Genomic DNA, 72,089 nt, shown 5'->3' with positions numbered 1-72,089 from the left:
TGGCTTATTTCCTTCCTGTCTTCTTTTGTCTTTGTCCCATATTTCTTAGTGTTACACTTTGGCTTTTTGGTATGTATTTTTGTTTTATTATTTTGTTATTTGTTTCCCAGTAGTTGTTCTGAGTCCAGCAATATGTATCCTTAAACTTACTATAGTTACAGTCAATACTGTACTTCTATCTACCCTAAACTTGGTACCTGACTCTTCCAACTCCCAAGGTTTTGATGCACACTTTACATTTCCCAAAAGTATAACATTAAGTACCACTTAGCACCCTCCCTTGATTACTGTCATATCACTGGTTTTCAGAGGTTGACTAAAATGTGCATAAGTTTTGTTCTTTTTTTAACATTTATTCTGCTTGAGGTTTATTGAAATTATTGAATCTCTGTATCAGTGTTGTTTGTTTTATTTTGTTTTGTTTTTATTTTCATCAAATTTAGGAATTTTCTGTCATTATTTCTTTATATATGTTTCCTTCCCCAATTTCTCACTTTGTCCTTTGGGTACTCCCATTATACATATGTTAGGTGTTTTTATATTATCCCATGGGTCCTTGAGGATCTTCTAATTTCATTCATTTTCACCCTCTCTCTGTCCTTCAAATTTTGTGATTTCTTTTGATCAATCTTCAAATTATCTGGCCCTTACTTCTGCTCACCCATGTGCTGTTAGACCTATAACTGAATTATTTGTTTCAATTTTTGTATTTTTCACTTTTAGTACTTCCATTTTGTTCTTTTATAATAGTTTCCATATGTCTTCCAAGTTTTCTTATCTGCTATTCATTAAGGCCCTTTGCTTCATTCTTTGAATATATTTTTATTTCATTCATTAAACATATTCATAATTGCTGCTTATATGTGTTAAGTTCAACATCTGAGACATCCTGGATTTGGTTTATATAGACTGCTTTTTATTTCTTAATTGTGAATTACATTTTTTGTTTCTTTGTATGCCTAGTGATTTTTGATTGACTAGTGGAAATGATGAATAACAGCTTTTAAAAACTGTAGATTCAATTATCCATCCCTGAAATGTTGATTCTTATTTTAGAATGAAGTTAAATTGCTGGATAATCATCTCAAATATGTGTACTCCTGTTTTTACACTTTATTAGTGAATATCTGTGCTAAGAACAAGGTATATCCAAGCCCATTTAGCTTGACAGGACTTAACCTCTTAATTCTGTCTTACCTACATATCCTTTTGGGACATTGTTTTGGGCTTTTTTAAGGGTGAGTCTTGAGTAAATCCTACCCCAGATCATGATCCCTCCTCTTAAGACCTGTTACACGTTCAGTAGCTTTTTATTTATTAGGTGATTCAAATAATGCCTTTAGTTGGATTCTCAATTGTATGTGTTCTCCACTTTATGAAGCAAAGGATTCTTTCTCAAATAGTCTTTCTATTTGCTTTCCAAAGGATGTCTCTCCTCTCCCCTTCTAGTCTGGCATTTTAAACTCAGATGCCAGCTTTTCCATAAGTTGGAAAGGGAATATTTGCAAAAATATTAATAGGCTTCTGAAATGTTTCTTTGCAAAGCAATATCTGGGAAAAAATTTTAAATGTTTTTATATGTTTATATTTCATTGGAATTTGGGTGACTATTTTCAGAATTCAATCTTTTTTGGTCTTTTAAAAATAAGATATATTATACATGCAAAATAATATATCTTGCATGCATGTTCAGTTAAAAATGATAAAATAAGCACTCATGTTCTCACCATTGGGCACTAAAAATATTGTCATAATCCTTAAGTCCTCTATTTATCCCTCTGCAACTGCAGCTCATTCCCTTCCACTAAGAGTTAAACACTAAACTGATCATTTTGTAAAATCATTCTATTTTTAAAAATAGTTATACCATATAATACTTTATTTCTAAGTAATATATTGTTTGGTTTTGCCTATACTTGACATTCACATAATGGAACTTATTGTATATATCTGTATTTTTGTCCCTGAATTTTTAACTTATGAGATTCCTCTATATTTTTTCTTTCTTTTTTTTTTTAATTGTTATTGGAGTAGAGTAGATTTACAATGTTGTGTTAGTTTCTGTTGTACAGCAAAGTGAATCAGTTATACATATATATACATATATATTCACTCTATTTTAGATTCTTTTCCCATATAGACCATTACAGAGTATTGAGTAGAGTTCCCTGTGCTATGCAGTAGGTCCTTATTAGTTATCTATTTTATATATAGTAGTGTGTATATGTCAATCCCTATCTCTCAATTTATCCCTCCCCCCTCTTACCCCCTGATAGCCACAAACTTGTTTTCTACATCTGTAACTCCATTTCTGTTTTGTAGATAAGCTCATTTGTACCTTTTATTTAGACTCCACATGTAAGCGATATCATATGATATTTGTCTTTCTCTGTCTGACTTACTTCACTCAGCAATCTCTAGGTCCATCCATGTTGCTGCAAATGGCATTATTTTATTCTTTTTTATGGCTGAGTAATATTCCGTTGTATATATGTATCACATCTTCTTTGTCCATTCCTCTATTGATGGACATGTAGGTTGTATCCATGTCCTGACTATTGTAAATTTATCTATTTTAATGTATATAGTTAGGCACTCACCTATTTTCACTGATGTACAATATTTGATCATATAAATATACTATTCTTTATTCATTCTACTATTGATGGAAATTTGTGTCTTTTTGAGATTTTCTGCTCTTATGTAAAATGCATTTTCTGAATTGACAATATTTTATTTCTACTTTAATACGAAATACTGTTGATTATATTAATGGATTTTTAAAATGTTAAAATGCTTTTACATTCTTGGGATATAACCAAGTTGTTTATTGTAAATTATTTATTATTTAAGCATTTCTGAATTCAGTGACCATATACATTTTAGAATTTCTGCCTCTTGGTCCATGAGTACAATTGCCTTGCAATGTTTCTTTTTTGAAGTATTCTCTGATTTTGATATTATGGTAGACAAAATTCTAAAAATGTCCCTAAAATACCATTTCCTAATCCCTGGAACCTGTGAGTATGAGATATCACTGCTATGATTATTTCATGTTTTATGTCATACTGATTTTAAAATAAGATTATCCAGGTGGGTAGTTCTAATCTAATTGTATGAGCCCTTTTAAAAGCAGAGAGTTTTCTCTAGCTGGATGAAGAATAACTCAGAGAGACTGGAAGCATGAAGAACATTTGACTCATCGTTTTTGCTCGAAGATGGAAGAGAACATGTGGAAAAGAATACAGGTGGCCTCAAGGACCTTAGAGAAAGACACTCTCAGACAACCACCAGCAAGGGAAATGGGGACCTCATTCTATAACCTGTAGAAATCGAATTCTGTCAACCACCTGAATGATCTTAAAAGTGGATTTTTCTTAGAGCCTCCAGATGAGGACACAAACCAGCCAACATCTTGATTTCAGCATTGTGATATGCTGAACATAAAACACAGCAGAGCCTGTGTGGACTAAGACTTACACAATGGTGAACTAATAAATTGATTTTTTTATGCAATTAACTTTGTGATAATTTGTTACGTAGCAATAGAAAACAAATACAAGTATCAAGGATACAATAATCTCATTAAATGAGTTGTGAGGTCTTTGATTTTCAATTCTCCAGAAGAATTTGGAATTTGCTGTCACTTCAATGTTTACTAAAATTTGCCAGAGTCCATGCCTTTTAACTAGAGACTATAGCCCGTTTATTATATATCTATCAAATTAATTATAAGTTTGATTTTGCTTCTACCATTTTATATTGTGACTTCTATTTGTCTCTCTTTAACTCAATATCATTTTTCTCTCTCTCTTTTTTAACTTCTTTTGAATTGATTGAGGTTTTAAAATATTCCCTTCATTTTATCTGTTTCCTTTGACTAACTTTGAAGTTACATACTGTATCCCTTCTTTTGCCATTGTCCTAGAAATTTGAGCTTTTATATTTAATTTTAAAATATCCAAATGTAATCAATATTCACTATGCCTAAAATACAAGGATTTTAGACCATGTGGCAGAAACAGTACTCATGAAACATTCTAATTCTCACCCTTATATTCCCAAGCCTCCTTTGCAGATATTTGGAGGCCAAGTGATTACTTTTGGCCAATAGACAAAGGACAGAAGAGATATATGTCACCTTAGTGGTTAGACAGTTAAAAACCCTCTTCTTCTGACCCAGGACCTTGGCTTGGAAGCTACTTGGAGGCTTTCCAGGTTTGCAGACCACACAACTGGTGTGAATTTTGTGCAGACTGACTGATTCCAAGACCTTGTGAGTCTTAGCATGTAGTTTAGGAAATGCATGGGGATATTTTTTCCACCCAGGGCTGAGGAGGGTCCTAGTGATTATCCCTAAGTTTCTCTCTATTGGGGTGGGAGTGGTTACTACTTCATCCCTTAAGAGTATTAGCTTTTGGGAGTTTCTGGTTTTGTCCAGGCTCAGAATTTGTTCTCTTGTCTCTGTGCACATTTGTGGCCATTGAAACCCAAGCACTAACCTACCAGGGCTTGGGAAATACTGCCAGGGTAAATACCAGCTTTAAAGAGTTCCAGAAAGTAACCAAAAAGGTTACTTTCTGGTTTTGAGCTTCTCCTAATCTCTGGACTTTGAGCATTTCTCCTTTTTCTTACCAGCTCAGCCATCTATTTGAGAAACTTTTTCATAATATTTTCACCTGAGATTTACTTATTTTATACAAAAAGGAGTCTTCTAGAGATATTGACTATCCTATTGCCCAATATGAGGCAGGCATCAGGAATCTCTATTTTTTTTTTTTTTTTTTTTTTTGCCTAATTACAAACAACAGAAGGTAATTAATGTCTTCTAAAACATATTTTTAAAAGCAAAAGAAGTACCAAGAATGGTCATTTACTGAAAGAGAAGTGATAAAGTTTATGGTGTTGGGTGTGTGAATGCCTATGTTTGTAATATACATAGTGAAATATATTTATAAAAAAATTAACTCAGTCCCAAAACCACTTAAGGCCATTGCTATGCTTATGATATTGGGTTGAAAGGTTGCAATTACTTGCAATTCCCCACTGGTTTTTGGCCTCATGTTTCTGTACATCTATTCCTTTGGTTTATAATCTCTTCCTTTGCTATTATCTCTTTAATTATGCAATGAATATCTAGTGTGTACCACCCGGTGGCTGATAGTTTGCACCACCAGTGATAACTGCTGAATAAGCAAGAGATTACTGGGGTCATCACAATTAAAATAATAGTATGTGACATGTGCCAGGCATGGTAGTCATGATTTTCAGTTATTTTCTTTAATTCTTCTCAAAACAAAATCCATTAGGTAGACGTAGTTACTATTGCTTTAGCTAGAGGAAACAAAGTTTTCAAGAGGTTAAACAACTTGCCCAATGCCCCAAAGTTAGTAAATATCAACGATGGGATTTGAGGTTGTGTGTCTTGAAAGCAATGCCTATAACTCTCAGCTGTGGGGCTGCCTCTCTCAGCCCCATTCCAGAGATTGGAGAGCATCCGTCTACTATGACCCAAGCAAGCCAGCCCCACGGGAAGCTGAGGCTTTCAGGATAATGCCAGAGGATAATACCATGACGACACACTACTGGGAATATTTTTTATAGAATATTAGAAAATATATTTTTCTTTTCTTGAAGCTCTTAGCTTCCCCCAATTTACTGTCAATTAACATTTATTGGCTCCCAAATGGGAACAGAAGCAGATAACCATGATATGGTTGGAGCTTATCTTGTAGGCTCCAACCTTTGTGACTTTGGGCTAGTCACAGTGACAGAAGTTATTTCTAGGCAGACAACCTGGGTTAAAAATCCAGCCCTCACAGTGGTTTGTGGGATCCAGGGCAAATCCTACTTTCTCTATTCACGTCTGTGAAATAAAAGGCTGATCTTTATGTATAGGGCAGTTAAGGCAATAAAGGAGAATATTGTACAACACTTAGGAGAGTGCCTGGCACATAGTAGATCTTCTTAATTGGTTGCTTTTTTTATTATTAGTTCCTGATTTTTGTATTCATCAAGCCTTCAGTGGAGGAACGGGATAGCATTTGTGTTTAAAATCAAATTTAAAAAAAGGTAAAGGTGATTATTTGCTTATTCAATATTCATTTATCCAATTTTCATCAAGAACTAACTACATACAAGTATAGAATTACTTGAGTTGTGACACTGGCTTTTAAGTAAAGAAAACATGAGATAAAGAAGCTTAACGTTGGATATTTACTCTGAAGAATGGAGGGAAAGATTTCAATACCGTTTCACCCTACCCTGAGCGGCCTTGTAGGCTGATTAGATATGAATTCTCAAGGAGCAGGGTGTCAGGCTGGCTGGACATTTCTGAGCTAGGCCAACCTGGAAAGTAAGGAGACCTTAACCTTGAAAGAGAGGAGGTGTAGGAGAAACAATGATTTTTTTTTTCCTCTGGAAGAAGCTGATGAGTTCAGATTTAGATCTGAGGACTGTGAAAAATCGAGACATCTCTCAACATAATTTGCCATTGCAAAATTAAATTGTAAGTGAATAAATAAAGTACATTATGTCTTTATAAGAAGAAACTAAACTAGATTTATTAATTGTCCAATCTAAACTTCCAACAGTCAAAAAAGACTAATAAAACGATGGTATAATTAATTGTATTTCCTTGTATGGGAGGCAGTGCACAGAGCAAAAAGAAAATAAAAAGATCACAAATTTATCCTCTCACACTGACTTGCTATGTGAGCTTAGTATTGAGATCATTTGCCCTTGCTATCCCATTTTCCTTTAATACTAAAATGTGGATGATAATACTTTTAAGAATATGTTGAGGATTGAACTAAAATGCAAGTTAAAAACATCTGATGTAGTGCCTGGTGCTGGTCTCCATCAATGACGGCCATGGTTACGTTTCTGTATCTACAGTTATCTACCTGCCAATCTACTTCATCTATTAGTCTTACTTTATGCACAGTACAGAGGATGTAAATTCTGTGTGGAAAGCGATTGTGTCGGCTTCCTTCAGCACTGTATTCCCCCCCATACAGCCCCTGACAGAGGAGGCTCTCAGTAAGTATGAATGTTGGTAATAAAGCTCAAGGGTTGGCGGCGATGGAGAATGGAGTAGCGATTAGTTCAGGGCCAGACGTTGATCCACGGGGATTTTTCACAGAGACTCTCGAGGCCCGAGTGGGGACCCTAGGAGAGGAAGGCGTTCTGCTTCTGCACATGCGCCCAAAGTAGCCCGTGGCTTTGGCTGCTGCCACCGCCCGCCCTCCTGAAAGCATAAAGGGAGTCACCTGTCATGAAGCTGACATGATAGAAAGCAACATGAGCAGACAGAAAGAAATGAGGTCCTTGGCAACCCCACGGAGCCACTAGATCAGCCTTCTCCTGAAGCCCTACTAACTTCTTTCTTTCTAGGCCCCATTAACTCCCATAACAGCTGGAGCTGAATTTTCTGTTATTTCCAGCCAAATACACCCAAATGATGTCCCTACTGACCTGGCATTTTCTCACCTTTTAAAATGGGAAGAATGATATTTACTATAACATAGATGATATGTTCATTTGTATCAATCCACTACTGCGCCATTAATGTTGTTTTAAAAACCACCCCTAGATCTCAGTCATTTGTCAGTGAACGTCTGTTCCTGTGCTCATAAGTTGCAGGTCGTTATCAGCTTAGGTGATTTAGGATGGGCTTAGTGGGGTACAAGGCTGCCCTAGAGTGTATGGAGAGCAGACAAATATTTTGTGCAGGGCCCTGAGTAGATAAACACTTGGAGTCCCTGTAAGCTGGTGTGTGAGAACCATTCTGGCAGCCCAGTCACATGTTCCGCGAAAGAAATATGGCACTTCCCCGAGAGCTCGCCTGCGTTCAGGGGGCAGAACTGGCTGGACAGCTCTGCTTCAGAACGCGCTGGCCTGGGTTTGCTTCTAGGCTGTGGGATGGAAGCCTGCTAGTATTGGTTCATTTTGGTCCCAGACTAAACAAGGAGTTCAGTCTAGAAAAGGAGTCAGTCACATGAACATACAACTACAGTAAAATGAATCTGTGCCAATTATAATTTACCGAGCATACAGCATAGCCAGAATCTTGCCTTCATTTATGTAATCTACTCAAAAGTTCTATGAGGCATAATTTACCCAAGGCTGACACAGCTAGTTAGTGGCACAAGATTCAAAACCAGAAACCTCCCTCTAGAATCTGCAACCACAATTGCCATGGTGTGTGTATAATGAAAAGAACACCAAGCAAAAGTTTGGATGGGAAAGTACATTGTCAACTATAAAAAGCCCCATATAGAAGCCAATTGTTATTTTTATTGTCTTTCATCTATTCCTCCAAACAGATTAGTAGAACGTCAAAGTTGGAAAATGTCTTAGAGAGAGTCTGGTGCACTCATCAGACATTTTGTGAATAAGGAAACTGAGGCCCAGGGAGGAGGAGAAACTGCCCTGGTCACGCAGCTGGTTAATGGTCTCATCTCCAAGCCCAGGGCTCCGGTGGCTGTAACAAATATGCTTCTAGAAGATGTCGTGCCACCTGCACTGAGAGCTTGGGTTGATGCTGTGGAAAGAGACGCGGTCCAGCTCCCCGGTAATGTGGCGCTGGGCATACAGGACTAATGTGCATTTGTCGGCCTTCGGCGACCTAGAACCGTACTGTAGACATAAGACCACTGGCTCTCCAGGCTTCAGTACCCTGCCGACCGGCGACACAGCTCTGAGTTAGAACCACGGGAGTGGAGCTGAAAGGTATTAGGTAATAGAAGCTGGGCCATCTCACCACTCAGTCCATACTAATAATGGCTTTGGGAGATAGTTTTTGCACGCTCAAAGATTGCTGGAGTGCGATGGTTTGCAAATTTTTTGACGTCAGAATGCTTTTGCACTCGTTAAAATTATTAAGAATCTCAAAGACCTTCTGTTTGTATGAGTTATGTCTATTAATACTTATATTAGAAATTAAAACCGAGAAAGTTAAAAAATGTGTGTAATTCATGCAAATATAACTATAATAAGTCAATTACTTATTGACATAAGATATTTTAATAAAATAACTAGTTTTAAAATAAAATACTTAGAGAGAGATTGTTTTACACTTTTTGTAAATCTCTTTAACGTCTGGATTCTCATATCTGCGTTTGCCTTCAATCTGATGTGTTGTATTGTTTTGACTGCAGTACACGAAGTAACAAAAGATCACTTATGTGGTTCCAGATTCTGCATTACAACAACTGCTTAAGAAACTACAACGCGTCAAGTTTTTGTATAGTTTCAAGGGTGTGTTTGGGAAAGAGTGAGAAGGTACAAGGTCATTGTCGTTTGGTCTCTGCCATCAATAAGCTTAATAGAGGCTGTGTGCATTACAGGGTTTCCCCGGACCTCTGGACACTTGTACAAGACACAGGTGATGTCAGAACTAAGATGTCTTGGACACAACGAGACAACCTCCATCGACCTCGACAGAGAAGTATCGGGACAGCTGTGTATGTCCCTTCTCAGAATCTCCCCTGCCCTGTGCAGAGCAGCGGTCCCTATTCAGCACTGGGGGTGGGCGGGAAGGAGTGGGTGGATGGTGAGTGAGGGGCAAAGGCAGGTCACAGAGCCCTGCAGTGAATGACCACGTAAGGTTTGGGGGTATAATCCTAAATCAACTCACACACACGAGTGTCCTCAGAGTTTCTGAGCCCGCAGTTCACAGATGGTTTGCGAAAGAAGTTTGTGAATACTCTGAAATTTTATGCAAAACTTTCCTTGTACACAGGTGCAATTTTAGGAGGAAGTCGGGCTTTATTTCCCAAGTTTTAAAAAAGATCCCCATAACCCCAAATGCTTGAGATGCAGTGGGAGGGACGTAGGAGATTCAGAAATAAATAAAACCTTAATCTGTAGAACCATTTTCCCCAGTTGGCAAAACAAAGTGTAGATCTGAAAAGCAATTAGACTTAATTTCACTTCCTAGGCCCAAGTTAACTCTGTTACTCATTAACTGTGTGACTTCAACCAATTACTCAACCTCTCTGTTTCCTGTACTGTAATCACACCTACTTAGATGTTTGAGAGGGAGGGAGGAGGGTGAGGTTTGAAATAAAATAATCTAAACAAATGTCTAGGCATAGCAGGCAATCCAATATCACAGCGAGTTAGTTTTACTATTATTATTACTGATACGCTGGGGGTGCCCAGAGAACAGAGAGATTTTTGGGCTGAGTTCTTTTGGCGACAGTACTTAAACTGTCTGGCTAGAGGCCTCTGTCTCCGTGTGTTCTGGCAGTGTTGTTCTTGGCTGTTCCTGGCTGGTGTCTGTCTTTACCTTGAACTGCCCTAAGATTAGAATTTCTTGTAAACAGTGACTTAATTATTCATCTGCATCCTTTTGCAATGCTGGGCTGCTTCCCCCATGAACAGGGAGTTGCCTGCCTCTCCTTGGGTTGCCAGGGGGACAGGAATGAACTTGTGTGATCGCCCTTCTTAAAGGGAACTCTACAGGCAGCCCCCTTGGGATGAATGCAGAAAAGCCCACGGATTCGAGGTCATACCACTCAGCACACCCACCTTCTCCCAGGGGCCTCGTGCAGGGACCTGTGTGAGCTCCAAGTGGGCTTCTCAGGCAAAGCTAAGTGGTCAGAAGGAGGTATGTTGGAGGAAGGAGCAGAGGGGGTCACCAGGAAGAGCGGTAGCCAGCAGACCAAGGGGCTAGCCGCAAATTAAAGGGAATTCCAGTCTGACTCATCACAGGTCAAGGTAGATTCTTCTGCTAATTAACTTCTGTGGCCAAGCTCTGAGCTAAGGAGAGCCCTCTGCAACTAGAGATTCCTGTTCACCCTCAAAAGTCCTCTTCTTCTGGAAGCCTTACCTGTCTCCCCAGGCAGAGGTAGATGATGTTTCTTCCTCTGTAGATTGATGGAAAAATGTACCCCCAGTACTGACACCTCCCAGCGCAGCCTATTCAGTGTTTGTCTTCCATTAGACCCAGGCCCCGTGCCTTCCAGATTCCTCATCTTCAAAGCCTGGCATCTGTCTGATGCTAATGAGAGAGACCGAGGCAGACAAGAGGGGAGGAGGGGAGGGAGGGAGGGAGGAAATCTGTGCTGGTTCTGGCGTGAGAAGACATGTATTCTCTTCCAGCTCCACTACGTACTTGATGTAAAACCTGAAGCGAATGGTTAACCTTCTCCGAGATTTAGCTTCCCTATCTGGAAAAGGTAGGAGGGAGGGGCATGCTCCTTGCCTTGCAGGATTGTTTTGGGGATCAAATAAGCTTAACATGTGCAAATGAAAAGAGATGGGATTGAGGTAATTGTGATGCAGCTTCCACTTAAGATATAATGTGTGCCACCCTCTAAAATTCCATTGTTCCTAGGCTTTGATTGCAACAGAACGTCTCTAGACTAAAGTTTCTGCTGATCTGCATTCAGCATCTGCGGCCTTATTTTCCCGGTCCTCTTGGCACGGCCCCTGGGATGTCCTCTGATCAGGCTGCGGCCACGGCCCTTGCCCAGACCCCGCCATCTCTCTCCTATGACAGCCGGGCGTTCGCACCGAGCTCCAGAACTCCAGTCCCTTCCCTGCTGGCTGTCCTCCACCAAGCATCCCGCGTGGTCTCCTGGGAACCCAAGTCCACCCATGAGTTCCCCAAGGCCCTCCCAAGTCCCTGGCATGGCCCACGTGTTGTGGTGGTCGTGGCTCCTGTGAGGTGTGGTTCACCAGTTTCCTCTCCTGTCATTCCCACACCAATCCTGGGTTTCCGGAAATCACCGTGTCGCTTCCGGCCTCCCTGACTCGTTCTGCACGGGCTGTGGCTTTCATTGGGACACCTTCTCTGCCCCCTTTTGCTCACCCATCCTCCAGGAAACTCCCTTTCTCCTTTAAGTCTCACTCCAGAGATTTCTTCTGATGTCCTCCTAGACAGATTTCGCTGTGCTGCAGCTGAGATCCTATAACGCTTAACGCACATCACTCCCTGAGCTCAGACTACCTTGCTTTCTGGTTCATTATTTCCTGATGTGTCTATCTTCCCCAGTAGCTCCTACAAGGCAAAGGCCTGGGACTTATTCTCGGTTGAATTCTGGGTTACATGGTAAGCGAGTGGATAAATAAGCGGAGACACTTTGCATGCATCCATCCCTTCCAAAGACCAGTGACGGGTGTGATCCCCTGACAGGATCATTGACTGATGTGTGAATCAAGGCCTGGTAACCCCTTTATTTCAAGACAATGGGTCCCCACCTTTCAGTTAGTGTTGCTTGCTTTCTTGTCCAGTAGAAGCTCTCTTGTCCACGCTTCCTTTCCTGTTATATCAGCCTAGGGCCCCTTCACCCCTAGACTGCAAGCCTTGTGAGGGCGGGGCCCCATCTTACTCGTTCCTGCACCCGCTTCCCCAGTGTCCAGCGTGGGGCTAGAGCCACACCATCTTTCTTCCCCAGAAAAGGCGATTTCTTTCCTTCAACGTCCTCGGGGAGCAACAGAGCACTTAGGAGGCCGGGAGCACCGGGCACTTAGGAGCCCGGTGTTAGGAAACGGCTACCCTGCCCTGCAGGGATGGTGCCCCCCTGCTTTCTTCATCACATGCCATCAGATGACTCCATCAATATTCAGGTACCCCTGGCTGCTCTGCCTGCCCCCCGCTCACAGCAGGTGGCCCAGTCCCCCGCACTCTCCATTTTTCCGCCTCTCTCTTCTCTTCCATTTTCTTCTCCCTTTCTCTAAATGCACCCACTACAATAAATTAAACTTTCATGGCTCCATTTCCTTCTTTCCCATCGTGGAACCCTGACATATTTCCTCAAGGCAATACTTTCAAAATCATAATTGAAACGCCATCATTCATAATGGAAATGGGAGGAGGAGAGTCATAGATACAGCTCTCGTTTCTGGTGGCAGACACGTTAATGACATTTTCTATTTCCTCTCATTACCATGTGGCACGTCTCCAACAGGCCACGCCCGCCTGCCTCTCTCTGTCTCCCCGGGCTGAACCCACTCTCCCTCGCACTCACAGCAGCCTGCAGGCAAACTCGGGAACACAGAACCCACCAGGTCACTCTAGCGGTTTAAAATCCATCGGAGTTCTGCCCCGCCGCGCACAAGTCCCTGGCGGGGATCAGGAGGCCCAGTGCTTCACTCTTCCGTCCTAAGGGCCGGCCGTACTAAGCCGGTTTACTCCCCTGAATGCACTTGACCTCTTCCTGCTCCGAGCTTTCCATAGGCTGCTGCCTTTTCCAGGAACACCTTTCCCCTTGAGCACGTCAGGAAGACCACCTCCAGCCTATGCTCGTCTCCCTGTGCACCTGCTCTGCTGACAAGGCCAGCTCCCCGCCTCCCCCTGGCATCACTGGCCTCTCCAGTTGCCCTCCACCTAGTGAGGCTGAATTCCCGGCTTCCTTTTCTATGCCCCTGTAGTTGCGGAGCTTAGCGCTGCTGTTACACTTATGACACCAATTGTGATTGTGATAATTATGATTATCACTTTCTATCTCCTTATCTCCTGCCTCCTCCCCTCCCAGTAACGCACAGCCAAGTGCAGTAAACTGTGAGCAAATTGAAGCGGCACCTTGGTTTACCTATTTCTGAGTTATCAGGATGTAGCCCAGGCCCCGTTCAGAGTCAGTGTTCTTTGAAATAACTGAAAAATGTAAACTGAATAAAAAACAGTCCTCTTTTGCTTATAAACAAAAGATGATATAGAGAAACCATCATGAAGCAATTATTGAGGCTAATTTATTTCTAACTTAAAAAGAGGAGAAATTGATATTTCCAGGGGATTCTGAACTGACTAGGGTGGGAACTGTGATTTGAGATACAAGCAAGGACTACACAGGTCCCCATACAGCCAGACTTCTTGGATGGAGACCCTCTCATGGAGACTTGATGGAGACCCTCTCAGGAGTTGGGGAAGATTCCTCAGGGTCCTTTCCAACTTAACTAAATTGTCCCCATGCCGTGATCCTGAAGCAAGTGGCACTTCTTCCCAGAACTAGAGCCTTGCAGAGATGTGGTTGAGCCTGGGATTAAAGGAAAATCTACAGATGTGCACCTTTATACATACTTTTCAGAACAGTCTCCTATATCTTGATCCAAGTAGAAAAAAACAAATGAAAACTGACTGCCTATACCCAAAATATGACTACACACGAAACCCTGTGTTGCCCAGTCAGTTTTCACTTTGTGGTTAACCTCGTAAGCCTCCCCAGCAGGAGGCACAGCTTTGGAACTGCGGGCTGATGGGAAACGACTGTCTCCCATCATCTTGCTCAATGACCTGGGGTCATAAAACAAGTACGTGGACAGCAGCCTGTCTTTTTTCAAACTTTAATATTTTGTTCATCAAGGATTTTTGAATTAATTTTGATTTTTTAAAAATATTGCATTCAAATATTTACCTTGACATCTGAGGTTTTGGGGCTTACTTACATGCTGCGCCCAAGATCAGCGCTTTTGTGGCCTCCACTCAGCCCACTTCTGGCCCTCAACTACCCCTAATGACATCAGCCCAGCTCCCCCTTCACCTCTGAGCTCCTTTTCCTCAAGGAGCGTTCAATCCAACGGGGAAGATAAGCTTGTTAACAATTTTTTGCCAGGTAGAATGAATGATTGCGACAAAAACAGGCGTAACTGAAGTTCATCTGAAAGGGCGTAACTAGGCACAATGGTGGGTTTCGGGGAAGACTGGAAGCCGTCTTCCAGAAGGCGGCATTGGCACCGAAAGAAAAACAGATCTTTAATAAACCAAGAAACAGAAAGGGTATTCCAGGTAGAAGGAATAGCATGAACGAAAGCTTAGAGATGGGCTTCCCTGGTGGCGCAGCGGTTGCGAGTCCGTCTGCCGATGCAGGGGACGCGGGTTCGTGCCCCGGTCCGGGAGGATCCCACGTGCCGCGGAGCGGCTGGGCCCGTGAGCCGTGGCCGCTGCGCCTGCGCGTCCGGAGCCTGTGCTCCGCAACGGGAGAGGCCACAGCGGTGAGAGGCCCGCGTACCGCAAAAAAAAAAAAAAAAAAAAGCTTAGAGATAACACCGTTTAGGAGAATTCTATGTGAGCAGAGGGTCTGAAAAGCTCCCTTATATGGATGCGGAGAGTGGGGCAGGACTAGGATGCTCGGCTTGACGGACAGGTTCCAGAGCTGCTCCGACTGTGACAGAGAGGATTCCAGCTTTCTAGAATAGATTCAACAGGTCAGAACCGGTTCTTCTGGAGGTGAGCTCCTCAGGAAAAGAGAGGGCACCCCGCTGCTGACAAGGCCAGCTCCCCGTGCAGGTGCCAAGTGCTGGAGCTGTCAGCCACACTGGGCTTCTTTCTTCTGGGCCCAGGGGCCCTCGCTGTCCCAGTCAGGAGCTGCCCACTAGACCTCAGGCAGCAAGGCGAGGAAGAGAAAGTTCTGCTTCTCGGGAGGATGCGACAGGAATGGGGCTGCCTGAGAAGCGGACGTTTTGAAGGCGTGAGCGGAAACCTGTGAGGCGTGGAGTATTGCGTTATAACGAGAGGAGACCTCCCAGCCCCACCACCCCCTGTGCTGTGACATCAGCAAGTCAAGGCAGGATCCGGGACCCCGGCACAGCGGGCACCCGCTCGGCGCTTCAAGGCCTCTGTGCTCGCACGCGCCCGGTGTCACCCTCTAATCAGGAGGTGAGTCTTCTCCCCTTCGGAACTGTGTTTTTAATTGAAGTAGAGTTGATTTACAATGTTGTGTTAGTTCCTGGTGTACAGCCAAGTGACTCAGTTATACACGTATGGATAGATAGATGATAGGTAGATAGATAGATTCTTTTCCATTATGGTTTATTATAGGATGTTGAATATAGTTCCCCGTGCTATACAGTAGGATCTTGTTGTTTATTTTGGTCTTAGTAGTGTGGATCTGTTAAATCCAACCTCCTAAATTACCCCTGCCTACACCCTTTCACCTTTGGTAACTCTGTCTACGTCTGTGAGTCTGCTTCTGTTTCGTAAATAAGTTCATTTGCAACATTTTTTAGATTCCACATATAAGCAATATAATATGATATTTGTCTTTCTCTGTCTGGCTTACTTCACTTAGTATGACAATCTCTAGGTCCATCCATGTTGCTGCAAATGTAATTATTGTATTCCTTTTTATGGCTGAGTAGTATTCCATTATATATATACACCACATCTTCTTTATCCATTCATCTGTTAATGGACATATACACTGCTTCTGTGTCTTGGCTATTGTAAATAGTGCTGCAATGAACATTGGGGTGTAGGTATCTTTTCAAATTAGAGTTTTCTCCATATATATGCTCAGGAGTGGGATTGCTGGATCATATGGCAACTCTATTTTTAGTTTTTTAAGCAACCTCTATCCTGTTTTCCATAGTGGCTGCACCAATTTACATTCCTACCAGCAGTGTAGGAGGGTTCCCCTTTGGAACTCTTAATAAACAACAGGACCTCCGCAATCCAGTAACATCGAGAGGGGTGTCTCTCTGCTGTCCTCACCGATGCCTGGGGAACATTCCTCTTGCAAGAGTTTGGCAGACAGGCCGCTTCATTCCTCTCTTGGCTTCCTTTCCCTGTCACACAGCAGGTGGCTTTCAGAAATCTCATTCCACATCTTTATCATCTCTTGTGCAAGTGGGTGGCCTCCTCCCCGGCCCTGGCTGATAGCTCTGTGCTGGGCTGGGACGCTGGGGGGACAGCACTCTGATGCCCAGGGGAGAGAAAGGGAGGCAGAATTTACCAAGTGCTCTCTGGCTTGGGATTCTAGCTGTATTCTTTCTCCTGTGTGTTTTATTTAAATCACATCAATGTTACAGTAGAGAGTTTTAGTCCTTTTGGACAAATAAGGAAGCGAACTCTTGCAGAGGAAGTAATTTGCCTAAAATCACTCACTTAGAACCAGATTCTCTGACTCTTAAGCCAACACGTTTGCTTTTTTTAAGGCACTGTTTCATTCCTGAGGTGCCTAGGTCTTTCCCGGAGAGAGACTGAGACAGATAAGAAAAAGAGAAGGAATGTCTGAAGAAAAGAGAAACCACTCCAAGAGTAAATGTGTCAACTCATCTATCATTTCATTGAAATCATACTTCAGGAGTCTCTCTCATAGGCCTGGCTGTGCTGCTGTCCCCACCCCACATTTTCCATCTGAAAAACTTCTCCTTCAAGGTGTGCTCCAAAGCAAACTTTCTGAGATGTCTTCCCTGACACTGTTCCAAAATGAGGCAAAATAAATGGCTTTCCTCCCCCTGGCTCCCTAAACGGGTTGTATGAATTTTGCACAATAGCTGTTAATATTATTTCAACTATGTGCTGTCAGCTAAAAATGAGAGTCAGACAGACAGACAGAGACAGAGACAGAGTTAATTTTATGTGTCAACTTGACTGGGACATGGGGTTTCCAGTTATTGGGTTAAACATTTTTCTAGGGGTGCCTGTGAGGGTGTTTCTCCATGAGATGAGCAGTTGAATCAGTAATAAGTGAAGCAGAGCGCCCTTTTCGCGTGGGTGGCCCTCATCCAATCCACTGAAGGCCTGAATAACAAAAAGGTAGGGTCAGAAAGAATTCTCTCTCTGCCTGACTGTCTTAGCGCTGGGGCGTAGGTCTTCTGCCTTCGGACTTGGACTCAAACTGGAATTATACCATCAGCTGTCCTGGGTCTCCAGTTTGTGGACTGCAGATCTTGGGATCTGTCAGCCTTCCTAAGGAATTAGCTCTTGTGATTTTTAGATATATCTTGCTGGTTCATTTTTTCTGGAGAGCTCTGACTGAATACAGAGAGAAGAGAGAGAGAGAGAGAGAGAGAGAGAGAGAGAGAGAGAGAGAGAGAGAGAGAGAGAGAGAGAGAGAGGCTCACCCACTGTTATACTCAGTGAGTATGTCCCAGCGTGAGCGTGAGATGGGAGGTGAACACCTGAAGATGTCTCCATGGCCCTGAGCTCTGGGGGCCTCAGTACGAGCCCCTCACTCTGTCGTGTGTCCCTCCAAGCCATCGTTTCTTCACACACACACAGGCTCAGAACCAATGTAACTGCTTAATTGGGGGCCCAATCAAAGAAAGGATGACCCAGTGTCATTTTGAATACGTGTGTTTTTTGCCACATAGGCATAATTTTAGAATATTGTCTTCATATATAATGTGGTTCCGTTGTGTGTATACGTGTGTATGTGTGTGTGCACGCGTGTGAGTATAGCAGAGTGTGGTAGGTATGCATGTGACTCATTGGAATTTTTTCATTGACATCGCAAGCAATATTGGTTTCTTGGTTTCCTGAGAGAGTTTATGTACGATCAGATTATATGAGTGACACTTTTCCAAAATAGCTCAATATATATATATTTTTTGGTACCTACCAGAAGTGGACTATGCCTTGAGACCAGCCTTTCCATCCATCCCAACAGTTCTCTAAGAAGAAAAGAATGTAAGTAGAAAGAATACTGTCTGCTCTTGTCATCAGCCTAATCTCCTTTACCAGGCTTGGTAACACTTGAATAAGAAATTGTGGTTTAGCCTTGAGGTTCAATTTGGACTTTGGTCTCTGAATCTAAAGTTTTAGATCTGCTTACTCAGGTATGCCTGAAGTCTGGAAAGAAAGAAGAGTAAAGAGAGAGAGGCCTGATAATTCAAATTAGTGATTGTGCAGAAGATAAGAGCCTGCCTTTGGAGGGACCAGGATCCCAAGTGAGAACTGGCTTTGGTTGAAGAGACTCTGTCTACTAGTAAAACGTGGCCTAATAAATTCCAGTTCTTACCCATTAGATTAATAAATCCTCTCTCTTTGGGGAAATGTGAGTGGGTAGTGTAAGTTATGTTCCACAATGGAAAGAAGGGAAAATTATTTTCCAGAGTTTACTTGTTAATGAGGAGAAGTAGAGAAGTAGAAGTTAAAGTCTTCACCCTTTAACCCCTGTTCCTCCAACTTCCCTCCCCAACCCATCAATGAGAGAACATCTGTGGATATCCTGCAAATGGTGGCGTGGCTCAGATAAGATGGACCTTGTGAGTTGGGTCAAGGAGTTTGGATACAAATCACTGGTAATTGCTAAACAGTATAGTTATAGGATCAGATTTGTATTTTTTTAATTTTTTAATTTTTTGGCTGCGTTGGGTCTTTGTTGCTGCATGAGGGCTTTCTCAAGTTGCGGTGAGCGGGGGCTACTCTTCGTTGCTGTGCGCAGGCTTCTCATTGTGGTGGCTTCTCTGGTTGCAGAGCATGGGCTCTAGGGGCGCAGGCTTCAGTTGTTGTGGCATGCGGGCTCAGTAGTTGTGGCTTGCAGGATCTAGAGCGCAGGCTGGGTAGTTGTGGCGCACGGGCTTAGTTGCTCTGCAGCATGTGGGATCTTCCCAGAGCAGGGATCGGACCCGTGTCCCCTGCATTGACAGGTGGATTCTTAACCACTGCGCCACCAGGGAAGGCCCAGGATCAGATTTGTATTTTTAAGTCATCACTCTGATTATGATTGAAAAATACTTGTCAGAGGAGCAAGAGAGAAAATAAGATTCTTTTACAAAAATTTAGGGAAAGTTTGACCGTGGCTTGGTCTGGGATAGTGGCAGTGGGACGGGGGAAAGTGGTGAGTCTGAAAGGTCCTCAGGAGGTGACTGTTTGGGTGTGGGATGAGTCAGAGGGAGGAGTCCTGTGATGCTCTGTGTTTCTAGATTGAGCAACTGTGTGGATTGTGCTGGAACAATGGCTGAGTTGCTGTTTTGGATAGCAGGAAATTATGAGATCAGTAGGAGATACACCAGGTTTTAATTAACTCTGAGTCACCCAAGTGAAGTTGCCTTTACATGGTTGGATATATGGGTATGGATTTCAGGAGAAAAGACTGGGCTGGAACCCAACATTGGAGAGATGTTGACATATACATAATAAATGTATCCAGAGATGAACGATTTCCAGGGAAGAAGGACTTTCCATGCTCAAAGCAGGAACATTCCAGGCAAACCAAGAGAGTCCATCACCCTACACATAAGCAAATGTGCTAGAGAATGAAATACCAAAGAGACCAGTAGAAAGGGGTTCTCTAGCTAGTCTCAAAAATGAGTCAACAAACAAAAACTCAGGGCTTTACTTAGAGTCAAGAAAGTAGCCACGGGGCAAGATTGTAGAGATTTCAGGAAGCGCTCAGGCCCTGTGCCTATTTAGATGCCTGACTATTGTAATTAGTCTTTATTTGTTCACATGAGAGTGTTATTATTTCACTCAAAACAATAGTTTTAGGGTCTCCATTGCTTAGAGCACAGTGTTCGAATTTCTCATTTAAACACGTTTCTCTACAGTTATAATCTAGCCCTCCGTCTTCATTTCCCCTTCTTAATCCCAATGCTCTAGCCACACAGAATCACTTTCCACCCAAAGAGGATCCATTCCCTGCCCCTGAGGACCCAGCCTCCAGAGTCCAACTCAGGGCTTCTCCTTCCAAAGGCCTCCCCTCCCCATCCCGTGCTTGTCATCGGCCCAACACACATTTGTGAGGCTCCCAAGTGTCAGGCTCTGTCCAAGTTCTGTAGATAAAGACATAACTGCAAGCACAGTCATGGTCCCTGAGAGGAAACTTCTGGGTTGAGCCTCCCGTCAGTGCTCCCAGAGCCCTTAGTTTCTATCTACCAGAAGCCCTGTGTCTCAGTTGCTTTCCTGAGCATCAGAAGGAAAGAGGGAAAGAACGCTGTGGCCTCAGGAGCCCATGAGCCCGCTACCCCAGCTCTGCTGCCCACTTCTCTCCACTCACCTCCATTTTTGAACCTCCGTTTGCTCATTCCTAAGATAACCTCCCAAAGTTGCAATAAAGACCTAATAAAACAACTGATATAAGCCTGCCTCGTTCACTACGGACAAAAAATTCTTTTTCTTACTTACTGCCCAAGGTCAGAGAGCGTGAGTCAGCTTTACACGCATAAAACAAACTTGCAGTCGCTGTTTCTGGTATAAGTTTGGTCACTCCATTAATGGTAAATAAAATCTGAGGGGGTCGAGGTGAGGAGGAGGGGGCACTCGGCACTGAAATGAGATGCAATCAGGCTAAAGGACAAACTTTGCTGCTTTTCTTTATTTCTAGGCAGAAAAGTTGGCGATTTTCCTTGGGTTTCGAAAACAAGGTGAAAGAGAAGGAAGGAGAGAAGTTCTGACATGTCTGACATCTCATGCCTACAGTGGACTCATTCTTCTATAGAAACAGGGGGGCTGATGGTTTTTTTCTTTTTAAGCTGGATCTTAGAATGGTAGACATGCATATCCCTATAGCTCTAGGGGCGCTAAAGAGACTCGGACTCCCTTCCAAAGTGCAGGTGAGGAAACTGAAGCCCCGAGAAGACACTGAGTGATCTGAGCTGGAAACAATGAAAAGACCAGAAAGTTGGGCTCCCAGCTGGGGACCCAGGGCCCCTTCCTTCTGACCCAGTCGTGCCTTCTTCCCCAGGCAGCAGGAATCCTTAAATGCCTCGCAGCCAGCACTGTCAATGATTCATCAATTGGCGGCTGTCTTATTTTTTGCTCTGGAGCCACTTCAAATGTGATCAACAAAGTTACTGTTTAAAAATAATGCCATATCCAGATAACGTCTCTTGTCCTGTCCAGACCAGGTGGAGTACGTCTTTGTCTCAGGAGGGAGAAAAGGTACTTCATGTCAGAGATAATAGGTTAAATGAGTGAAAATAAGTAATTTTAACAATCATTGTCTAAAGCTGAGTAGGGCGCCAATATTTATTGATGCGGTTTTCTTCTCTGGTAGTGTTTTTGTATTGCTGATGGACCCTTGCAAGTAATCTGGAACTTTTGATTTGTTAAAAGAAAAAGAAAAAAAAATAGAGGGGAGGACAATTTAGGAAGTGGAGAAGATAGTCTCAAGTTGGGTATCAGGGTAAAGGCACATAAAATGCATGAAAGCCCTCCGCTTTTGTTTGCAGGCCTTGTGGCTGGTGCAGGTCTGAGGTCTCTGCTGTTGTGCAGGAAAAGGTGGGAGCTCCCCTCCACCCTTCCCCTTCCTGCCCCTCCACTGGTTGAACAAGCAAGAGAAGGTCAGGACAACTCATACCGAAAACCGAGGAACCCAGGGTCATGCAAATTGGGGTCACCTAGCAGGGCTGCTGCTTCTCTAAGCCTAGGTCATACCAAGCGTATACAAAGCCAATAAACTAAACACAGAGGAGACTTAAAGCCAGGTCAGTTAGGCAGAAGGGCATATCTCAGTCATTAGACATACGCTGTAAATAGAGGAATTGTATGATACCAGAGTTTTATCTCGATAAAGCTGCTACCAAAAAAATTACAACATCCTCCTATCCACATGCATATAGACAACTGTTATACTGTATGCAGGTGTCAAAATATCACTTTTCTGAATATCAAAGCTACTTTGCATTTGTGCAGTTTCTTCCTGTTTACACAGAGCTCTCATAAACTTGACTCAAGGGTTCCTCACCACTGAGTTGAACAGAAAAATAGGGATAAGGAAACAGAGGCCTTATCCCTACAAAAGAATTCATTTTCCTAAGGCCACACAGCAAATGAATACCAGAAGCAGAGCCTGGAGTTTTAATCCCAGTGTCTGTTTTTCCACCTGCTACTACGGTCTATATGGAGGTGAGGATATGGGTTTCACCAACATTTGGATTTTTTCATGGCTACTATGAACTCTAATGGTAAAGAGGGAGTGCTGCTGGGAAAGAGCAAGAAGTCATTTCTTAGAAGAAAATGCTAAATGGATGGTTTCTATTAAGGTCTAGAAATATTCAACACAATTGAAAAAATTCTGGAGTCTCTATTATGTATCAAGTCTATGCAGCCCTCAGTTACTCCATGTGTAAAATGAGGGACTTCTGGGGGCACCCTGCACAAGTTGAACATTTGCTGAATCCAAATTTCTTTTTTTATTCGAGTCGAGTTGATTTACAATGTTGTCGTAGTTTCAGGTGTACAGCAAAGTGAATCAGTTATATATGTACATATATATTGGATATAGCTATGTATTTATATCCATTTTTTTCAGATTCTTTTCCCATATAGGTTATTACAGAATACTTAGTCGAGTTCCCTATGCTACACAGTAGGTCCTTATTAGTTATCTATTTTATATATAGTAGCGTGTATATGTTAATCCCAATTTCCTAATTTCTTAGAGAATCAACATTCAGAGTGGTGAATTCTAACATGACCCTGAGTCACTGAAGGTCTCTCCCTGCGAGAAGGAGTCATTGAGCCTTGAATAATGTGTATGTTCAGAATTTGGGAGAAGATACCACCGAGGAGAGGACTAGTATATACAAGCCTATGAACTCAAACATTCAAGAGATGTATTAGCAGACTTAAGCGGATATAACATATTCTGGGAGGGGAAAAATTTGACAGGAAGTGGAAATCAGAAAATTTGGAATTACAGAGAGAATCTGAGAATTGGAAAATGGTGGAAAGCTTTAAATGAGAGGGGCAGAGCTGAGGCAGAGGAAGAAACTGACCACCTCGAAGCCACCTAGCAACAAGATAGCACCAGAAGTCGGGTTTCTTGATTCCTGGCCCAGCTCTCATTCAACCCCTCCAGACTTTATATCTGAACACGAGAGTACAGCTCAGAAATCTTCGCTGATTCAATCTTTCTGCCTCTGCACCTAAATGCCACCCATGCGTCCCCCAGAAGCCGCTGGTTTGAGGTTTACCAGTGATAGCTCCAAAACCACAAGTCTAAGTCAGCGGAACACAGACTTGTCAAAAAAATCACCCAAAAATCCAGGGAAAAGGAAACAGATGACTGGAGTTTCAAACATTTTCACTGTACTCCATAGATGGTGTTTTCATATAAGGATGCAACAAAACTCGATAGCATGGCGGCCATTGTTTTTTTTCTATTAAATAATTACCCTCCAAATTCTCAGAACCTTCAGCAGGAGCCTACTTTTAAAACTTGAGGGCTGCCCTGCCAAGCGAACTGCTCTTCTTTCTGTTATTAGTGATGTGTTTTTTTCCTTTCCTGTGTACTAATTATTTTATGAAAGAGAGAGGGGTTTAATATTGAAATCTCTACCCTCAGTCCTCTGATCTGGGAAACTCAGTTATAAAAGTACTAGCAGGACATCTCCACCTGCATGTCCCACTGGCACTGTATCCTCATCGTTGGGTGAATGGAATTAGTCTCCCCCATACAAGTTCTACCCCTGAAGTTCCCATCTTAAGGGGAGGAATCCCCACTGCTCAGCCATGCCATCCAGAAAGACAGGAGTCAGGACTCACACACTGGTTACGGAATAGACTTTGTACCTGAAGATCTTGGGTTGGCATCCTGGTTCTAACAATTAGTTACTTCAACTGCCTAAATAGTAATTTCCTCATCTTTAAAATTAGAGCAATAATACCTATCCATGACTTTGTTTTGAAGAATAAGTAAGAAAATACGCTTACAACACTTAGCGTGGAGCCTGGTCCATATTAAGTAATTGATAAGTGCTATAGTTATATTCATTATAGCTCTGATTCATATCTTGCTGAATCCTGTCAGGGAGCACAGGGCATAGCATATAGTAAGCACATAATAACTATTTGATCTCTAAAAGAATGAATGAATTTGAATCCTAATGACATTCCGTGAACTTGGTATTTTATGTCACATTTTATTTAACTTTCCCAAAACACTGAGGGTAGATATTATTCCTATTATGTCTTGAGGAAACCAAGGCTGTGTTGGAATACTTGAAATACATTTTTCTGAATCATACATTTGGTGGCTTTGAACCATGAAGACAGATATATCTGTGTACTGTAGAAATACTAACAAAGGTCAACTTACTAAGTTAGAAAAAAGATGGTGTTCATCCCATATTCAGAACCTGTGGAAGATTCAGGAAAGTTGTTGCAGTATTCCTTAGCAGTATGTACCAGAGTGAGTGTGCTGTGTGCTCTTAGTGTGCCACATGCCATTCTAGTGCTTTCTCATGCCACCCTTGTAGGCACCCAACATGACTTGGGAGTGGGTGCTATTGTACCCATTTGACAGAGAAGGGAACTGAGATTCAGGGAGTCAGCATAATGTTTCCACCTGACTCCGTTTGTGAGTTTTACAGTCAGATCTCAAACCCAGGTCTGGGTGACTCCAGTGCCCTCATTCATTTCCCACAGCAACACACTGCCTCCCATGGGTTTCCTGAAATAGAATCAGAAACCTGTATGACTTATAATCCTCCTTGTCACAAAGCCATCTCGAAAATCTCTGGCTTGAAAAAGACTTCAAGGGCAAGAGGTCAAGCACTCCTCCCTGAGGTTGGAATCTCCTCTGCAACATCTTCCCTCAAAGACATCCAGGGACAGAGATCTGACCATCCCCAGGGATGGTTAGTAAGACCAAGAGGCACAGAAGGTCTCTGGTTCAACCCCTCATTATATGGATAATGACACTAAGGCCCAAAGAAATGATACGTCACCCAGGATCACCCATAGACTAGCAAATGCCCCGATGACTGAGGGTAGTTTTCTGGAGCGGCTTCACCAGACCCCGAAGCCAAACTGAACAGAGTTGAAAGATAACACTACTAAAGCAGAAACTATTCAGCCCAAGGTTTCATCAAAGTAGAAGGAGATTTCTCCAACTCATGTTGGGCAAGATCTACGCTTTCCAGATTGGTCTCTCACCATGGAATTTATAATTCCTCTGAAATGATTTCTTTTCCCTGCCCAACTTCCTGTAAGAAAAGGCAGCAATAAACTCGGATAAGATGCGTTAAGGATTTTACAGTTGACAAAACCTTATCCTGACGTTTACATTAACCCTGTGGAGAAGGCAGTGCAGGAATTAGGGTCTCCATTTGTCAGACAAGGGACAAGGTGAAGTATTGTATTTGTCAGTATGGTAGGCAAATGGCTACAACAGGAACCCTTGAATATGTGAAGCTACTGAGCTGTGAGATCTTTATCATTCTTATTGGAGTCTGATGTGGTTTGGCAGCAGGAAGGTAGAGCCCGTTCTTCTCCATCCATTCAGAGATGCTGTTTCCTTCCCTCTAATGGTCTATAACCCTCTAGACCTTGGAGTCCTCTGCCATCCTGGTCTAGCAGATGCAAGAAGAAAAAGTATGTGGAGGATCCCATGAGAGGTTTGAATGGTCCAGGCTTGGAAGAAGAAAATAAAGCTTCTGCTCAGGAGTTCATCAGCCAGAACTCAGGCTTATAGGTCATACCTGGTGTAAGGGGCTGGTATAGGCAATCTAACTGTGTGATCAGGAGGAAGAACAAATTGGTTTGGTGGTTTAAATAAACATTTGATAGCTTCTATCATAATCACCTTGATTTCCCAGTATATCAGGTAGGAATCTGAGCTAGGATTTCAACACAATTATTCTCATGACTAGTATAAGGTCCTTTTCAAGTCTCCATCCTGCAGGAATATGAATCTTAAGTATCACCTTCGAGGTAGTAAATCAGGTTCCTATGATTTTGTTTTCTTCTGCTAACCTTGCTTATGACCATCTTTGGTAACTTGCAAGTTCTGGAGACACTTCTTACCCCACAGAGGGCCTGGATCCATGCCAGGGCAGTCTGGGACCCACATATTTCTCATTCTTCACTGTCCAAATTCAGATTCCTCTAGCATCTTTTTGAGAATCTTCCCAAGATTATCTTTGTTAAATATTTATTTAGTCAACATTTTACCAAGTGTCTGTTTTGTGTAAGGGGCCACCAATATTCTGGACACCAGAGATCTAGAAATAAATTAAACACAGGATTTGTGTTATAAAAGCTTACACACCGCTTAGTAGAGAAGTAGGAAGATAAGTGATTAAAAATGAGGTGGACAAGTTTTGTTATAAATGTGGGCACAAAGAGTAATGTAAATATAGGGAGAATGAAAGTAATTGTGCCTGGGGAAGTTTCAAGGTGGAAGCAATTTTTCAGCTAAAATTTGAAGGATAGGTAGTGATTCCCAATGATAACACATTATAGGCAGAAACAAAATGTTGTACCCAAGACTAGAAATAGGAAGATATGATACTTGTACAAGTTAATTCCAAAGGATCCTTGCTTTATTGCATTCCCCAGTGGTGTTTTCTTATTTTGAAGAGGTCCTCATTACACTACCCTACCCAATAATACATTTGCCGATTACTTTAATCTAAGACCTTTAGATAATCTGAGTTAATGGAGTGACGAATGAAAGGATTTGTGACATTCCAGTATGGCAGCGAGGGTGTCTGTTTTCGGTAGGGGGTCCTTATGGTGCCTTTTCAATCATTGATCAGTACACATTGTACTGATTTCAAGAAAATCTGCTCTTGACTGCTGGCCAAGTAGATGTAGAGAAACGGTCTGGTGGGAGGACTCAACGCTTTCTGCAGGACGAGCACTCCTCAGAAGCCACAGAAGGGATGCTTCACTATCCTGTACCCTCCCACGTTAACGGTGCCTCCTGGTCCACAACCTTCTCTCAGAAGCAATGACACTGAGCTTTTGTGTCTCCAGTGTGTGCCAACCATGTCCCTGTGGTTAGCAGATGCATCGGTTTTTCAATGAAAGGCTAAATGAGCCTGAAAGGAAACCATGAGTCTGACCTTAGACGATTTCATGTTCTCAACCTCACTGAGTCCCCAGTGAATTTATGAGCCAGGTGAGGAATTTCCAGAGATGAAATGTCATGCAATGATTCCCCAAAACGTGACTTTGGGGGAAAAGGGAGAAGAAAAAAATGTTAGGACGACCGGTCTTCAGATCTGGAAACATTCTCTCATATTCCCATCCCTAATTGTTTTACCTTGTGAATTTTTCAGGGGTTCTGTATTCCCTTTTTGACTTTTCAGCTTGTCCTTAGGGAATATGGATTTTATTCTGGCTGTGATCTGACCCTTCTTATTACAGCTGAAATGAAAATCCTTGACTTAAGAGCAATGGCATCTTTAGCTTGAACCACAAGGTCATCCTGGATCGTTGGAAGGAGAAGCACTTTGTTTAATGGAATACCAGTGGGTGCCAGTTGATTTTCTGTGCACGTTGTTTTCATTAATGTGTTTTTACCTTTACACAACTATGTGCATTTCTTGACGTGTGCTAATTGTCTTAGCAGAATGTGACTTCCCTAATCTCATTTCTAACAGAAGTCTTTGAGTATCCACAGTTTACCCCATCTAACATTTGGAAATTGTTTCATTCTTCATCCTGTTACCTTGTTAATTATACATTCTTTTACTATTCTTTTAGTGACTATCCGGGTATTACACCATGCATCTCGCCATATTACAGTCTAATGCAAATGATGACATTTACTACTTCCAAAGTACTGCCGGAAACTTACAGCTCCCTGGATTCCTCTCTACTCCTGCCTTGTACATTAATGCATATTAGGTCTTTTCATTTAAATTCCCAGGACAAACCAGCTACTGTATTTTTTACAGTCCTTACTGACTCAATTGCCTCCACATTTACTCTGCTGTGTTCTTCATTCCCTCAAATATTCTCATGTTTCTATTGGGAACTATTTTCCTTCTCTCAGGTGACAAATCTCCTTTGCTTTTGTTTATCATAAAAACTATTCATTTCCTCCTCATGTTGTAGGAATATTTTTATTGGGTATGAAGCTCTAGGTGAGTATTTATTTATTTTTGGTATTTAACCTACTAGAGGCTCATTGAGCTTCCTGAATATTTGGATTGATATCTTTCAACAATTTTGGAAAGTTCTTGGCCATTGTCTCTTTGGCTATTCCTCTGGCCTGTTTCCTCTTATCTTTCTAGGACTCAATTACACATATGTGAAAATGTCTGTGCATGCCCCGCTGTCTCTTATGATGTTATTCTGTTTTATTTTTGTTTTCTCTTCTTTTTTTTTTCTCTCTACTCTCCACTTTGGGTATTTTCTGTTGACCTGGCCCTCAGTTCATTAATTCTGCATTCTGTTGCTAAAATCTACTGTCAAATCCATCTACTGAAGTTCTAATATATTGCAGTTTTCATTCCTAAATGGCCACTTGGTTTTCTACTATAAATTCCACTTTTCTGGTGAAATTCTCTACCATTTTGCTATCTTTTTCACTCTCATCTTCACTCATAAATATTTTAAAGCCTTTCTGTGATAACTCCAATATCTGAGATCAATTGCAGGTTCGTTTCACCCACAGGGGCCAATCTTAGTTCTTTCACTCATGCCCAGAGCCTGCAATATCCCAGCACAGGCAGGAGAGAAGGGCAGCTGTCCATCATCAGCTCTCTTCTGAATGAGTCTCTGTTTTCTGGAATTTCAGAACTTTTATTCCTTACCCTTTCCACAGCTCTCTGATACCTTTAAAATATGTGGGTTTTTGGAACTTGCTTGGCTTTTTGTAGTCATTTCCAGAGGGAACGCTGGCCTATGTGAGTTACTCCATTCTGCACACTATTGTTCCCTGAATGCTTCATGGGACTCTGCTCCCTTGCTGTCTTTGCTTCTTCTCTACCCTCCGCCTGGAAATCTGAAAAGTAGTTTTGTGCCTATGCCTCCTGTTGATGAACAAGCTCAGGATGCCCAGATTTAAGGGATTAGCTGGGATGCAGGACTTTCAGTGCTAAAACTGGCATAGTCTTGTACAAACTAGGATGGTTGGTCCTCTTATGGCTTGCCCTCCTCACATTCACCATCTTTAAAAAATCTGACAAAGTCCTATTCATACTTCAGATCAAAAGCAAATGTCATTTCTCTGTGATGTTCTCTCTACCCTCCAACATGTCCTCCAAGTCTGAGTAAGGTACCCCGTTGGCGCCTCTATCATGACCCATCTCAAGATCTATTTTGATGATTTGTGTTTTTTGTTTGTTTGTTTGTTTCCAGGCATATTATAAGCTGCTTGAAGCTGGAAGTCTTCTTTTTATTCTATAGTTCCACTGTAGAGCCTTGCACCTGGCACAGAATATGCTCTTAGTAACTTAATGACTGTATCCATTTACTTATGCATTACTTATTCATTCATTGAATTTATGAATTCAGTGCTTTTGTTTGTTTGTTTGTTTTTTGTTTTTTGCAGTATGCGGGCCTCTCACTGTTGTGGCCTCTCCCGTTGCGGAGCACAGGCTCCAGACGCACAGGCTCAGCGGCCATGGCTCACGGGCTTAGTTGCTCCGCGGCATGTGGGATCTTCCCGGACCAGGGCACGAACCCGTGTCTCCTGCATCGGCAGGCGGATTCTCAACCACTGCGCCACCAGGGAAGCCCGAATTCAGTGCTTTTTTACTGAGTATTTTTTGTGTGCCTGGTTTGGGGCAACTGAAAGGAAAGCAGCTGTTGTCTTACTTTCATATACTATCAAGTGAAGAAACAGGTTTAATAAATGGCTCTCATTTTCACTATTTCATTCAATACGTACATATTATCTTTCCCATTATTTAGAAAACAAAACCAAGAATTACAAAAGGGTTGGGCAATTTGCCCAAGACTTTTTGGCTAGTAAGTTATAGGTCAGAGTACAGGTTCAGTGTTTTCATTTTATAGGTGAGCCCAAATAAATTGGCTTAAAAGGGGGAATGTCCCTTACAGAAATGATATCATTACTTTAAAAACTGACTCTCTTCATGATTTCTTATGACTTCATGTTTTGGCCTAGATCTGTGCTTTCTGAAAGGACTCATCACTGGGATGAAAATGTCCTATTTCTACATAAAACATTATGGTAACTATCTGTCTCATGTATCTGTTGAGAACTTGAATTGTGTCTAATGTTACTGAACAGTGAACTTCTCATTTTATTTAACGTTAAATTAAGTAACTATGTAGCTAGTGGCAACCCTATTGGATAGCACATGTCTAAACTCTAAGTGAATGTCACTTTTTTTAATATCAAAGACAAGATCTGGTATCAAAGAGTCAGCAGAGAAACAAGACTTTTTTATGCTAAAAAAAAAAAAAAAATCTCCTTGTTGGGAATCTGGTTTTTCTCAACACACAGCTTGGCTTCTCATCCCTTTAAAATATTTTATCAGCTGAAGGGTCAGGAAATCTTAGATCTCTATGTTCGAGGACCCAATTTCAGTCAGCCTTAGGCCTACACAGGGAAGTTTATGTACTAGACACACCTTATGAAAGCCAAGAGGAAGTATGTCTACAACAAATCCTTAGAACCAGGAGGCCAGGGCTTAACAGAGAGGAAACTCATAGATTCTACCTTTGAGTTAAAAAGAACACGCGTAGAGTAAACTCTCTGTAGACGTGAATTAGACTCCAACGCCTGGGACCTTAATGTACTTTCTGTCAGTTGCTTTCATACATCTTATCAGAGATACATTGGTACCTTTGTTATTTGGGGAACCATACCAGTAGTGGATGAGAATCTGACTTTTTCATACAGACACACAGCAACTAACTCCCCGTTGAGAGGATATAATAATTATCACTGTTTATACATTTATATCATTATTGCCCCTACTCTAAACACAAGAAAATTATAATTCAGAGCGTTTAAACTTCTCACCCAAATTAGTCATGTGTCATCGCTTCTTCCGGATTTGATGCTGATTTTCAATAAGCCGTTCTTCCTCTGTCTCTACCAGCGGCCTGCTTTGTTGGGGCTCTGGATTTCCACATTGAATCCAATGGGTTAGAATGTACAGCCATGTGTATCTGGGCACACAGAAGTGCTTTGTGATGGGCACCCTTGCTTGGGAAAGGAAGCACTATGAGCTGAGGCAACAGCTGCCACCTTCACACGGGATGCCTTTGAGTCCCAGCGCCATGATCGCCCCTTCTGGAGAGTCTTGGATCAGCTACCTGCTACTCGCCATTAGTTTTTCTTGAGTACTGAAAATGATCTTCAAATCCAAACTATAACAGCTAGTATGAATACAGTAAACGAACCGGTGTTGCTTATTAGTTCTCACGCAATATATATGACTCTCCTGTATCATCTCCTCTTTAGAGATGAAGATGGTGAGGCTGCACAGAATATAACAATCTGATCTGGCTTCAGATTAATGTAGCCTTTCAAACTAGCCATGAAGAAAGAGGTTTCTTTGGTTTTAAGTACTTAGATAGATCATTGTCATTGACTGAATGCAACTGGAACATTTTACTCCTTGGGCTGTATCTACACAGCTGCATCAGGACCAAATCTTCTATCTGAAAAGACTTTGCAGACCTTTTCTTGCAGTGAACCACAGCCTGACACTTGATTACTCCAAATTGATTCCAACAAGAGAGATTTGTTTTTGTTTCTTTTGTTTTCACTCAATTAGGTATGGTTTCTTTTTCTATCCCCCTATTTATTGTTTGTTTGTTGTTTAAGAAAATATTTTTTCAGGGCTTCCCTGGTGGTGCAGTGGTTGAGAGTCCACCTGCCGATGCAGGGGACGTGGGTTCGTGCCCTGGTCCGGGAGGATCCCACGTGCCGCGGGGCGGCTGGGCCCGTGAGCCATGGCCGCGGAGCCTGTGCGTCTGGAGCCTGTGCTCCGCAAAGGGAGAGGCCACAATGGTGAGAGGTCCACGTATCACCAAAAAAAAAAAAAAAAAAAGAAAGAAAGAAAATATTTTTTCAGATACTCAGACTTCTTTTTTTTTTAACATTGCACAGATACTTTTCTATTTTAAAATCACATCTCCAGAAAGGCAGGAGAAATGGGATGGGGTGCCAAGTTTGGTTTTACTGGTTGAGACGAGTATGTGGTACAAGAATTTAGTTGAACTGAGTAAATCCTGTCTACCCTAGACCACAGCATGGTGACCTCCCAAAGTAGCCACAATGGGCCCGGGAGGTCACATCAGGACTCAACCAGATTTGCTGAGATGATGTCCTAGTGTCCTAAGACAGCTGTAACAAATGACCACACACTGGTGGTGTAAAACAACAGAAATTTATTCTCTCACAGTTCTGCAGGTCAGAATTCCAAGGTCAAGGTGTCAGAGGGCCATGCTCTCTATGAAGCCAGTCTGGGAGACTCTGTTCCATGCCTCTATCTAGATACTGAGAATTCTTAAATCAGAATAGGGAAAGATTATTTCAGGACCTCTAATGCTATCCTCACTGCCTCTGAATCTTCCAGAAGAAATGTGGTGGGCTTTGGTCTCAAAGGGGCTGGCTTCAAATAACAGTTCTGATAGGAAGTAACTATGTGACCTCAGGCAGGCCACAGCACCTCTGTGAATCTGAATTTCCGTGGCTGTGTACTGAAAATAGTGCTTGCTCTGTAGATTAAATAAAACTATTAAAGCAATAGAAGATTGAATGGCCCAGAGTAGGTTCTTATTACAATGTTATCAACTCTGAGAATATAAATAATGTATTCCAGATGTTTACAGAAGAATCCAAATAGCAAATATTTGCCTCATTATTGAATAATGTGGTACTATGTCCCAAATTTTGGTTTGGAATATGTGGTTACTCCTTATATCAAATAAATAAATAAGTAAATAAATAAACAAACTACTTTATCCCTGATGGTTTTATTTTCCCCAGTGTTTGTTCCTAAGCTTTGAAATCATGACTACTGCTGATTAGTTGGTCAACAGGCTCTGTTCTTTGGCTATCACTGAGTTGGCTTTCTAGAGTGTCTCTGTATATATATTCACTGCAGCCTCCAGTATAACTAAGGACACAGATACAGCCTTCAGAGTCAAGCCTGTGATGATAAATAAGACCTTCCTGTTATTTGTTAATTATAAAATAAAAACCGAGGCTATCAGATTGGTAGAGGTCCTTTGATGTTATTTGGTCAAACCTCTCCATTTAAAGAAGGGAAAATGAAGCTAGGAAGGGAAAATTCTTAGGCAAGAGTGTAAAATTGGGCTTCCCTGGTGGCGCAGTGGTTGGGAGTCCGCCTGCCGATGCAGGGGACGCGGGTTCGTGCCCCAGTCCGGGAAGATCCCACGTGCCGCGGAGCGGCTGGGCCCGTGAGCCGTGGCCGCTGGGCCTGCGCGTCCGGAACGGGAGAGGCCACAACAGTGAGAGGCCCGCGTACCGCAAAAACAAAAAAAAAAAAAAAAAAAAAAAAAGAAAAGAGTGTAAAATTGTGGGTGAGCCAGAGCTAGAACTGGGATTCGGTCCCTCCAGGCCTGACTATCAAAATGCTAAGCCCTTTCCCCAAAAGGCATTTCAAGTTCTGCCCATCTTCTGAGCTATGCCTATGTTCAGTTCTGATAAGGGTATTTCTACTAGGACTATAATCATCCGGGACCCATAGCTCTGAGGACAAACTCGAAAGTTTGCTTCAGTGTCCCTGTACCAAATCCCAGGGACAGTTATGTCTGCACAGTTGGTCTCCTGAAGATAGCAAACTCCTACAGAGATGCCATGCTCCACGGACTCCTGTCACTAGCTCTGTCTAACAACTGGAATGTTCCCTCGTGCAACTAGGAGAAATGCCATGTGTTCCGAGATAACCTGGTATTCTTGCACTAGACAGCTTGGCTTGAGGCTGTCCCCAAACCACATAGTGACGCCAGAAGACTTGGTTTCCATTACATTTAATTCATGGTGACATCTCCTTGCATCTACTTGCATTTTACTTTGACCTCGGCCCCTACATATAGTGAATCACAAAATCTTACTGTCTCTACCTCCTGACTATTCCTCATCTCTCCTTTCTTTCTTGTGTCCTTGCAAACCAACAACCTGTCTGGCCACTTTTGTCTCTTGTCCGGGCTACCACATACCCATACCACTCTTTTCCCTCCCTCCAATCCATTCTCCTCATAGTAACCAGATAAATCTTTCTAAAACATAATAGCAACGATGTCTTGATTAAAGCCTTTCAAAGGATCTTCACTGTTGGTAAGGATGTGCATGATCTGGCCTCTGGTAATTCCTCTAAGCCTCAGATGTTAGCATTATTTCTTCCCTCCCTACAATCCAGCTTATCCATATCACCTCTGTAATCATCTCAAGCTCTGTCTTACCCTCTGTCCTTCACACACTGTTCCCTGTTCTTGAAATATGTTTGACCACCTCCTTTGCCGTGTTTCATGCTGACTTATCATTTGAAGTCTTAGCTTAAATGTCAGCCCTCCCAGTTTTCATTCTGTGGACTCTTTAGATTATATCCACAACTAGCTATATAGTCTTAGAACACATCCTCTGCTGTAGCACTCATCACATTTGCTTATTTAGTTGCCTGTCATTATGTCCTAATTGTGCTGTAAACTCAGAGGTGGGTAGGGACCCTACTGGATCTCCAACACTCGTCACAGGGCTTAAAACATGATCTCTTCCAGGGCAAGGAATATATATAGTTACCACTGTACCTGTTGTACTCACCGTACCACAGAGCCTAGAGCAGAATCTGATACCCAGTAAACCCTCATCACAGTTTGCTGAGTAAAGTAAATGGAAACATTTGTTGTTGTTGTTGTTTGAACCACCGAAATACGGCATCACATTAACCAACGCCAGAGAGCATGCGTGTGGTCCAGATCCACAGAAAAACAAACCTCTGTCCAAAGCATCTGCATCTGGCACAATTTTCAACTCAAAGAGCCTTGATTCAAATGCAGTGTGAACCGCTAATCCTCAGAGCCAGGTGGGGATGCTGAAAGGAATCACTGGGGAGAGAAGGGAGGTCTGGGACAGCTCAGCTTCTTAAAAGAAGAAAACCAGAAACAAGACTTGAAATCTGACCTCACTCAGATTCATGCAGGTAGACAGGCTCGAAATGCTGTTTCTTCTCAAGGGCTGTATGACGGAAGGGCCTCGTCACCAGGGCTGAGCTCTCCAAGGCCACTCAGCATGAGGACATGGTACCAAAGTCTGACTTGAAGTTTAATGGAATCCATCACATTTACTAGAAGGCGTTCAAGCAACACAGCATAGAATATCCTTTAGCAGTGCCTGACTGGCTTTAATTGATGCTGAGGCAGAACATTCGGTTCGTTCTCTGGAAGATGTAGCCTTGGAGCAGATGAGGAATGCAGTGTGTGTGTGTGTGTTTCTTTTCCTTCCTTCTTCACACTCCTACCAGTTAAATTCCACAAACTGCTGGCAAAGAACTTCCAAATCGAGAGATACAACCAAGAGATACACACCCCATGGGGCTGGGTGGGCAGTATCTCTCTTGTTTGGCCTTGGCTTAAATGAACTGTGATGTTCTGCGGGGTAACTGTTCAGAGGAAACTGACAGTTAAAGATGAAGGTCAGCTCCCAGCATCTATCTCTGCTGAATGCGATAACATCAGAACACACTCGAAGTGCTGCAGGCAAGGGTGAGAAGCAGGTTATGACGGAGGCTGGCAGAGAAACGTCCCAGCAGCTTCAGGGATATCTGGCCAGAGAAAGACTAGAGTTGAGGGCCCGCTAGATGCAGACATCATACACGGATTTAATCTGGATATAGCCATCCTGTTATCATTCTTTTACAGATGAAAGATCTGAGGATCAGAGAAAGTAAGTGACTGGCCTGAGGTCAAACATACCCTAGACAAGTTGAGGTCAAGTTTATCCATCCAAGGAGCCTCTCCTTTTCTCTTCGTCAAAACACTAAGTGCTCACTGACCTCTGGCTGACCCCACTCTCCTGTGATGTGTTGGCTTCAAGGTGTTTGCTCGAAAGTCGGTGACGAGCAGAATGCCTTGCACATCACAGGTCACCTGGAGAAACCCCAAGTCTTTGCTGTGAGGCACTTTCCTTTCCAAAAAATAATACAACAGATGTAATATAGTGATAAACCAGCTAAGGCTCAGAGACACCCATTAGATCACTTGCCTAGTGTCACACAATCAGGATTGAACTCAACTGTAGCTAAGAAACAATTCTGTGCTCTTTCCACCATTCTTCACTGCTTTTAAAAGACATAGAAAAGGTTCCTCTGAATTTTCATACTTTTTTCCATCCATAAGTCTCTGTGCGTGTGTGTCTTTTCCATCTTGTTGCTTTTCTCTCTTAAATTAAAGGCTTGGAACTCAGAGCTCTAGCATTGTGGGGACTAGATATACCGTTTCTTCTCCCAACTGATGGCCTCCAAGTCCAAGAAGCTGTTAGTGAGCCCCTCCCTGCTCAACCCCTTGAAGTTCCCTGGTTTCACCCACCATTGTGATGGTCTGAGCCCATAACATAGTTAGAGAAATGAGTTCAAATCTCAAAGGAGATAACTCCTTTGAATAAAAAATGTAAATCACAACAAAGAGAATGGTACTTGTAATGATGTTTACTTCAATCACATAGGTTATGATTCTACCACTGATTAATATTTGTAGGTATTGTTGCAGGACTGTCTGCAAATCACTTCAAAGCAGACAAAAATCTCCCAGAGAAGGTTATAGCTTGACTCCTCCTTCCTTCCGTGATGTTACTTACTGCTCCTTCCCTCTCCACAGCCCCAAAGCAAATCGACCCTATACAAGATACCAGAATCAGCTTCCTCGAACACAATCAAATCATGGTCAGATTTACTTACTATGTCACGTATGTTTGATAGTTTCTCATTGCTTATACAATGAAGTACAATTGCCATGGCCTGGTAACCTGGCATTTGAGACCCGTTACGAGCTGGTAACCTGGCATTTGAGACCCTTTATGAGCTGGCACCTTGCTCTGTGCCTGCCTCTTGCCCCACTACTTGTTCCTACAGGCCATAAGTTTTAGCCTGGACTAGTCATCGTTTACGGAACACACCTGTAAAGATAATCCTGCTTCTGACACGTCTTCCACCATCTGTGTCTGTCAAAATCCTACTTATAGGCTGTACTGAGCTCAAATGACGATTATTAAGGCTTCTTCTCAAGTCAGGCTGGAAATCATCTTTCCTGTCTTTGGATTCTGCATAGTGCATAGTTAGGAGGCCCTTTGCAGAATATATATATATATATATATGTATATGTATACACACACACATATATGTATGTATATACACACACACACACACACACACACATATATATCTGAATCATTTTGCTATACACCTGAAACTAACACAGTATTGTAAATAACTATTGTTCAATAAAATAAAGTACTCATGGTTGTAATGTGATTAAAACTATTCATCTATAGTCTCACTTCTTTGGAAAGTTTCTTTTATTTTACACAACTTCTCTGTACTTTCATCAGGACATTGTGACTTACACATGGTAGGAGCTATGTAAACTTTGTTTAAAAATACTTTTCACACTTTTCAAATGATTGCATGCCCTGCTCTTAGCTTAACACCACGTTTTGAATAATCCAATGTTCCAGTTTTATGTATACCTAAAACAGGAAATGCATTTACTTAATTTCTGGTGATTTAACTGTGGAACAATGTCTTTTATCACAGAGAATTTGTATTTTATATTTATCACAAGGGTTCTTTCAGACATGTGAGACATTGTTTTTAATCTTATGCCACTTATGCAATCATAAAAAGAAAATATGTCAGGTTAATTGGTTAAAGGACCCTCAATCTACTTCCTACTCAGAATGACTTGTCTGAAATAATTTTCAACTCAGTTATTGATGTTCATTTTTTTCCCCTCATACAATATCATCCTCTGTGCCATCAAGAACTTTCTACTGTTGTTTCAAGATTTGTAACCACTTCAATTACATCAATTCTACAACTTTTTTTTTTTTTTTTTTTTTTTTTGCGGAACACGGGCCCCTCACTGTTGTGGCCCCTCCCGTTGCGGAGCACAGGCTCCGGACGCGCAGGCTCAGTGGCCATGGCTCACGGGCCCAGGCGCTCCGCGGCACGTGGGATCTTCCCGGACCGGGGCGCGAACCCGCGTCCCCTGCATCGGCAGGCGGACTCTCAATCACTGCGCCACCGGGGAAGCCCGATTCTACAACTATTAATCAAGATATAGAGAATGATATTTTTTCTGCTTAGATGTGAGTCAATCTTCTTTTAATAAGATATCTCTGTGGAGGAGCAAACCTTCAACGCCTGGGATAGTTTAGCTGTTTACACAAAGAAATTTGGGCACAATCAGTATCAGAAACTAAAGAGAATAAGGAATTCTTGTTTTGCTTCTATAATGGAAAGACTGCATGTCAGCAAATCTATTGATGGGCTTTTCTTGGCATAAAGTGTAGACCTTGAAATTTTTTCCATCAATTCAATAAAGTCGTCTAAAAACAAAAAGATTGTTCATCAAACCATAGAAGGTTAGAGCAGAACCGGAATGTACAACTCTGATCACACCCATCCATTACAAATTTCACCTAAAGTTTCCTTGTCAGGATTATCAAGTGATTATGATAACTTCCAGTGATAAGGAACTTAAAAGACAAATCATTTCCTCTTTGATTATTGATTAAATAATCCTGTTTGGCTGAAATCTCCCTCTCTGAATTGTCTGCCTAATGAAACTACCCAGAGTGAGTCAAAATTTTCTTTCTCTTGGGGCTTCAGAGAAAACGGAATTAGGGTCCCCACTGAGTTTTCTTTCTTCAGCTAAATACATTTTTCTTTCAATATTGTTAACTCCTTTGAAGTGGTTTTTTGGCCTTATGAGGCTTAGTATAGAGACTAGTTGCTCTCCACTGGATAAACTCCTATTTGTCGATCTTACTTTTGCATTTTTGTGCTCACACGGAGTAGGATACAGTTGGTGTATGTGAGGGAGGAAACTAATGCAGAAAACAAACAACAGTTCATCTCCAGGGAGTGTGGCTCACTGTCTGAATAGGCTGCAGTGATGCCTGGGAGCAGGTCAACATGGCATCAGGTCAAGGTCAGCTCCTGGGTTTTCCTGTGGTAGAAAATGTAAAGGTGTTGTTACACCTGCTAACACTGTTAAAGGAGATCTCTCACCCTCCTCCTCTCTGTGTCTCCTGCCCCGTTCTCCCTCCCTTCCTTTCCTCCTCTTCTTCCTTTTCTTCTCCTCCATTTCCATCTTCTATTTTTCTACCTCTTTCTTTCTTAAACCTCTCTGTTTTAAGTTGTATTTTGTCGAGTTTGTATTTTGTTTTAAGTTGTTATTTCTGAGTTTGGAGAAAGCCAGCCTTCTGAATAATAGAATTCACTAAATATGAATTCCAAGCACTACTTATTTGTAAAGCAGTATTTATTATACTTGGAAAGAGCTTTCCTGAAAGTAGCTTTCCCTATTTATGGAGAATATAGCCATGATTCTTGATGATATGTTTGAGACTTTGAATCGTACTGTTCTAGTGTAAGTTAGACTGTCTGTGTGATGCCATATGGGATCTAATCAGGACAAAAATTAGTTTCCAACTGAGTCAAGCTTAACCCTACAGCACACAGGTAAATTTTTATAAAGAAACCCTACTTGAACATCATCAATTGTTGGATGTTTGCGTTGTGTTTTCCACTCTATATTTTCAGGTCCAAAGAGAAAACCGACTTAGTTTCCAGTTCCTAAGGAAATTAAGAGATTTTTAAAAATTAAAATGAAAGGTTTCAATGTATAGAAGGTGTATTCTCTTCCTCAAGGTGAAATTCCTACAGTACTTTCCCTCTGGTGAAATGCTCAACCTCTTTGAAGAATATGAGGATAGTTTACCGTTTCCTCTGCCTCATGACTACATAGATATTTCCAACACAATATTTAATAAAGCTGTTAAAGGATCACGGCATCAACTTTGATGGCATAGTAAGGAGAGAGGTCTGATTAATGCAAATACCCATGGCAGGAATTAGATGGTGGTACAAGAAAAGTGTCTTTGTTTTCTTTTGCAAAAACATGACGCAGAACAACTTTCAGGAAAGATTTTCAAATGCTTCAAATCAAAAAATATAACACCTACACAAGGACCTACTGACTACTGAGCTTGTTTCACCCTTAAGATGATGGTTCATGGCCAAGTCCTTGCTCTGACAGTTTGGAGGGTCAGACTGGTGGTGGACAAACAAAATTGGTCCCTATCTTCACCCTCTAACAGAAAAAAAAAAAAAAATCCACCTTCGAACTTACCCTGAAGATGTCCTGGTCTCCCGGAAATGAAGAAAGAAGGCACCCCACAGGCTAGAGCAACATGGTTGGCCAAGCTGCCCACAAAACCTACGGCCGCATGCCTCAGAGGCTCTCCTTTCACTGGAATAGCTTAAGGATATGTCATCACTGACTCATATCTCATAAACATGATTTACAAAAAAGCCTTGGTGTCTGCTGGGTTTTATTAAACTGTAAATTAAAAAAAAAAACAAACCTGCATCCAGAATATCCAACAACTCAACACCCACAGATTCACCGGCTCCCTCCTCCCAGCTTCTTTTGGTGGTCGGTAACCCCGAGCAACATATACACCTCATCAACTCCCATCAACCACTCTCCGCGCTGAGCGGGGAAGCATCACACTCACGGAATTCCTCACCACAGGTACACGTGTGAGCATGTGTGTGCACGCACACCACCAGCACAAGCATAAAACATGAGGATTTATAGAGTGATTCCAAAGAAAATAAAATGCTACATTTATACCTGACAAAGAAAAGAAAAAGTCATGCTATGTCAAGCTAGAAATACACATTTTTAAAAGCCAGACTTGTGACTTACAGAAACGGAGAATGCTTTGGCTGAACTTGCCAGGGAGACACAGTGAAAACCTGAAAGAAAATAGGATGCCTGGTCAATGCAATAATTCAATTAAAATGCATTGCTCTGACTCTGGCAACCATCCATTTGCTTGCAAATATCCTATAAAACTCTGTTCTCATTGGTTCTCGGAGTTCATGGAAAGCATCACGTCATTTCATTGGATTGTCTTGTACTTTAAATGATTACGTTAAAGGGCTCCTGGGAAGATAGAGAGACATTGAAAACCCTACAGACCTCTTCCCTTTACTTTATATAATAGTGCATATAAAATCATTCCAAAGAAAAAAAGGGTGTGTAATTACTAGCAGAACCTGAAACAAGTGACCCAAATTCTGCACTTGAGGTTCTAAAAAGCATTTACGCTGCTTCTCACGCCAACAGATGGGCTGGATTTGAGCAACAATGATAATAAGTGATCTAGGATTCATGAAGAGACCCATTTAAGCTATTGTGTCGATAGTGTATTTTATTACAGTAGCAGTACTCATAACAGACAGATGGGAAAAAAAAGTACAAAGGGAGAAACATGATAGAAATTTATTTTTTGTTCACATAAATCCTCAAATGTATGTTCCTCATCAGTAGGGAAGACTTGCTGAAACCTGGTCTGCTATCTTCAATACATGTTTTCCAAAACAATTACAAGAGCCATCCGTATGAAGCTGGAAAAGACGGAAGGAACATAAGAATGATATGTAGTAGTGTTCTGGGCACCAGAATTGAGCAGGATGGACGTGGCACCATTTCTGCACACATAGCACTGGTCAGAGCCCAGTTAGAAATGCCTCCTTGCTGTGTGCTCGGGAGAAAAAGAAAGTGGGTTTGGTAAGTATCTAGCCGGTCTCTGCTGCCCAAATTAGAAGCAATCCTCACTCCTGCCATCCCTCCTCTAGTTAGGAGGCATGTCAAGTATCACAGTTCCTTTGCATTCGGCATGCAGCTGGCATTTAAGGTAGATTTTCCGGTAGTGATTCCAGGGACTGGGCTATCAGATCCTCCCTAGGGAATCCCTTTTCCAGGGAGTAACAAAAATGGGACTTCCAACCAGTCTACTATGGACTAGGGTTTGGGTACCATAGGTAATAATTACTATGACTCAAATGGCTTTAGAAGTGATGTGTCACCTCAGAGAATGTCTTTCCATGATTTTTTTTTTTTTTACTTTCAAATCCATGTGTATTCAATCACGTGAAAATTCATTCATATATCTTTCCATTTCTTTCAAAAAGCAAGTTACGGAAGCCTATAAAATATCCAATAAGAAGATGTTAAATCCAGACCTTGAAAAGGTAATATTGACAGTAAAATTAGATGAAGCTAGAGGTGAGGGTATTGCACTTAATGTATGCATGTGTATCTTAATGTATGCATGTGTATACATGCATACATTAATGTATGCATATGTATAATGCATGCATATAATGCATGCATGTGTATGCATACAAAGATACACTTATGCATGTATACCTGTATACATACAGATATACATGCATACATGCATGTATATACATGCATACATGCACGTGTGTACACATGCATACACTTAATGTATGCATGTGTATCTGTGTATCTTTAAAAAAGGGTTATACTGAGGGTTATACTGAGTATATATATTGACAACAACTGAGTGCTGCCAATAAGCTTGTTTAATAGTGGCCAAAATAAGGAAGGCAGCCTCCAACGTAGGGCACATAATTACCTTCCATCCGCACTGGTCTCCTGTGCTCTTTCCTGCCAGAAGCTCCCTAGTGTCCCCAAACCCATTAATAATGAGGCCAGAGGAGGACATGGCTGGGGCGCATACTTGCAGGACGGACGAAATCAAGTACTAAAGGAGAAAGGGATGATCTGGACAATTATTTCAGCAAGAAGGGAAAAAAGCTTAGCGAGGAAGAGAGAAGGAAAGCTCTGGCAATCTAACTCACTTCATGGTTGGATTAGAAACAAATCACGAGAAGTAAGTTCCGTTTCTTTTTTTTAAGGAGGGATGTCAGACCCTGTGCTGCCCCCCAAGATTAGACTAGTGAAGAATGGGAACAGAGAAGGGGCAGGAGAAGAGCCGAAGTGCACAAAAATCCATAAACGGGAGCCCGGTGTCGGTGTGTTCGGCTAGAAGGATATAAATAAAAGATCACAGTATCCGGAATGTTTGAGGAAGGTCTTAAGATAACCATGAGGGTCCTGTTGAAAACGGTGGACTCACCTTCCCAAATCGATCAAACTGTAAGAGGAAATAAATAGGAGCCAAGTACCAAAAGGCATAGTAAAAATGGAATGAATTATTATATATATTTACATGAATATCTGATCCCAAAATGGGAACTTAACTAAGAAAACAACAGAGCAACTGTTCAATAATTTATGGTGTGTTCCCTGAATAAAATATTATGTAGCTATTAAAATGAACATCGTGTAAACACCATAGCAACAGGTAACTTTGTTTAGCATGCAGTAATACAGGAAAAAGCAAGGGGCAAAATGACGTATGTGCTATGATCACCGCTGCGTGCAAAACAGTTGTGGGAAAGTGATAAAAGGAAATTGTGCAAAAATAGTATCTATTGAAGGTGATGGGAATACAGAGGATTTTTTATTTAAGTAGTTTCGCTGTTATATGACGGTTTCCATGAGAACACACGGAGATGGGCGGGCGGGGGGCCACAATAAAACTCTCCCTGACTTCTCGTGTGAAGGAGCGCTGCGAGGGCCCTGGCGTGAAGGTGCGCGTGCGCGCAGAGCTGGCCTGGGCCGGGGCCGCTGCCACCGCCAGTGCCCTGACCCATCCTGGCGCAGGTGGCACAGATGTGGATGGGCCGTGCTCACGACACGGCTGGGGCATTAAGTGCCCCGCGCTGGTCCTGAGTCCCGTGGCCATCGCTTGGGCTTCTGCTTTAGCTTCTTCTCAAGCCAGAACCCATGATAGAGGTAACTCTGTCCTCTGGGCCTCAGTTTCCTCCTGCGGCATTTTGTAAACACGTAAGTATCCTACCGGTAGGTACAAAGAGGGACCGCTGCTGAGAGTGGCACGGAACCTGTAAGATGCCGTAAAAATGCTTCCACCTTCTTACTTTATCCTCCCCTCCTCCTCCTTCTTTCGGATCGCTTTCCCTCTCTGTCAGCCTCTCTGTCTCTCTCTCAGTTTCTCTAAGTCTTATTCTCTCTGTGTCTTTGTCTCTCTCTGTGTCCCTTTTTCCCTCCCTCCCTGCCTCCTCCCCCACCCCTCTCTTTACCTCCTGTTCTCTCTCTCTCTCTCTCTCTCTCACGCGCGCACACACAGGCATTTACGCACACGCATGCACGCCCTCTGCTCTAGGCACCTTCAGCTCCGACGTTAGTGAGTACGCCTTGCTCTCTCTTGCCTCTAGGAAGCACGTGCTTATTTCATCTTTCAAGTCTCCTCAGGGAACACCGAAACCCCTGCTTCTTGTGTCCACCTAATAAGCACTTGAATACTTTGTGTTGTGCCCTTGATAGGACATAAGAACATTGCACTGTGCCTAAACTGTCCTGGGTTTCAGATATCCCCACATAGCCTGTGAGACCCGTAACTAGGAAATCTTTGCATTAAGGTATTAACACTATGTGAGGCGCTCTCAAAGTTTCAAAATCCTTTACCAATATTTATTCTATTACTTCAAATAAAATGTATAGATAAACAACAAGGTCCTACTGTAGAGCACAGGGAACTATGTTCAACACCCTGTAATAAACCCTAACGGCAAAGAATATGGAAATGAATATATATGTAAAACTGAATTCCTTTGCTGTACACCAGAAACTAACACAACATTGTAAATCAACTATACTTCAACAAATTATTTTATTGTAAAAGTATTATTTGTTACTAACACCTTAATAATAAACGCAAGGAGTTAAACAGAGCAAATTATATTACTATTACCTTTTTACAGATGAGGAAGGTGAGGCCGGGATATACCACAAAAGATGCCTAAGATAAATATCTAACCAATGGCAGAACTGGGCATAGAATCCAGGACTGTCTGAGCCTGTCCGACAGTCCTCCCTGTAGGACAGTTGCGTCTGTCTAACACCGATTATGATGGTTCCACAAGGTAGGAAGATAAGGTCCACCCCAGTGGTTGTCAAGTCACCAGATGGCAGGGCTCCAGCCCGTCTGACGAGTTTCTGACTCAGCAGATTTGGGGCAGGGCCCAGCAACTTGCATTGCTGACACGCTTCCCAGGCAATGCTGACAACGAGACCACACTTAGGGCACCACTCAAGTCTACAAATCTTCTCAGCTGCTTTGTATTAACCACCGGCTTGACACCCATCAGGCCACCAATTCCTTCTGCGTAAATGACATTTTCAAAACTATCATCCTGCACAGTGTAATGGTGCTACTCTTTTCCCGATAAGCCTTTCTAAGTTGTAAAATGCCTGAGGAAATTGTTTTTCATCGAGTGCGTGGTGGAGGGGGAGTCGCCAGGCGCTTGGATCTTTGGCCCTCATTAATAGTTAGAGCTTCCTGAATCCCGAGGAAAGCGGGGCTCAGCGGCCGGGTGGAGGGACACACCGAAACAGACAGACCTATTCAGGGAGAAGAACCGGGGCTGATGTGCCCGTTAAATGTTAACTCCCTTGAAAAATAAAAATAACACAGAAAGCAATCTTCGCTGGGGAAATAGGTCATTCTAGATTAGGCGAATGTTGTTGTTTCAGGTGGCTAAATTTATTGCTCCCAACCTCCTGAACTTGGAGTCAAAAAATAAAACCACGAGCCCGAGGGTCAGTCCACAGCGCAGTCGTCTGAAGGCAGCACTATTAACGGTAACTTAATACCATGAATTTGGGAAGTTTGCTGCTGTGGTCCTCTTACTGCCCGGGAGAACTTAAAAATAAAGCTAACTGCACAGAGAACGCGAGCAGCTCGCTGGTTTTCCATCAGGTACCTGGTGGGAGGTGGCTTTTTCACCTGTTGTCTCCTGAATGATTACTTGTGGAGGTCAGGGGCACAGTCATGTGCTGGGTACAGAGGATGGAGGTCGGTTGGCGGAGGGGTGAGCCCAGGATGGAAGTCTGGACAACGCGTATTTGGAAACAGTTGTGCATAATCCATTCATCTGGGACTTCGGCTTCACTGATATCACCTCAGTCATGTGAAATGCTAACCCAGGTAGATGGTCATTCACTGGAGAGCTTTCCCAACCGGGCGCCTGTAAGGGCCGGCGACACCAGTACTGTCACAGCCGACGTGTTTGCTGAGAAAGTTATGACTGTCCCACCCGTTGAATCCAGGATTCAGCTCTGAGAAACCCGACGGTCCTGCGACACGCACAGGGAATTGTCCTCTGTGGGGGAGGTGAGATGTGTACCCCAATAATCCAGTGTGATGGCCTTAATGAGAAGCGAACACACAACTGCAAAACCTGGCTACAGCTGCGCTCTCGCAGGCCTCCACATTTAGCCAGGCACCCACACTGTTGGTTTCCCAGGGGTGTTAACCTCCGGGACCTTCATTAAGATGCCCAGCTATGCTGCCCTCATCAAGTTCTTTGTGTTCCATGAATAAGCCTGAAATTTACGGAATATCTTCTGTCTACCTAGCATTCTATTAGTGAAACTCCATGATATAATTTCATCTGTATCAAGACCTTTTTGGTAGATATTATTAGAAAAATTATTATTAGGAAGCAGAGGTGCTTATACTGTTCTACCCTGTGCCCTCATAGCCCTTTGTATGTACCTTTCTGATTTATCACACTAAGATATTGTTTACACGCTCATCTTCCTGACTAAAGAAAATGTTGCCCTTATTAAATCTTCATATACATAAAATCTGGTGTTCAGTGAATATTTGTTGAATCAAACTATGTTGTATTTATAATTATAACACTATTCAGAGTTGGCTTCTAATTACATCTACTAAGCAAAATAGTCCCTCAATAAGGCTTACGTTGAACTGTGTACCATCTAAATATGGCAGACCCAGAGGTGCTATCACATGGAATCCCCTTTCAAGGCACTGACTTCCACCGGATGTGACCCAAATGGAAAGCCAGGAGCCTGGTAATCAGGGACAAGCTGAGTGATGACCACTTATGGGTCCATCGTTAGGGAGTGGCCCTCACAGAGACAGCAACTGGTATGTATAATACACATGGTGTTTCCACCTGTTATCATAGAGTCCTGTGTGATGCTCAACGCAGCCCCGGGATGCAGGTCGTGACACCTCTCTTTTACATATGAGAACATTGAAGTTCAGCGATGTTAAATAAATCATCAAATGTCACATAGCAAATATGTAACAAGAGTATGACTTTAATCCAGGTTTTTACCAACCCTCACACTTCCTAATAAACAATACTGTCTTGAATAAAATGCAAGCCTGAACAACAGGATCCACTGTGTTAGCAAAAAGAAACAAAAATCATATTGTGAATACCAGGTGGCGAAGAGTAGATCCAATCAAGAGCCTCGGAACTTCAAGATACCCGGCTTCTCAACTGGTCTGTCTTGCATGCTAGCAAAGTAGCACTGGCCAAAAAATTTACCTGATGGAAGCCTCCATTTTCTTTTGGAAACTTTACTAAATAGAAATAATCATCTGGGTCCTTCTTTCCTTAGAGGCATATATATAGCTGGTGCACGTGAAACCTCCTAGTAACCTGTAGAACCTTCTAGAAGTCCAAGGGGCCATTACAGCTATTTTAATCTGTAATTGGGGAACAGTCAGATTGATTGGGACAGTCACAGTTCAATTATTTAATTATAAATAAAAAATTCATTTACCCAAAGCCCCTCAAGGGAAATACTTTGACTTCTTTGCAGAGTCTCTTCAGTACCTTTAAATTGCATCAAGCATGCAAAGTGAATAGGCCTTTGCTATATTTGAGAGAGGAGAAGGTTCTGGACGTTTTGTTTAAGACTGAGACTAGATTTTCTAGAATAAAGAGGAGCAATATATGGGCAAGTGTGTGCCCCATTGGAATGTGGCGAGGGTAGCCTAGTGATCCTCGAGTCCAAGGTTCTCACCAACCATTGCCCCTCCTTCCCATGCAGAAGAGTATATCTGCCACTGCTTTCTGTGGTAGCTGGACCCAAGTAAACATTCTATGGATCTCAGGCGACTCTGGAGTCTGGGATTAGGAAACCACACCTTTGCTCACTGGATTTTCCTTCTGATGGCTCCTGAGTTAACACCATAGAACCTTGGTCTCTCCAGATCACAGGCCACAGAGATGCATCAAAGTATTTGTCTGTTTATTGTTTAAGCAGAGGAGTGACTGATGAGAGATTTTTTTTTAAACCCGGAAATTTTGTGCAAGATATCTTAGAATGAAAGAAGCCATGAATAGAAAAGCTGTTTATGAGGGTTTCATGACACAGTGCAGTTTTTAAAAGAGAAGAAAAAATTCATGATAACACCAAATGTATAGTGTGGGAGAGTTAATGACCAGACTAAGAAAGAAAAAAGTACTAGGTCATGGGAGGTACTGAGAGAATTTAAGCAATGTAGCTTTAGTAATGTTGAGTTTGAGGCCCTGTTGCAAATACAGATACAGATGTCTATCAGATAATTAGATATATGCAGTATACAGTTCAGGGAAAATGCTGGACTGGTGATTAAAACATGCACATGTACACACATACACACACACAAAACTGAGAGTAATCCAACACCAGGAAAGCAAAGAGATACAGCATGAAATACAATAGGTATCACAGAGATTACGAGAGCATTAAATTGGCTCTTCAAGTCTTAATCGTAAATGAATATATGCTTTGCTAATGTTCACCATGTTTACTAAACACAATATAAAGTTTTCACAAATTGTGCTTATAATTAAGACATAGTCATATGTTCACATTTCATTTCCAGATTGGCAAAGACCATAGTCCATTTCTTAAGTGAGGTAGGAGGTTCATGAGGTTTTGTATTATTATTCAATTATACAAATATTATCCCTTAAATTGTACATAAACATTATGTATATTCTTTTATATGTATTATATTTCAAAATAATTTTAAAATCCCAGGTACATAGTATCAAAACTGAGATGAAATTTATTCACATCTTAATTCCATTAGGCAGGTGAGGATGAGATGATTCAATCCACTATTTCAAATGCAGTTCATGCTCCTGACCCTTCATTTCATGAGGATTTGGAAAACCCTGGACATTGTGATTCTGGAAAATTTGAATAAGTTGGACAAAAGTATTATGGATTCTTACCATTCACCAGAAATATGTACATAACTAATAACTTTTCACTTGTGATCATTTATTCAACCACTAAATTATTCAATTAATAATTTCTGGATGAATACGCTTTTCCAGATGCCATGCTGGCTCCTGGGGTCACAGAAATCAATTAGTCAGGGCCATTCCCTCAAGGAGTTGGTATCTAGTAGGGCAGTTACAGTTCCATCTGAGAGTGGTATACATATGGTGTGTACATCAGGTATTCGTAAGGTATACACAAGGGAGGGACATGTGATGTGGAATGAATGAAGTTCCCTGAGGTGATATTTGAGCCGAATATCAAGGATGAGAAGAAATTAGCTGAGCAAATATAGGTGGGAACATTATTTTAGGAGTGGGACTGCTGGTAGAAAAGGATAAATTTTTTTAAAGCATCTATGTTAGGACTGGCACAGCCTGAAATAAACACAGCAACATAAGGAAACACTCTTTAGCATGTGTGACAGCTTCCTTGCACCAACAGGCAATGATCATTCTCAGTCTGAATGGGGACCATCCCCACGGACTGTCTGCCCTCACAGTTCCGATTCGCTTTGGTTCTCTCCCTCTTCTCAGGCTCTTCCAACAAGAGAATTTAATGTGATCCTCATTAAATGCAATGTGGAAGAAACTCACCTATCATAACCTATTATCCAGGTGTCTGAAATAAGTGTTTGGGAACTTACATAGAAGGGAAGGAAGAAAAGCAAGAATGCCTCCGCTTCCCCGGGGACCTTCTCAAAGCCCTGATGAAGTGTTGCTCTTTCTGGTTTGCAAATTCAGAACCTCTGACAACACTTCAACTGTGATTCCACGAGAACGCCGCAGCGGATGGTTTGCTGAATCTGTTTAGTATGTGGCAACACATGGCTCAGAATTTTAAAGTATTTCAGAGGCACAGTGATTGAGCAACCAAAAGTGGTTCCACATGGCTGGTGAACGTCTCATCAGGCAGAGACCAGGATGATTCCTCCTGCTCTAGATTCTTATAATCCACAGATTGTTTTTCCTATTATAGAGTGTAATCAGCTCTGGAAGGTATCGTCCATCAAAGGGAGGGAGCACAGTATCACTCCAACCAAGCGCAATGACTTGCCTTTCTAACCAAGAGAGGGACAGTGACCCTGAACCCTTACTCTGCCCCCTAACCATTTTCATGAAAAAGTTATCAAGAATCTTATCTGTCCTTGGCAGGTCGGTTTTCTCAGGCGATCTGGAAATTATGCTCAGATTCTACCTTAATTTAAAGAAAATGAATAGAAACAATTGTGAAAGTTGTTTGCTCTTATGTCTTAGTTCTGGCTGCTGTAACAAAGTACCATAGACTGGGTGGCTTATGAACAATGGTAATTTATTTCTTACAATTCTGGAGGCTGGAAGTTCAAGATCAGGGTGCCAGCAGACATGCGTTCTGGTGAGAAGTGCTCTCTTCCTGGCTGTACACATCCAATTTCTCCTTGTGTCCTCACGTGGCAGGAAAAGGGCAAAAGAGCTTTCTGGGGTTCCTCTTATAAGAGCACTTACCTCATTCATAAGGGCCCCACCCTTATGACTTAATTACCTCCCCAAGGCCCCAACTCCTGATAGGGGGTTAGGATTTTGACATACAAATTCACGGGGGTTGGGGGGCACAAACATTTAGTCCATAACGTGTTATTATTTTAAGTTTGCATCTCTAGAACGTTTTCTATTAAATAGGTTCAATGTGTCTTCTAAAAAGGAGTGAATAAATAAACGAATGGATGGAAACATACAACCTTGGTCACAGCAATGGACTACACTAGAGATCACTCCACTCTTGGCAAGGGTTTCTTTGTTGTCAGAATCTGCTTCTTCTCACAGGAGAAAGAAACACTGTGGTGTAAACAGGTCCTTGGTCGGGAAGAGAAGTGAAAAGGTGATCTTAGATGACCCACAGAATGAACAAGCTGCAGGAGAACTTGGAGATATGTTGCTCTTTTACAGACCCTGCCCAGTGGTGCAGTGGAAAGAACACGGTCAAGAGCCAGTATTTAGAACTGAACCACAAAGGAGACTTTCTTCTATCACACCTTGGGTAGGTGTCTAGGTCCACCAAGAAACACATGTGAAGAGATGGCAGTGGGACAAAAGCAATGATTACAAAGGTCCTGGATGGTGGTACAAATATCAGGAAATTTGGAGTCAAGCAGCCCTGAATTTGACTGTCAGCTTGGCCACTAATTAGCTATTTAACTCTAGCAAGGTTTTTTTCTCTTAATTCCTTGAAGCGTCATCTCCCCATTTGTAACCCCCCAGAATTTTTACAAGCATTAAATGAGTGAATGTATGTAATTGGTACTATGATGGGCTCCTAGATGGCACTTCAGAGTTGAAGAAGTCAATAGTTAACTGTCTCTTTGACAAAGTTGTGAAGCAACTAGGAGCTAGCCATAGGACCCAGGGAAAATCAAAATACAGTGAGAAAGGCCAAGTTGGACGATATAGTTTAGATTTTTTGCAACAGTGAACTTCCTGTACTGACTCCTGGAATTGGACAGATTTACTTACCCAGTTACTGTCTGTGACAGGTCTCTTTTTGCGAGGACACAGCTGATCCCTAAAAGTCTCTCCTCTCTGCAGGCAGGCAGATCTGAAGAGAAAATAAGGAGCAAGAGGGCATTCATACCTTCTTCTAAAACTGCCAATAAGATGCCTGCCTGTGCTGGGTGCTTTGGGGACAGGAGGGAGCTAGAAGAGGAAGAAACAATGGGACCCCCTCTCTCCCTTTAACAAATTTTATAGCCTGGAAGGAGAGGGGCTGCTGGGAGAATTAAGTGAATAATTATCATGAAAGATGCTAATACTTTTTTTAAAAACATCTTTATTGAAGTATAATTGCTTTACAATTGTGTGTTAGTTTCTGCTTTATAACAAAGTGAGTCAGCTATACATATACATACATCCCCATGTCTCCTCTGTCTTGCATCACCCTCCCACCCTCCCTATCCCACCCCGTTAGGTGGTCACAAAGCACAGAGCTTATCTCCCTGTGCTTTGTGGCTGCTTCCCACTAGCTAGCTATTTTACATTTGGTAGTGTATGTATAAGTCCATACCACTCTCTCACTTTGTCCCAGCTTAATCTTCCCCATCCCATGTCCTCAAGTCCATTCTCTACATCTGTGTCTTTATTCCTGTCCTGCTCCTAGGTTCTTCAGAACCATTTTTTTTTTCCGATTCCATTTATATGTGTTAGCATATGGTATTTGTTTTTCTCTTTCTGACTTACTTCACTCTGTATGACAGACTTAGTTCCATCCACCTCACTATAAATAACTCAGTTTCGTTTCTTTTTATGGCTGAGCAATATTCCATTGTATATATGTGCCACATCTTCTTTATCCATTCATCTGTTGATGAACACTTAGGTTGCTTCCATGTCCTGGCTACTGTAAATAGAGCTGCAATGAACATTGTGGTACATGACTCTTTTTGAATTATGGTTTTCTCGGGGTATATGCCCAGTAGTGGGATTGCTGGGTCGTATGGTAGTTCTATTTTTAGTTTTTTAAAGAACCTCCGTACTGTTCTCCATAGTGGCTGTACCGATGTAAATTCCCACCAACAGTGCAAGAGGGTTCCCTTTTCTCCACACCCTCTCCAGCATTTATTGTTTGTAGATTTTTAAAATCAATTTATTTATTCGGCTGCATTGGGTCTTCGTTGCTGCACGTGAGCTTTCTCTAGTTGCAGCGAGAGGGGGCTACTGTTCGTTGCAGTTTGCAGGCTTCTTCTCATTGTGGTGGCTTCTCTTGTTGCGGAGCACAGGCTCTAGGTACATGGGCTTCAGTAGTTGTGGCACACGGGCTTCAGTAGTTTTGGCACACAGGCTTAGTTGCTCCATGGCATGTGGTATCTTCCCAGCCTGGGGCTCGAACCCATGTCCCCTGCATTGGCAGGTGGATGCTTAACCATTGTGCCACCAGGGAAGCCCTGTCTGTAGATTTTTTCATGATGGCCATTCTGACTGGTGTGAGGTGATACCTCATTGTAGTTTCGATTTGCATTTCTCTAATGATTTGTGATGTTGAGCATCCTTTCATGTGTTTGTTGGCAATATGTATATCTTCTTTGGGGAAATATCTATTTACGTCTTCTGTCCATTTTTGGATTGGGTTGTTTGGTTTTTTTTGATATTGAGCTGCATGGACTGCTTGTAAATTTTGGAGATAATCCTTTGTCAGTTGCTTCATTTGCAAATATTTTCTCCCATTCTGAGGGCTGTCTTTTCATCTTGTTTATGGTTTCCTTTGCTGTGCAAAAGCTTTTAAGTTTCATTAGGTCCCATTTGTTTATTTTTGTTTTTATTTCCATTTCTCTAGGAGGTGGGTCAAAAAGGATCTTGCTGTGATTTATATCATAGAGTGTTCTGCCTATGTTTTCCTCTAAGAGTTTTATGGTGTCTGGACTTACATTTAGGTTTTTAATCCATTTTGAGTTATTTTTGTGTATGGTGTTAGGGAGTGTTCTAATTTCATTCTTTTACATGTAGCTGTCCAGTTTTCCCAGCAGCACTTATTGAAGAGTCTGTCTTTTCTCCATTGTTCATTCTTGCCTCCTTTATCAAAAATAAGGTGACCATATGTGCGTGGGTTTATCTCTGGGCTTTCTATCCTCTTCCATTGATCTATATGTCTGTTTTTGTGCCAGTACCATACTGTCTTGATTACTATAGCTTTGTAGTATAGTCTGAAGTCCACAGCCTGATTCCTCCAGCTCCGTTTTTCTTTCTCAAGATTGCTTTGGCTATTTGGGGTCTTTTGTGTTTCCATACAAATTGTGAAATATTTTGTTCTATTTCTGTGAAAAATACCATTGGTAGTTTGATAGGGATTGCATTGAACCTGTAGATTGCTTTGGGTAATATAGTCATTTTCACAATGTTGATTCTTCCAATCCAAGAACATGGTATATTTCTCCACCTATTTGTATCATCTTTAATTTCTTTCATCAGTGTCTTATAGTTTTCTGCATACAAGTCTTTTGTCTCCTTAGGTAGGTTTATTCCTAGATATTTTATTCTTTTTGTTGCAATGGTAAATGGGAGTGTTTTCTTAATTTCACTCTCAGATTTTTCATCATTAGTGTATAAGAATGCCAGAGATTTCTGTGCATTAATTTTGTATCCTGCTACTTTACCAAATTCATTGATTAGCTCTAGTAGTTTTCTGGTAGCATCCTTAGGATTCTCTATGTATAGTATCATGTCATCTGCAAACAGTGACAGCTTTACTTCTTCTTTTCCTATCTGGATTCCTTTTATTTCTTTTTCTTCTCTGATTGCTGTGGCTAGAACTTCCAAAACTATGTTGAATAAGAGTGGTGAGAGTGGGCAACCTTGTCTTGTTCCTGATCTTAGAGGTAATGGTTTCAGTTTTTCACCATCGAAAACGATGTTGGCTGTGGTTTTGTCATATATGGCCTTTATTATGTTGAGGTAAGTTCCCTCTATGCCTACTTTCTGGAGGGTTTTTAACATAAATGGTGTTGAATTTTGTTGAAAGCTTTTTCTGCATCTATTGAGATGATCATTTGGTTTTTCTCCTTCAGTTTGTTAATATGGTTTATCACATTGATTGATTTGCATATATTGAAGAATCCTTGCATTCCTGGGATGAGCCCCACTTGATCATGGTGTATGAGCCTTTTAATGTGCTGTTGGATTCTGTTTGCTAGTATTTTGTTGAAGATTTTTACATGTATGCCAGGTTCATCAAGAAAAAAAGGGAGAAGACTCAAATCTATAGAAATAGAAATGAAAAAGAAGTAACAACTGACACTGCAGAAATACAAAGGATCATGAGCGATCAGTACAAGCAATTATATGCCAATAAAATGGACAACCATAAAGAAATGGACAAGTTCTTAGAAAAGCACAACCTTCCAAGACTGAACCAGGAAGAAATAGAAAATATAAACAGACTGATCACAAGCACTGAAATTGAGACTGTGATTAAAAATCTTCCAACAAACAAAAGCCCAGGAGCAGATGGCTTCACAGGTGAATTCTATAAAACATTTAGAGAAGAGCTAACACCTATCCTTCTCAAACTCTTCCAAAATATAGCAGGGGGAGGAACACTCCCAAACTCATTCTATGAGGCCACCATCACCCTGATACCAAAACTAGACAAAGATGTCACAAAGAAAGAAAACTACAGACCAATATCACTGATGAACATAGATGCTAATACATTTTAATAATGCACCTTCAAATGTTTCGTGACATAATGAACAGAATGATCAAATCTAAGGTAATTTAGGATAGAAGAAAACTCTCCAGCTTAACTTCCCCAAATCCCAGGAGCAGGGCAGAAGGGAAGGTGTTTCTATAACTGTGTGGACCTTACCTTCTTCATAGTAGTTTTTCTCTTCTTTCCAACATGCACTCATCTGATGCCTTTTGTTTTTGCAGAACCTATTTCAGACTTTTGCATTTCAAAGGGTATTAATTAGAGATAAAGATGGCATCAGGTCTAAGAGGAGGGATTTTGAATCTTAGAGTTGGACTTAAAGTATACTTTGATTCACCTTGACAATGACCTTTTCTTCTTACACCATCTCCATGTAAAACAATTCCCCAACTTCCCTCTCAAAGTTCAACTGACTGATAGCTACATTTTTACATCTCCTAGGATGCTGGCATTTTAATATATTGAAACAAATGTAACATAAAGAACAGTACTTTAAGATACAATAAACCCTGGTTCCACCGGTGTGGTGGGGGAGGCACCAGGTGACAATAGGCAGCAAGGTTGATACTTTTGGTTGGAGAATCCGAATACACGTGACCAAAAGATGCTCTTGCTTTCCCTGTCTCCTAAGTCTTGGTCAGCCCATTAAGTAAAAAACAGAAGGAAATACTTACTCCTATTTTAACTATTGCTCTCAAAATGTGCAATTTTGGCAGCAAAGCAAAAAACACAAATAAGAGATAGGCTAGAATTAAAGATAACGTCATTTTTTAGCTGAGTCTGTGGATATTGAAGGCAATGGAATGGTGCAGTCTCTTTTACCTTCTAGAATGTTTGGTCAAAATATCTCATTGGAGGACCACCATAGGGAATTACCTGTTGCTACCATAGCTCAATACCATGTCTTTCAAATGTGCTCATAAAGTAGACCCAGGTTGAAACTGCTGGTGTGACAGATTCTGTAGCTAGGATAAGAATTCTTGACTGATTGTTCATGGCACCATCCTCTCTTTTCTGGAGACTTCTGTTATTATGTAATTGGGTATGTGAAAGTATTTCGGTCAGGATCACAGTGAGAAAAAGAATAACTTTAAACAAAACTGAAATAGAAACTTTAGAAGCTCAGATTTTAAAAGGATCTTTGGGTTCATCAACTTCACCATGATCCTAAGCATGAAACACGCACCCGGGATGCTCTAGGAGACCATCACAGGACAGTGACAGAGTCTCAAACCTCTACACCAACATGCCTGGGCTTCATTCCTTCTCTGACAATGACTGGTGTGACTCAGGCAAGTTACTCTGTTTCTCTGATCCTTGCTTCTTCGTCTGTAAAATGGGTACGATAAGACCTAAGGGGAAACCATGAACTACCCACACAAGGCTGAAATAGAGAACAGCACCTATCAGCAACAGGGTACTCTACAAATGTCCCTCCCTTCCCTTCCACTAATATAGGTAGAAGGTAGATGTGAAAAAAAATGCACATTTATAAGTATGTGTGTGTATATATAGAGTTCTCCTAGTGAAGAATAAACGGAAACTTTTAAAATTGAAAGACCAAATAGCAGTTGAATGGTAGTGTCCAAAATCTCTGCTTCAGCAGCTAGTTTCTTTCGAACATTCTTTTTCCTCAAGAAACAATGGTAAATCTGGAATATGATTAATGCTCAACAGAAAAACACCAAAAAAAGAAGATAAGAAGGAAGGATCCATGGCTTTCTCTAAGGTACTAAATCTACTTCATTTTTAAAACAAGGAAGTGAAAAGCCTATAAATATATATGGTGCAGCCAATGTCTCTTGAAAGTACATGAGATTTTGAAAAGCGACATAACTTCACTCTTCAGCTTCAGAGAGACCTCTATCCAAAGTAATAAAAATCAGCACTTTTTTAGAAAAGAGAAAAAAAATAAAACCTCTGGGTATCGTAGGTGTATGTATAATTCTTTAAAACCTGCCAGTGCCTTGTCACTGAAGAAATAGAAAAATGCAACCACCGGCAATGAGAAGTGCGCTGAGACAAAAGTGAGTTGCTTGGCAACAGATTAACTTATTTAAACTTTTACTGCTGCTTTGACAAAGAGGCTGAAAAGAGACATGTGAAGACAACAGTAAAATCCTCCAGATCAGAAGCTCCCAGAGACCCTCCAAAGTAGAAGACACTCTTGCCTATACGCTTAAGCCAGGAGCTTGCAGACTGTATTTCCAACAGCTCCCTTGCTGATAGCAAGTGCTGGCTGGGGATCACTAGACAGGGGAGAGAAGCTGAGGTTTGTGCCTCTGACAGTGTAGAAGTTGATGGATGTTGTTGGCTGTGAGCGTAAGGGGGTTGCAGACTTCAGTGGCCTGAGCAGAAGTGGTACCTATTTGTAGCTCCAGCCCTGGCCCAAGCAGTGCCCCTTAAATAGAGTCAGGACTGGCTGTGATAGTGTCTCCAAAAGCTTGGTAGCAGGTATAGTCCTGTAGACCGCTGCGTAAGGGTGTCAGCATATTCTGAGCTCTGGGTAATACCATGTTCCAGCCCCTTTATTTTCTCTTCTGTTCCCTCTGTCCTTACAACACCTTCTCTGTATTAAATTCTCTCTGTGAAACCCCTAAAGTGGTTGGTTACTAGACACTGACTGATAGAATCTTAAAGAAACTTACAGACTCCCTAATTAGACTCAGCACCCAGAGGAATATGATATGGACAAAAATAAAAATAGGCATTAGCAATCAACCTAGGAAGGGTATTGTGGTGGTTAATTTAAATCCAGAGAGATAGAGAGATAGATACGAGGAATATACATGATATAGATATAGATCGTCTTTTGGATCTGCTTCTCTGGAGACCCCTGACTACCACAAGTTTAGAGGTGTTGGTGACTGCAATGTGAGAGAATACTGTCGTCAGACAAAGGCTGGGTAATGAAGACTCTGCACGTCTGCTGAATTCTTGGGACTTTATTCTAACATGTATGGGAACCATTGCTAGTTTTAAGGGAGAGGAGTGAAATGGTCATATTTTCTTTTCTTGAAAACCACCCCAGTTGTAGGAGTGTGGAGGACGGATCTCCAAGGAAACTAAGAGAGCAGAGCCCTCAAGGGAACAATTCCTTGGAGCATTCAGCTGAGACTCTGCACCCCCATGAGGCACGTTTTCCCCTTTTCCCAGCCATTCAGACCCTCATATAGTTGGAGCCCAATTCACTCTTTCCTACTGATATCTGGTTGCTTTACAGTCAGCTTGGGCCACTTTGGGGTCATGATTTCTTCAAAGCTTTGCTGTTGATCAGATTGCAACATTGAGGAACTATAGGTGAGGATTTACCTACATCCTGGCAGGCTGATTTCGAGGACAAAGTGGTAATTCTTCACCCAGAACCATTTAAAGGACCACAGCTATAAATCGACAGTTGGTAAAAAGTACACGGAAAGAGAGATGACTTTTATGTCCAGGTCCTGGCAGGCTTCATGATCACAAGAGATGTGCCTATTTATATAGAAGAATCTAGGTCCTGGGTCATGGTCTGGGGCTTAGACTGTGTTCTCGTTATCCTAGTCAGTGCTTTTCAGAGTGATGTAAACTGGTCTTTCACTTTGCAAAGGCTCCAAACATGGAGCCAGGCATGTGTTTCCCATGAATTTAGTGGAACTGAAGCTTCAGCATCCTCCTTTGCCTGGGCCCCTCCCAAGACCCTTGAAGGCCCTGGCAGCTTGCTTAGACAGTCACATGGCTTTATAAGATTTGCAAAAGTTAAGATTCTTTAACCACAATCAATTAAGACCACTATCTCTGCCCATTCCATTTTCTCTGTCAAACTTTCCCTCGTGTTGGGTGATGTTAGAGCGGCCATGGGAATTTTGAGCGTCTAACTGGAAGAACTTGAGTTGGGGGTAGTTTGAGTTTCTTGAAATGAATCTATGTCTCACACTCACTTCCAGAACAATTGAGTTACTGCTAACCATTTTTGTGTAGGAATGGAGTCTAGAAATAGTCCTACCACCCAGGTGTCGACTCCCCCAGTGCCATGACCCAACATGCAGGGTCGAAGGTTAAGTCACAGTATAAACTTACTCCATAAACCCAGCAATGTGTGGGGAGTAGTGGAGAAACAGGTCTCAAAATGCGCAGAGCCAGGAGCTACTCTGTGGAAAATTCTCCCCATCATCAAACATATAAAATGATAAGCAGATAATTTGAAACAGAAGTTCTACCCTTCCAAGAATACACTTGATAATGCAGCAGATACAATTAAAGTACCCCACACTTTTTAGAAGAAAATCAGATGAAATAGAATTATGAAAATAACTGTTTAAATTCTTGCTGATTTGAATGAAAATACTGACATCCACAAAAATAACAAACCCATAATACACCATTCTGACATTTTGACAAGCTGGTTAATGAACATTGTCTAATCAAAGTGTTTAAGAATCGTTACTGCCAAGAAAACTTAAACCCAAATCGTATAGCTTTTAAATAAAAGAAACTTTATGGTGGCTTTTCCACATTTGACAATAGTAAACATTTTCACGGCGTGACTGACAAGGAATGCTGATGCTGAAAGGAGTTTTTCTGATCAATTAATAGCTAAAAGAAATCAACCAACTCAGTGAGAGGAAAGATGGGATTATCTTTCTCTTCTCTTTATAGCAAGTCTTACCAAATCACTGTCATATGAAGACGTTATCAAAGTTTATGCCACTTGCCATACTATTTAGCTAACAACGGCCGATTGATTCGCAGCACCTTTTGGAGTTTAGAGATGTAAACTCTTTCTTGAAGGATGTAAGCTTTGATCTGAAAGGTCTAGAGAATATTGATGCTCAGGGAATATTGGCTGAATGAAGAAATGAGTAAATTAAATCAATGTATTTATGAGTAATACTTTGTTTTAAATTCCCATTTACCTACTATATGTGAATATATATATATATATATACACACAGACACATATATATTAGGAAAAACAAAATTTTCTTAACTGTGTGTGTGTATATATATGTATATATATACATAATTAGGAAAATATAGTTTTTTATTCTTATTAATAATAGCCAACATTTGCTGAGGAACTACTGTATGTAAGGTACTGGCTTAACACCTTGTGTATATTGTTTTTTAAAACGTAAACTTGCATTTTTCCCATTAAAGTAATCCACTTCAACTTGGTGAGGGAGGAGAGAGTCAACAGTTCCCAAGTAGAATTGTTTATTCCATAGGTAATTTAGGCAATTGTTGGACACTTTCCTAAGGTCAGAAAAATAAGTTATCATAATACATTGAATTGCTTCTATAAAAATTCAACATCTGAGGGAGGGAACATGGTTGAGGAGAACAGCTTTGAAATCAAAGATCTGAGACTAAATCCATGTTCTATTATTTATCCAATGAAGGATCTTAAAAAGTTTCATAGCTCTCCTCCCTGCATCTTGATTTGATGGTGGAACTGTCAGTGAGAGCCTATCCATGAAAGGCAAAGTTTAATTTCTCTAGTTTTTGGTGCCATTTTACACTTTGGTACCAGCGTACATTAAGGAGAGGGGAGCAAGGAACTGTGTTTTACCCAGGCCTCCCTCCCCCACTCCAGGAAAGTTTCTAGTAAAAAATCATTATGTCTTTCATGTGTCATGTATTGCATTCATATTTTCTCAGAAGAAACATGGGTTCAAAGGGCCCAGGAACTGCTCCTTCCCCGTCTGGAGAACAGCTTGCTAATTGCACCGGTAAATCTGTAGTAATCACATCCTCTGTGGCACTCTTCCCCTCCTAAGGCAGAGCCCTGAGCTGTACCCACACAAGCCCACTTGCGCTTCCTCACACACGCCTCACTTTCCCACACCTCCCCGCTGCCTCAAACGCCACTCCTCTCACGGGGACACATTTTTCTCTCTTCTCCATCCGGGAACTCTTACTTACCCTTCAAGGTCTAATTCACACGGCCTTTCCTCAAGGTATGCACACCTCTAGTATCTCTTCCTCTTCTTATAAAAACACCAGCCCAATCAGGTTACGGCCCCACTCCTATGACCTCATTAACCTTATTACTTGCTGAAATACTCGATGTCCAAATACAATCACATTGGGGTTTAGGGTTTCAATATACAGATTTGGCAGGGTGGAGGTGGGAGGAATACAATTCAGTCCATAACAGGAGGAGACCACTTAAATTGGAAGAGGGACTCGAGCTATCCAGCTACGGCTCCATGGAAGCTCGGAAAAAGATGATTTTCCTGGGACTTTTGGAAAACTCCCAGGTAGTGACACTGACAAGGCATGGCTCCTGACACAAACAAGCAACCCAGGGACAAAAGGCAATATAGGGCTTCCCTGGTGGCGCAGTGGTTGGGAGTCCGCCTGCCGATGCAGGGGACGCGGGTTCGTGCCCCGGTCCGGGAAGATCCCACATGCCGCGGAGCGGCTGGGCCCGTGAGCCGTGGCCGCTGAGCCTGCGCGTCCGGAGCCTGTGCTCCGCAACGGGAGGGGCCACAGCAGTGAGAGGCCCGCGTACCACACACACAAAAAAGGCAATATAGCTGCTTAGAAGCTGCCTCAGTCTCACGCTCTGGCTACGGCCCAGAATAAGGGAAAAGGGTTAGAGCGAGGCTGGGGTGCCAGAGGAACTGTCGGTGGGGCTGGGTAAGAAGTTTGTCCTCGTAAGACCGAAGCAGCTCAGAGCCGTGGATAACACATTTGTATCTTTGATTCCTGGGAGAGATCGGGACACAGAGTAAGTGTTCAATTATTCGTGAATTTCTGATGGTTGTTTAGTTGAGCACGTAGTGAGTTCCCAGTAACTGGAGACTTACTTCCATGCAGAGGCTGCATGGGTCCAAGGGGCCACAGGAGGTGGCCGTGCATTGGGTGAGGCCTTCAAAATCCTGTCCTGACGTAATAGTCTGATTCTTTGTTTATGTAGTAAAGTGGTCCAGAAAAGTCTTCCTATCTCTCTCCATCCCCGAGTACATTTTCTTAGTTTACTCTGTAATGATGTTGAACCATGCTCCTATCTTGCATGTGAGTTTGCTTCATTCTTCAGTGGCATTTTAAGAGGATGACAGCTTACAGTTTTTCTTTACTAGAAACATTGTACATCAAAAATTTTTTCTTTGCTCTTTGCCCTTTAGATGCCCATATATAGGAACATTAGTAATATCTCACTAAAGGCTTTCTCTTCTTCCTTCATCTGGGGCCGTGGGTTGAACTCATCCTCTGAATCCAGCCCCATCGCTGCTCAGAGGTCATCCTGTCTGGCCCTGGTACAGACAGGGAGAGTGACTGACCGCTGGCTCTAGCTCTTTCTAAGAGGCCTGCTGGTTTACATTGCTCAGCCCAAGAGTGAAAAAAGACAAAGTGGGACCAAACCTAATAAGACAAAACCCACTCAAAACATTTTCTGTGCTTACATCGTACTGACTTTTATCATAAATTCGAGATTTTGAAGCGAATGAGTCACAGAAAGAGAAAAAAAATAATAACCTGGTTCAACAATCAGCATATTATATCTCCCCAGTGACTCATAATATCAGACACAAGTCAGGACAAACAGAGTTCCTGTCAGAAAGAAGTGCAGTTAAAAATAAAAGCAAAAATAGGAAGGGGGGAAAAATCCTTTTTAACTATACCTAGAACTCTCCCCACCCAGGATTCCCTAATGAGAGGTTTGGGGGCAAATGATCTAAAAAGCTTGAGTCACAAGCCAGGAGGAAGCAGCCCCCAAGAAGCCAAGACACATGAATTTCTGAATAAAATCCTCCAGGGAAAGGACAGCATAAGCCAGGAAGCATGTATTATCCTTTAAGCATAAGGGGTATGTGAAGCGGACTCTTCCCAATGGGAAGCAAACTTGCATCTTAATTCTGGTTCCTCCAGAATGAGCTGTGCAACCCCAGAAGGTCAGGGGTTACTTAGCATCTCCGGTCCTTAGTTTTCATACCTGTAGCCTGAGGACGGTAAAACCATGTCACGGAGCCATTGTGAAGATGAATGGTTATTAAGTGTGTTAAGCACTTAGCTTGATGTATCAATTTATAGATGTAACATTAAATAATTATCCGCAATTATTTGCCTTAAAACATGTGGATGAAAACCAATCTGGACAGAGATTTCTAAATCCCTAGTTAATAAACTCAGATGAGTGTGTATCTGGCATGTTGCATAATTCCAGCTTCCTAAGGATGGTTGAAAGCTGTGTTCACTCTTGATGATACATTCCAACATTTAGTACAGCAGAAGAGTTTAAGGGGCCCAGGCCCATCCAGTAGTTCCCCAGACAACAGAAAGTCCTTCAGTCTCTCCCCAACCAGCCTGGGCAGTCTTTCAATGCACCTCTGGAAACCCCAAAATAAGTTTCCAGCCAGTCAGTCAACTTTGGCTAAATTCTTGACTCTTCTGCTTACTATTTATGTGATATTGGAAGATGACAACCTTTCTGAGTGTTAGCTTCCTCACCTGGAAAAATGCAGTAGATAACTACTATCTTAAATAGATGCTGTGAAATGTTAAATAAGGAAGGTGCTTAGCAGAGGTTGGGGACACAAAAGTCTTTGATGGACTATTTCCATTCCTTTAGAATAACTTAGAGTTGGCAAGGAGTTGGCTCAATGTCTAAGTGCTTCTGTGAAGGAAGGAGCACATGTCCCTGCCCCCAGACCAGCCTCTCCAAGTCTTCATTGGTCTCTGCTTTCTTGTGTCCAGGGAGGGAGGGCGAACGTGCCCTTGAAGAGTGGAGAGGCCATGGGCTTCTCAGACACCTGCCCCAGTGCACTGCGGTGACATGTCGCAGCCTTCGGGAACAGACTTGTGTGGTTTTGTGTCCTAGTTTTCTGCTTCGTAGCTGTGTGAAGTTGATCAAACACGGGAGCCTCAATGTTCTCATCTATGACACAGAAAGGTTTCTCCCAGGGTTGCTGTGAAGATTAAATAGTACAACACCAGGGCCTGCCCCATTTGTCTCCACTTCATGGTTGCATGGCTGTCCTGACCACCCACAGTCCTGCACTGTGATTCTCGGCTGCAAGACCCAGGATTTTGCTCTTTGCCCTGCCTCAGGGAGCAGACACCCCTCATGCTCTCCTCTGAGGATCTAGCTCTGTAAATATCTGCGGTATGGAATCAGTCTATTGCTAATACTCTGCCTTGTTTCTCCTGAGGTCAAGTCCAAGAGCTGACAACAATGGCGACAAGAGAGGAAGTGGCAAAGTTTTAAAAACTTTTGAAATCTTTACAGCTGTGATCCCTGGCTCAGCGTTCCTGACTCCCTTCTGAGAGGGTCTCAAGCTTATCCTTATCTTTCAGGGTGGGGTTCACCATACGTCCCTATTCTCACTTTCAATCTGCTTGTGCCCCAGTGTTTTACGTCTAAAAAAAATGTGAAGTCCTGAAATATTAGTTAGGACTCAATGTGGTAGATTATATTCTCCCGAAATGGCCACAACAATAATTCTGGTCCCACATGTTCTTCCAGAATCTTCTCATCAAGAAAACAGAGCGTATGTATTCTCATCTTGAGTGTTGGCAGGCATTTAAGGGCGGCCCAACAAGTAGAAGACTGTGGAAGTGACATATGTGACTTCTGAAGCTAGATTAGAAGAGGTGGACAGATTCTGCCTCTCTGTCTGTGTCTGTGTCTCTCTTGGCAAACTCACTTTGGAGCAAAGATCCATCGTATAAGAATTCCAACTCTCCTGAAGCCTCCATGCGAAAAAGGCCAAGTGGACACACCACATGGAGATAGAAACATCCAAGTATTCCAACCATTCCAGTCCCCAGCAGTTAAAATCTTGCAGCCCTGTCACCATACATATGCGAGAGCATATCTTCAGATGGTTCCAGCTCCTGCCACACTAGACTATACCGATATGAAAGGCAGTGGGTGAGAACTGTGATAACTGCCCCACTGAGCACAGACAACCCCCAGAAATGTGAAACACAATAATAAAGTGAATGCTGTTGTTTAAGGCCGCTGAGTTGTAGGATGGCTTGTCACGCAGCAGTGGGTAACTGCAACACGTGTTGGTACCATTAAGTGAGGCGCTGCTCTACCAGTCTGACTCGTGGCAGTGGCTTTGAGACTAAGTGACTGAGAGACTTTGGAACTAAGGAACCAAGAAAAAGTTAAAAGAGCCATGTACACACTACTATATATAAAATAGACAACTAATAAGGACCTACTGTAACTCTACTCAATACTCTGTAATGACCTACATGGGAAAAGAATCTAAAAAAGAGTGGATACATGTATATGTATAACTGATTCACTTTGCTGTACACCTGAAACTAATACAACATTTTAAATCAACTATACTCCAATAAAAGTTTTTTAAAAAAATGGTTAGTGGGATCTTACTGATCCCCAAGGAGATCTTTGGGGAAGACTTAGAGAAAAGTGAGCTAAAGATTAGTAGGACTAGAGGAAAGAGAAACTTACTTACAGAGTGGTAGAAAATTTAGCATCAGTTGCCAACTGTAACATGGAAACAGCAATATACCTAAGGTCCTGGTTGATCTAACTAAGGAGATTTCTGGGTATAATGTTGACAGTGCTACGTGGCTTCTTCTTAAGGCAAATAGTAAAATGTAAAAGGAGATAAATAATCTAAAGAATATAAATATAAAAGAGCCTAAGACTTGCTAGTTTGGAAATAAAACTGTTTCTCATTCCCAGCCCCACCAGTGGGTAAACAGTGCTGAAATTCTTCTAGACAGAAGACAAAATCAATATAATTTCATGGACATATGATGTAAAGGAGAAGCCAAAGGTGTGAGAGTAAAGCACTTTGTTAAAAACATAGGACTATTTCAGATGTTGTCTAATAGACCCTTTCAAATAGACAAAAATCTTTCTAAAAATCATAAGGACATGGCTTGCTGATTCTATTCTTTCAACACAGGTCTTCTGAAAATCTTAAGCTCATTGTCACACAGCAATCCCCCAGAGAGTCCACAGTACAGCAGGCTTATTTGGAAGAAAGTTGTGCGTCTGTCTGTTATCTAATAGGGCAAATTATAAATTGATGAATCAGAAACTCAGAAAGTTGTTAAAGGAATTGTATTAGCTTACACCGAAAGGGATAAGGATACTAAGAAATAAAAAGAGAGCGCTGGACCCATTATTTCTACAGGTGGGAAGCAGGCCGACAAAACTATGAAGTTGTGAACATGCGCTACACTTTAAGAAAAAGGATCAATAATTCAGAGGGCAGAGCTATGTCCCATAGACGTGTCCCCTCTCTATGTCCCAGAGCAAAGAATCATCTCCAGGCATTAGAGTTGAGCTCTAATCAAGAACTGACAACATGAACCAGGCTTGATTTCAGGAGTGCTATTGGCCAGGAACTTCTGTGTGTGTCCTAGTATACCTCCTTCAAGTGGGAATGTCTATAGTGGTAATTCTAGGCTTGATGCACTTTTCTATGTTGACCATAAGGAGGGTGGTGGGGCAGAAGACTTTTCTCTCCCCATCACAGACCCTCGGATTGAGAAGAACCATTCTCAAGGAGTGTGATTGAGAAACTGCACCCTAGCTGTATCATCACATCTAGAATTAATTTAGATAATGAGATTCTGGATCTAAAGCCTGAGCCTGATGCCATTGTGGAATAAGGCTTTGGAGGGACTTGTGGGTAAGGGTTGGTATATTTTTCATGTGGCAGGAAAGTGAACTGTTGCGGCCAGAGGAGGACTGACCGACTGTTGATGTTTTTTCTGAAAATAGACATACTCGTAGGTACAGTCCAATATGCTCTGCAAGAACTTTGCAATGCCCCAATTAAGAAGTGGAGTCTATTTACTGTCCTCTTGAAATTGGGCAGGACTTTGTCACTGCCTGGACCTCAAAGCCACAATGCTGGAGAAACTCCACGGCAGGACCACTTAGGGATAGAGATAGATGTCCAGGGAGCTCCAGCTGTTATAACTCTTGGATGCTCACTTCTTCCCAGCCCAGCTGGCCTTGAATGGGCAAAGAAATCTTCAGATGATTTTGGTCTCGTCCTCTGTCTGACTACAACTAAGTGAGGGACCTCAAGGGAGAACCGTCAGTCATCCAGCTGAGCTGTGAGAAACATGTTACTTTAAAATCACTAAGTGTGGGCTAATTTGTACGTAGCAATAGGTACGGGGCACTGAGGTAGATTATAACATTTTAAAGCGGGAATATCAGGCTGGAAAACATCATAATCAAGTCAACATTTAACAAATAAGGAAGAAAGATGGCTGTCCAGAGAAGAGAGTTTGTGAAACAAAACAAAAGGAAACAAAATAGGTCATAAATTGTTAGTGACAGTAAACCATATTCAAGGGAGATATTTGAATATTTCATATGCAAATATGGAAATCAAAGGTAGGTAAGATGACTTGGGAGGCAGGATGAAAGCTGATGGGGGATTTGGGGAAAATAGCACGATTCAAAGCAGGAGGATTGCAAGCCTCCCAACCCAACACTTAACACGATAAACAGAAAGGAGAAAAAAAAGATTGAAAAAAATCAGTTCTCCAAGAGTGTACAAAAAGCAGATTGAGAAGAGTTTATTGTTACTCATTTTGAAGAAGGTAATCTTGAAACCGAATGACAGAGGGGTCTCGGAAATGAAATCCAAATACTTTCTTATTCTTCAAGAAGTGATATAGGGTGTTAGATGACACCTATAGACAAAATTCTGCAAGATTTTCTTTGTATCTGCCAATGTGGAAGGCGATCCTGAGTGACTTTGTTAATGTCTCCTCCAAATTAAAAGCCTTTTCTCAAGATGGGAGATTTTCCAAAGAAGGGAAAAACAGTTATTTCTTATCAGGCATGGAAACAGATTGATCACAGCTATGTCCACTATAAACAATAATAAAATAAGACGAAACCTGATGGGGTTTGGTTGTCCCTTGAGGAAGGAAATAGTGCAGAAGGAAGTAGAAAAAGGAGTTCTACATGGTCTTTTTCCGTATAGCACTCTGTTCAGACAATATGTTCCCCTCATCTGACTGGGGAGAAAGAGGGACCCCAGCTGAGGGGAGCCCAGGGCAAGAGTGGGATAGAGCTGTGCCGTCTGTCAGGCTACGTCTGTATGCGGAGAACAATCCAGCACAATCATAAACTTCACTGCCCACATAAGAAGGATACACCCTGGACTAGTCAGCATAAACCCTACTATAATAATACAATTATGAGAAATTGTAAGAATGCATCCATCAGTCAAAACAGTCACAACTGCATCTGAGGCTCCTTAAGAAAATAAACACCAGTAACAACCAGTTCACAAAGGGAACCTCCAGGAGAAGACGCAAATACACTTCCACTAATTCAGGCAAGTAGTCAGGAAGACTTGGCATAGACTATATTTGAACAAAGAAAGTATCCAGATAGTGTAACCAATGCAAAAGATGAGTAAAATGAAAGACAAATCTCATGCTGCTATTAAAAATCACAAAAGGAAACAAAGAAAAGTAAGAAAGTCAGCATTTGAAATAAAAACAGAATACCTTCTGGAAGAGGACACATCCCAAGTAATAGAATAAGTATTTGTATAAAACGTTTCAAAAGAACTTATTAAAAAAAACTAATATGGAGATGAACTGATTGATGTAAAGAAAAATTAAAATCTAAAATCTAAGATCATCAAATTATTGATAATTTGCAAAAGCAGGGAAATGAAGTTGAGTATCAAAACACATCACTGTAGAATTCATAAACATAATACAGAGGATGGGGAAGAGAATGAATTCGAACTGGAAATCAGATCTGTGATGTGGATGAGAGAATTGAGATCATCACAAAGATGGTCATTGGACAGCACAGCAGGCCAACGATTACAGTGACAATAGTAGATATGGAAGTTACACATCACATCAAAGAAGCTACATGTGGACATCTGTGTCCTTGAAATAATTGAACAAAAAAAGAACACTCCGAGGTAGAGAGAAATATCTCTGATAAGAAATAGTCACTTAATTTACAAATATGAGAAATATCCCTGAAAAGAAAAAGTTGCTTAATCTTCAAATATGAGAACCAGCCACGCCAATAAGAAACTGACTGACATGAATTCTGGTTCCATCCATGAGTAGCTATGTGACTTTGGGCAGGTTTCTCAAATTGATGTCTAGTCTGTAAAATGGGAATATTAAAAACACCAGCTTCATGATTTGCTGTGAGTGAGAATTATAGGAGTTAATATGTAATGTACTTAGGTACAGAGGATATTCTTTATAATTACTAGCTATTGTTTGGACCTTGGCAAAGTTCCTGAACATTTGAGGACAAGAAATAATCCTATAAGAGGAAAAGAATCACATTGCATTCAGACATCTACACAGCATTATTAGAAGACAATGCAGGAATGTCAACAGAGGCATAAGCAGTGGGAAACTGTATGATCCAGAAATATTATAGACAACCTCTGAGTCATTCAGCTACAAAGAAAATCAACATGCATTCTGAAAAATACCAGGATACAGAGACTGAAGCCTTCTTGAAAAAGCTCACTGAAGAAAACAAGCAATTTACCGAGTAAAAAAAGAAAAAATGAAACTCACAAAATAGAAAGGCTTGATATGAAAAGACTGGCAGTGAGGACTAAACTACTCAAACATAAAACTATGGTGAAATAATTGAAGCAATTATCATTACCTAAAATATACATGAGATTATAAAACTTAGGAGAAATTAAGTTTTTTCTTTAGGAAGAAAAATGACTGTGTAACTACGATGAAGCATGGAAAATGTTTTGTAACAAATGTCAGGAAGTAGGGAGGGAGAGGAGAATTTATGTTTCCTATTTTCCTACATTCATAGTGGAAAATCAAGAGAGGGCAGGTTTATGGGAAAAAATATTTTTGTATGAAGGTAAACAGGAGAAGAACTAACAAAAGGCAAAATATTTCCAAATTATATTAAAATGCAAATTGAAGACAAAAGCTAGTGTTTCCCATAATTCATTATTTCTGGAAGAGTTGAAATGCACATTTTACATATATGGAGAAAGGTCTGCATGGCGAGCTGTGATGCTTCCCGGGCAGCAGGAATGTGTGGAGGTCATGAGATGCAGAAGGACTTACATTCTTCTTTCTTTTTTATTTATTTCGTTTGCTTTTTTTTTTAAGAAAAAAATTGCAAGTACAGACTAGTAAGTGGAATAAGTTAAGAATCTACTACATATCTATTATTCTGAATTGACAAGTTTTTCACATTGTTATTTGTATTTATTTCTAGACAGGTTTAAAGCCTAAAATAAAGTATCACAGATATAATCAGTCTTCTTAGCTCTTTGTTCCTTTTTTTTTCCTTTCACTCTTCTCTGAGGCAGTTGCTATCATGAAATCAGTATGTATCATTTGAACCAAATTATAAAATAGCATCTTTTTCCATTCATATTTGGGAAATATATTTGAAATCATGAGACATTACATTTATAGAAACAAAATCATGAAAGATGCATTTTTTGCCAAATTCCCTCTTTGTCCACCTTTACCTGTAGATTGTTCTAAACCAAATGAAATTGCTCGGTTAAAGAGAAAACACATATTCAATATTGCTAATTGTTGCCAAAGTGTGTCACTAAACTCTGTACATAAATTTGTGATCCCCCCAAAAGATGAATTTCTAAGAAAATATAAATGACTGAAACCCATTCCAGAAAAGATCTTATAAACCCAAACATATTAATGCCACACAAAAAAATTTCTTTAAAGAGTACTGGACACACACACACACACACACACACACACACACACACACACACACACAACCAAACAATGCTAAAAGGTGTTTCACGGGCTAATTATTTTATCGTTTTTGAGGACTATGTAATCCCCATGTGTTTAAGTTGTTCAAGCTACAGAGAAGGACATTTTTTAGATTCTTTCTGCCACACCAGACTAAGGTTAAGACCAAAATCTGAAAAGAAGAGCACAGAGAAAACTACTGATGTATGTCACTTATGAACATCCAAGTAAAAGCCAAATAAAATGTCAAAAATATTATTCTGCAGTCTTTATGTATAAAAATGTGTATATACAATATATAGAATATCATATGTATATATAATATGTATAATATACGTGAACATATATAATACACATATACAAATTTACATAGATATGTAGGTGTATATATATGAACTCACTTTTATCTATGCATATGACTACATATACACATGCAAACTGCATGTACCATTTACACACATACACTACATAAAACATACATTAAATGCACATGAATGTACATATATATATGTCAATATGTGTGTGCCAAAGTGAGGTTTAGTCCAGGAATACCAGAACAATTCAAAAGACAAAAAGCATACTAATTATAGTAATGAAAGAGTTCATTTCTTTTGTTGCTAAGAAATAAAAAATCAAATCA

The sequence above is a fragment of the Kogia breviceps genome, chromosome 11 (genome assembly GCF_026419965.1).
Source record: "Kogia breviceps isolate mKogBre1 chromosome 11, mKogBre1 haplotype 1, whole genome shotgun sequence".
NCBI lineage: Eukaryota > Metazoa > Chordata > Mammalia > Artiodactyla > Physeteridae > Kogia > Kogia breviceps.
This window is presented reverse-complemented; position numbering follows the sequence as displayed.